This window comes from Nilaparvata lugens, chromosome 3 (genome assembly GCF_014356525.2).
Source record: "Nilaparvata lugens isolate BPH chromosome 3, ASM1435652v1, whole genome shotgun sequence".
Classification (NCBI taxonomy): Eukaryota; Metazoa; Arthropoda; class Insecta; order Hemiptera; family Delphacidae; genus Nilaparvata; species Nilaparvata lugens.
In genome coordinates this window covers 81,198,194-81,259,141 of record NC_052506.1, presented here as the reverse complement: position 1 = coordinate 81,259,141, position 60,948 = coordinate 81,198,194, and the positions used below count along the sequence as shown (strand labels likewise).

Sequence of the window (60,948 nt, the reverse complement as noted above, 5' to 3'; positions counted from 1 at the left end):
TTGATTTGTTGATGCACTTCATAGATTCAATTTATGATTTTTGAAGTGACATTGGAATTTTTTTCATTGATTTTTATTGTTAGCTTCATTAGTAATTTTGGAAGCTATTCTTCCAATAAGCTAGATTTCTTGTTTCAGGATTTGTTTCAATGTATAATTCATAGCTTTTCAAGTTTGATTAATTAACTGTTTCCATCTATTTCAATTAAACTAATCTTTCTCGAAGAAAAAGATCATCACACTAAATGACACATTATTTTAATGTAGTCTTTGGAAGAAACAACAGCTGAAATACTTTTTTGATACGTATCATCGTTTTTCAATAAAGCATTCAAAGTTGCAGTTTTCAAAAAAAGTTGTTCACAATAAGAAGGTTAGAACCAAAGAAGAGGTAGAGTTTGTAATCTAATAATATTGTATGTGCTAGAACCCACTACAATATGCATTTTCCACAATTGTTTCACATGTATTTTCATGTGGTTTTCTAGAAAGTGAATATAAGAAACTGTAGCTATTCTCTATCTATAAAAATTGTTTATATTGAATATAACAGGAATTATTATAAAATAAATGAAATGATAAACAGGAATAAATGGTAGAAATGAAAAAAATACTGAAATTCAAAAACCATTTTTAATTTCAAATTATTATGGGGGTTATTCATTCACTCATCCATGTGTTATAAGTTAATTTATTATAAGTGATAAATTTAATTAATGCAGGAAGTATTTGTTCAATTCTCTCATTACTCACAAAGATGTAGGAAACTAGAATACAAACAAAAAAAAAAATGAAATCCACTTTCAAAAATGAGCAAGCCTTTTTTTGTTCACATGCTTGAAAGAATAAGAATAAGAATCTATATTATCATAGACATTGTTAACAATGCATTGATAAATGTCAAAAATAGGTACTAGATATTACATAATACAATATCACTATATACAAATAATATTAGCCTACAGATATTTGGTCCAGTCAATTACATGAAATTCTTGGATGTTATATAAACTTTCAGCTTTCAGTACAGTTTTTAATTTCCTTTTGAAGAATGCAAGAGGCAGTGCCTTAATCTCTAGTTGTAATGAATTGTACAGTTTAACAGATGTGTACAGAAGATTTTTTTGTGAAGTTGTGAACCTGAACTGTTGAACTCTGATATTACTCCTATTCCTGGAACGGACATAATATTATTATTGGAAACGCAAATAAAAACATATAATAGAAACGTAAGGCTTGGAACTAGGCTGTCTGGTTCAATCTAAGGCTGTGCAAAGGCTAAAAATAAACTTTCTACTCGTGATATTTTTCAATGTTTTTCGATTTGTATATCATCAAGCTATCATAATGAAAATGTTTTTCTAGGAAAACATTTTTTTCCGATCATTACTTTTTGAAATATGAACGCCTGAAGTTTGAATTTTTGGGACAGAACATTTCAAATTCGGTAGAAAATAAATCCATGAGATTCAGAGGATGGATTTTCCATGGTATTGTTGATCCAATGAAACAAAATAATTCCAAAAATATAAATTTTTGAAAAAGTTATTCAATTTACCAAAAATAATCCAACTGAAAGTTATTTTTAGTAAATTGAATAACTATCTTAAAAATTAATATTTTCAGGAAATTTCTGTTCTACTAGATGAACAATAACATGGAAAATCCATTCTCTGAATCTCATGGATTTATATCTTACCGAATTTGAAATGTTCTGTCCCAAAAATTTGAACTTCAGGCGCTCATATCTCAAAAAGTAATGATCGAAAAAAAATGTTTTTTAAGAAAACCTTTTCATTTTGATAGCTTGATGATATACAAATCGGAAAACTTTGAGAAATATCGCGAGTAGAAAGTTTATTTTAAGCATTTGCACAGCCTCAAGATTGGTCTACAATAATTAGAGAGGTATAAAATGGATGATCAATAGGTAATGAGTATGACTAGAAACACATGATACGTTTTTCTAGACTATGCTTGCTTTGTCTAGCCTAATAGAAAATAAATAATAGTCAATTATCGTTTCATCAAGTAACGTTTATTGTGTCGTTTTCTTAACTTCATGGAATTACTTCAACTTTGAAGATGATAAACTTTCTGATTTTCAATTTCATGACAGCGCCTTCAGGACATTGGAAGATGAGTAGGAGAGGTTCAAAATCTGCAAAAACAAGAGAAAAATATTATCTGAAATACTTCATTTTATTCAAAATAAATCCGATGTTCATGTGAATGATTATTTATGACGTGATACTATGACACTTGAGAACACTATGATGAATTTACACAGAAATCGGAAAGGATAAAAAAAAATTCAACTCATAACAATGAACTGTGTGAATAACTATTGCCATGTGTTTCAACACTTCGCACATATCATATCATATCATATCATATCATATCATAATTTCTTTATTCATAAATTTGTACAGTGTATACAATGAATAGTGTCATAAATATATATCTTTGATTAGATACAATTGAAAATAAAATACATAACAAATAAAACATCCACAGAATACAACAATACAAACATACAATACAATTCAACTCATAGGAGCTGATCTCATTCATTCAAATATTCTTCGATATTATAAAGAGCTCTTCCAGTTAAATATCTCTAATTCCAATTTGAATTTATTGGGATTCAGCTCTTGTTGGATTCGCGTCGGTAGTTTGTTATAGAACTTGGCTCCTATGTATGTGGGCTTCTTCTTGTAGAACTCAAGTCTACGGCTTTGCAAATATAAGAGTTTATCTCTGTTTTCAGTGCTGTACCTATGATTATGTCCTAACGTCAAAATATTTCCAAGATTTTCTTTCACACTCATTATTGTCTCAAAGATGTAAAGACTGTAAACTGTCATTATATTCAAGTGAGCGAAATGTTCTTTGACTGATGCTATGGGGTCTAGGTGTAAAATTATTCTTATAGCTTGTTTTTGTGATTTGAGAATCGAATCCATGTTCTGATTTGAAGTAGATCCATAAAGACTTATAGGTACCAAAGGATATTATAGAGTGTATGTAGGCAAAATAAATCATTTTCCGTGTTTCCATTTTACAAGAGGGAGACATTTTTCTAAGAGCATATAATCCACTCGATACCCATGACAAAACCCTTGTGACATGTTCTGTCCAATTCAAGTTTTGATCTACTGTTAATCACAAGAACTTGGTAGAGGTGAACTGAGAAATGACCTTGCTGTCCAAATTTATTGAAGGAGAAAATGTTTTTACCTGCTGTGTAGTAAATGTCAATAGGTTCGTTTTACTCATATTAATTATCAATTTATTGTTCATCAGATGTTTTGCCAAAGTGGAGAGGTTTGATTTTGCTATTATCTCAATTTCATTCTGGGATTTGGCTGATATTTTTAGGTTTGCGTCATCAGCATACAAAACTAGCTCACTATTGCCTTCGAGATATGGTATACCTTTCAGATAACAGATAAAGAGAATTGGTCCCAGAATTGAGCCTTGGGGTACACCACACCTACTTGCTCTCATTTTTGAATTGAAGGTATTCCTTAATCCCTTGTGATTCATATGACTTATTTGAACAAACATTTTCCTGTTCATGATGTATGATTCAAACCACTTGTAAGATACACCTGTCACCCCTAAAGTTTTAAGACGACCAAGCAAAATCCTGTGCGAAATGCTATCAAAAGCTTGTGTGAGATCTAAAAATATCCCGACTGCTCTTTCCGAGTTATCTATCGAGTCAATGACAGATTCGATAAATTTTGTTGCTGCTGTCTTGACTGATTTTCCTTTACAGAACCCGTGCTGGAAGGAGTCGAGAAGTTCATTTTTCTCCAAATATTCAAGAAGCTGGTCAGAAACTACACGTTCGTAAATCTTGGAAATTGCTGGTAATAGAGAAATCGGACGGTAATTGTTGATATCATTTTCATCATTCTTTTTATGTACTGGAATAATTTTTGAAATCTTCAACTGCTCAGGAAATATTCCAGTAATAAGAGAAGAGTTTATCAGATGTAGCAGTTGCTTCAACAAAAATTTTTGGCCTTTTCAATGATGATGATTGGTACGTCATCATATCCTGCACTGTACTTACATTTCAAACTAGAGATAATTTTATCAAGTTTCATGTAATCAATAGTTTTGAATCTAAATACTTGATCAATGACATTTGCAAAACCATCACTTTGTGTTGAGTTTTGAGAGTCTCCTATATCTATTTCCTCTTTCGAAAAGTAATTCAAGAAAAGTTCACATATTTTCTTTGGATTAGAACAAATCTGCTCTCCACTTTTTAAAGTTAGGTTTTAAATAGTTTATTTTTATTTCCAGCCTCCGTGTTTATTATTCTCCAAGTCTCTTTTATAACATTTTTGGAATTTTTTATTTTGTTATCATAATAGTTTTTTTTGCTTTGGATTAGTTTTGCCCTTAATATCCTAGATCTTTCCCTAAGATTAATATTTCTAGTTCTATCCCTGGATAATCTTGCACTATTAGTTTGATGGATGAGTTCTTCCTTATCTACTTTCAACTCTGGAAATATGTATTAAAGTAATGGGAGAAGGCTTTATTGAAAGTATCATATTTACATTTGACGTCGGAGTTAAATATATCAAGCCAAGTTTCCTGACTTAAAGCTGAAATGAACATGGAGATGTTGTCATCAGAGAAGCTTCTACAATATTTAAATATAAATGTATCTTTTTTACTGTTTTTTGCCTCATCTATTTTTATCTCAACAAGCTGTGCATCATGATCAGATAGTTGTGTATTCATTCCAGAAACACTGATTGTCGAGCTGTCAATATTTGTAAAAACATTGTCAATGACTGACTCCGTAGTTTCGGTGATCCGAGTAGGAAAATCAAACATGTACCAGAAATTATAAGGTAAGGAGACTAATCACCTCTCTACTAGAGCGAGTACTTTTTGTCATGTCTATGTTAAAACCACCAATCAATATTACATCATTATACTTATGATTTGCAATATCTAACAACGTGTTTAGTTTCTGGATAAAAATACTTTCGTTTGTAGGTATGGGGGATCTATACAAACCCAAAATCAGCATCTTTCTTCCACCATGTGTGCATTCCAACATACATATTTCTAATATTTTATCTTCCATAAGATCTGAGATATTTTTAATTTTAACCGGTTTAACATTTTGTAATTTTTTGTGAGTGAGTATCATTACACCTCCCCCCTGGTAGTTTTCCCTGGTGTAAGAAGTATTTAAAACATAATTTAAAAAATTTATGTGAGGTATTTGATGAGAATAAACTTTGTGCTCAGTGAGAACAACTATGTCAGGTTTTATGTCATCTAAAGTGATTTCTAGAGATTCAATAGCTGAAGAAAGATGTCTGATATTTTGATGTAATATTTTGACTTTTTTGTTTAAATTACCTATTATTGATTTGTTTGATGAGTTTCTTCTACTATAACAAATATTATTTCTATTATTATTATCAGAGTTCATGACTTCTATACCTTTTTCAGTCTTAGTTACACAGTCTTGTTCAAGATTTTGTCTGATATGGAAATTTCTAAAAAATCAGTTTCTTCAAGGCACTCACATAATAACATTAATATCAGGGGACCGAGCTTTCACATTATTATCACTTCAATAGGAACTAGAATTATTATCATCAATATATCGAATTTGATGGATGCTATTCCTCTCCCAAATTCAGATACGGTTACACATAGTCCGAAATAGTTCAAGTCTTGTAGTTGTTCACTTGACAAAATTTTCAGTTCTTGATTAATTGCACAAAGCAGATTTTTTAATTAAGATGCTTCAATACCAAACACAGAAGAAAAATTTCACATTATTATCACTTGAATAGGAATTAAATATATCGGATTTGATGGATTTATTTATTTATTTATTTATTTTCATCCACTGACCACCTGATAAAGGGGTATAAGGATATGTCAATTTTTCATTAGTCAAACATAAAATGTTATCATCTACCTACGTGAACATTTTGAGGTTTATAAAAATTTCTATACTCCTCCACTGAGTAAGGGCAAATGGACAGCAACTCTTTTTTTAATAAAAATCTGAAAACCTTTCCAGAAGTATCTTTTATGTGAGAGGGCAATATGTTGTACATCCGGATACCTGAACTTCTTACACCTCTCTCATACATAGCACTTTGATGAGCATCTTCTCTAAAATTATTTCTGAATCTGGTTGGATATTGATGAAATGTTTCGCCTGTATTTAATTCGTTTATGTGTTTCTTTATAAAGCAGACTGTTTCTAGGATATATTGACTTGGTAGTGGTAGAATACCAAGTGCTTTAAAGTAGGGCCGACAACTTGTTCTAATTGATTCTCCCATCATCACCCTCAATGCCCACTTCTGCAATCTGAACACTTCCACTACACTACTAGAATTTCCCCAAAAAATTATTCCATAGTTTAAATGGGAGTGGAACAAAGCGAAATATACACTCTTCAGAGCCATTGAATCAAGAGAAGTTTTCAGGTTTCTCAGAACAAAAATTGCTGAGATTAGTTTTGTTTTCAGGCTATCCAGATGGGGTCTCCAAGAAAGATCAGAGTCAATCACCACCCCAAGTACTCTTATACTATTTACAGATTCTATTTTATGACCATCAATTTTCAAGCTGCCTTCTTTAGTAGTTCGGAAAGGTATTTCTTTAGTTTTATCCTTATTCAAAATCAACATATTGACTGATAGCCATTTTTGTAATTTAATAAGGGCTGTTTTGCTCTCTAGTTCAGCATTTGGCTGGCTATTGCTTTTCAGTAAGATGCTTACATCGTCCGCATACAAAACACTCCTAGCTGGATCAAGGTAGGAAGGCAAGTCATTTATATAGAGAACAAAAAGCAGGGGGCCTAGTACTGATCCCTGGGGGACCCCACTTCTTGTTCTCATCCAATCAGAATGATACTCATACAAGTGGGAGTCAATAACAACCTGCTGATACCTTTTATCAAAATATGAAAAGAACCATCTAAGGACAGCGCCATCAAATCCATACAGTTGCAGCTTGTTCATCATGATCTCAACATTTACCAGGTCGAAAGCTTCTGAGAGATCTGCTATCAACCCATACACTTTCATTTTTTTATCCACAGATGACAATATTTCATCTACAACCGAGAAAAGTGCATCGTTTATTGAGAAACCTGGCCGGAAACCAAATTGATTAGATGACAACAAACCTATTTGACTCAGATACTCTCTCATTCTTTCAAGCACTACATATTCAAAGATTTTTAGGAAAACAGGAGTGTTAGCGATAGGCCTATGGTTTTCTGGAAGCTCCTTTCTGCCTTCTTTATAAGTAGGAATTATTTTTGAAAATTTCAATTTTGATGGTACATGACCCTGAGTCATAGAGCTATTAAAAATTAATGTTAGCGGCTTTAATATATTTTCTGCTGATTTTTTTACCAGGTAGTTTGATATATTGAAACAATCGCAGGATTTTTTATTTTTTAAGGATTTAATTATTTTTTTTAATTCTTCACAACCTAAAGGCTTAAAGATTGAGAACCTCTGTTTACTTTTAAGATTCATATTGAATACTGAACGATAGTCCCATATATCCTTTTTTTCTAGGAGTGAATTTTGTATTTTTAATGGTGCATTAATAAAATAATTGTTCAATATATCAGCAGCCTCTTTTCCTCTTTTGATATTCCCTATTTCATTAGCAATACACATATCTGAGGTTAATTCCTGGTTTTTCGCTGATTCAAGCCTAACCAACTTCCAGATAGCTCTAACTTGATTAGAAGAATTTTTTATATAAGCAGTGGCGGCCTTTTTTTTAGCAACTTTCAAAACTTTCTTATAGATACTTTTGTAAATTTTATAATATATTTCAAAGCTAAGGTATCTAAATCCTGTATTTGTTTTGATATGAATGAGAGAGTCATTAAAATATTGAGTTTTAACAAGACAATTCAGAGTTTTCATCCTATCACTGGATATTCTAATGCCAGGAGTAATCCAGGGAATCTGATCTCTCTTTCTTTCCCTGCTAACTGATTTCTCTGGAACTGAGCTGTTGCAATGGTTAATGTAGGAGCTCATGAAATTGTCAAACATATTTTCAACATTATTTGAATCATATACTGCTTGCCAAGTCTCTTTTGATAGCCCGTCATTTAGAGCATTTATATTAGGTGTATCAATCACACGAAAACATTTCCTTTTCCCACATTTTGGTTTAACATATTTTTTATAATTTGATTTTGGTTTCTCTAATCCAAACTTAACACTACTTCCCTCATGATCCGTGAATGAGCAGGGAATTATTTCGCTGGAACACAGAGTTTGAGGATAATTGGATATAATATAATCAATTTCTGATGCTGTTTTTCTTGTGATACGTGTCTGGCCATCTGTCAACTTGTTCAATTTAAATGTAGATAATAGATTCTCAAATAACTTTTTATTTCTATCTTCTTTAAGAAAATCTATATTGAAATCGCCGCAAAGGCAAACCAATTTCATCCTCTCTCTTATGACTCTAGAAAGGACTGACCTGAGAAGCTCGATGAACACTTCAAAATTTGAATTTGGGGCCCTATATATGTTCAAGAATACCATTTTGTGAGACATATCATTCAATTTGAGCTCATTGGGAGAATTACATTGGGGAATTACATTGAGAAAAATGTACTCACATTAGTAAACATGGCATGATTGAGCACATAAATTCCATAAGGCTTAAGATGGACTTCAGCGTTGGATCTGGTGATCATGAGAATCAGAGCACGTTGGAACCATTTGGGACGGTTGATCCATGATACTTCAGCCAGTCTTATTCTAACGTCCTCATTCTGAAATGGAAAAGTTACCATTAATCATGAGGTGTGTACAGATATACGCGTCTCCAACACGCTCCCCGCACGCTCTGCACTCGCTCCGATCATGAACATTACGCGAGATGTTACACAAGGGTTCGATTGAGGTTCGAAATATGTTCCGATCTTTTCTTATTGTTGACTTTGCTACAACCTAACCTCACAAATGGGAAACGTTCAATCCAGATGATCAGGAAATACTAAATAAAATATTCTGACCAGAGGATTGCTGGGTAGCATAATAATAGATTATGTTAATGACATAATAGATTATAAAATGTATTCTTATGTAGTACATTACACCACAAAAATTTGCTGTTTTATGAGGATAGAACTAATAACTCATAAGTTGTAGCTGATTGCAAATAAAATATTCGGTTTTTTATGAAAAGTTTTTTTTTATATTAAAGTAGCATATCTAAATGACATTGAACTTATACCAAAAGACTAGTAGATTATGCCATTAAGCCTGGGAGGAAGCTCAAACAGAAGTAGATGATCTCCTATGATTCCTGCCCAAATGTTTACTGAAAACTGATGTTGTGGAAGATTAGGATTGATGGCATGAGGATTCTCAGCTGCCCAAATATGTTGGTTGTGGACGTTAACGATAGCTGTTCTTTAAAGTGTGCCTCGTCGGTAAATAAAACGGTTGTTAAAAAGTTTGGGTAAACAAGTTTTACTAAAAATCATCGGCAAATACCAGCACGGGGGATTCAGTCTCGTGGCAATAGAGTATGAACTTTCTGGAGGTGGTATAGATGTTATTTTTGCTCTTTTAGTATCTTCCAAATAATAGATTGAAATTAAACTGCACTGACAATTCTCTTGTGTTCTTCTTGGGATGTTCATAAATTTCATCAAGAACTTGTTCTTCTAACTCAACAGTCTTAGTAGATCAGGGTCTGCCTGCATAAATGTGATCTTTGGATATCAAAGAATCTGTCTCAGACAGACGTTGATGAATAGTGGCAAAAAACCTTGAACTTGGACATACTCGGTTAGGAAAGTTCTCTTGATACAAACGTCTTGCTTCAGTACTATTACAGTAGTGTTCCATTCCATACATTAAATGCATGTCAGCTAATTCGGAGTATGAATAATGTCTAAAATTACCTGGAATTTTTTAAAAAGTTAACACTTAACACAAAAGCAAAGTGAAATGGTTACAAATAACTGGTTAATAGGTTAAACAAAAAACACAGCGCAGCTACAGTAGGCCTAACTTACAGTTTGTTTTTTTGTTCAACAGTGAGCTAAAATATTTCTGAAAATAATTTTCAGCTGATAATTTCTTTCAAATATTTTTTATTCAAAACAAAATAAATCAGCTGTTTTGGAACAGCTGTTCTTAAAATCAATGTTCTATTTGCAATCAGCTACAACCTATGAGTTATTAGTTCTCTCCTCATAAAACAGCAAATTTTTGTGGTGTAATGTACTACATAAGAATACATTTTATCCAACTTTTATTCAAATTTAGTTTACACAGCTTACATCATTCTTTTTAGAATTAAATTCTCTACAATTTTTATTGCGAAAAATTATTTGTTTACTGGTCATTAAAGAAAGTTATTGGGCATCAAACGTAGAAGTCTGTGTTTTTCTACTTAATTTTTTTGGCATATTTCAACTTTTTTCTCAAAAACTACTCACACTACAGATTCCAGACTAGTTTTATTCGATTTCTCAGATATTTTTCCATATGAATCCAGCATAAGGTTTCCAAAAACTAGTCCCCAAACAATTCAGCATCGGTGTATTTCACCAGAGGAACTGAATTCCGGGCGAAATCTTTCACCCTGTATAGCTCGCTAATGAAGCGTTTATGGATATATGTTAATAGGAACTTCTCTTCTTATTTTTACCTCTTCTATCACGTATTAAATTATTTTACCATAATTATGGATCACCTTGTATAATAAATATTATTATTATTCCATTTATTTTAATGTTTTAATATAGAAGGTAATGTTTGTCATTGTTTCAAAAGGTGAAAACCTTGATTGGGAGTTCGATTTCTTTCTTCAAGATTCAAGATTCGTTTATTGTCAGAACTTTGAAAACAATAATGCAAGACATCGTCAAAAAAAAATACTAATGTTAAAAAAAATTCTAAATGCTAATATTCCGGTACATATTATTATAAATGCTTTTATAACTTTATATTATTTTATTTAATAATTAATTATCAATTTTGATAATTATTGAAGAGCTCGTTCCAAAACCTGCTACATCAATTTTTTCTGATTTTTATTTTTCAGGTTATATCTCATCAAAACATATGACTTTATCATTTGCTAGTATGTTTCTTTCCAAAACCTGCTTCTTAAAGCTGTAATCACCATTGAAACATTAATTTTTCTTCCAAAACCTGTCAAGTCAACTAGTCGTTTTTTCCAATCCATGCCATGTTTCTGCGCATGCGCAGTTTTATTTTTACAAAAATGGTTAGATAAATTGAATAACAACTTTAAAAATAATACATATTAGTCTTCTAATGATGAATTAACTCCCAGCGAGAATTCATTGGCACAGAGCAAACAGTGATTCAGCAACAGGTTTTCCCAATTTGCCAACAAATTATGTTTTTGACTTGGCAGGTTTTGGAATGAAGCTCTTCAATTTTATTTGCTAACACAGAGATCGTAACTATTAACAAACATTACAAACAAACACGTTGAACACGAATGCGCAACTATTGGTTAGTTTGACCAAGGAGCTTGCCAAGCTCGACCTCTGTTACACGCTCTTCTCGCGTTCTCCGGTCGAACCACTCTTGCTCCCCGGTCGATCATCAATCGCTCTGCTCGAGTGACGTTTGATTGCGGAGCAGAGCGAAAGTCTGTACGCACCTATAGACTATTGATCACTGACGGATGTTTACATTAGTCAAGTTTTCTTGACGCTTGTGTAAAACGAATTAAGTGAGTGAATTCAAACTAGTAGTTCTGTGAACAGTAGACCTGACGCAGTATTCTCATCCACAAGTACCAGATGTCAACTGTTTTAAATTATAACAAACTCGGTTCACGTTTGAATTTGTATTTCATATGATATAATTCATCCAGTTCCGTGATGATCTTCCTATCTGATGAAAATTAATTTTTCAGAATCAAAAATATTATAATTTCTCCAGCATTATTTAGTTCATTTGTTTATTTTTATTTACCTATTGAATTAGTTTTTTCGAATGTGAGAATATTGATACTGATGGGCACGCATAATAATACCATGACTGCAAAACAAAATGTTGAAACCAAAGACCTTAAAACTGCGATTAGACCAAATTAATTAAAAAAATGATAATAACTCAATCCTTTTAGATTATATTAGATTTAACATATCTTATCATACACATGATGAACATATGTGTTTGTCAACTTCCGTTCAATCTAATAGAATCTATAAGGATTGAGTTATAACCATTTTGTTGATAACTTTGGTGTAAACCCAGCTTAAAGATGCATACCTCTTTATTGTCTTTGATTGAAATTATAGACCTTATACAAATACAGTAATAGACTGACTTCTGTGTAATCACTTGTCAGATGATTTATGATGAATAATTCTTTAGTCTGATTTTTTCTCTAATATTGGCGTATGAAGGAGGCTCCTTTTCCCTTTTATATTATCCTTGAAATGCAAAATTTCCAAAATATACGTCGACACGCAATTTAAAAAGGAACATACCTGTCAAATTTCATGAAAATCTATTACCGCGTTTCGCCGTAAATGCTCAATATGTAAATATAAAAACATAATAAACATTTAAACATCAAGAGAAATGCCAAACCGTCGACTTGAATCTTAGACCTCACTTCGCTCGGTCAGTTGTTGTATGAATCAATAAAGAATAAAAAGAAGCATCAACCATGTCACAAAGTGAATTTTTGTGACGGATGGAGAGCCGTCGTCCAGCGAAAAATTAGCGAAATTATTCTATTTTAGAAGAGGAATAGGATCGTCTGCCGGATATATTTTGTTAGATTTGTAGTTGTGTATATACATTATCACCATCGCCGTCAACCCCTTTAAATTAGCAGCATTCGTATCACCAAAACGATAAGCGGCTACCGAGTCAGGTCAGTATCGCTCTTCATGAAATTTCTGGAATAGAAATATTGTTTACCGGCCTGAATTAGTGTAGCAATTAGTATCAGTGTCATCATTAGCTGCACCCTTATCATCAGCACTAGTGGATTCAAACCCTGTCACATGACTAGTGGCGTGATCGTCTTTTCAGACTCCCATTGGTCAGCAAGCCCTTTTCCCCCGGCCTCCTAACTTTCAGCGACCCGGTGTTGCTTCAAGAAGACCTGGGAGAGAGAGAAGCAGTTGTTCGGTGGTTGAGCGTGAGATCGGGTCGCGAATCTCCTCTCCTTACGACGTTACCGATACTAATTATTATTCTATCTTGTGTTAACATAGAATATTGTAGGTCGAGTTCCGAACAACTCGGAGTTAGAACTCCCTTGTGGGTTTGTCTTTCTTGTCAGCTATTTTTCCTAAATTCGTATCACTGGGAGTGAACGTGTTATCCTTGGTTTGAAGCCTGTAAGGGATCTCAAGTTTGTGCTACAAATAGTTGAGTGGGAAATTTAGCTAGGCTCTTAAGCAGATTATTTTTGAGGGCTTAATTCTTAAGTCTCAACTCTGTCGCTTCACGACGTTTAAGTTTAGTGCGGGAATTTGTTCGCTATTCTCCGTATTTAGTCCTGCAGTGATTCAGGTAACTGTATGTCAGGACTGGTCACTTGTGTGCATTTCCTCTTCTGTAATAAGGTAATCTCAGTTTTTAGGGATGTATTTTCCTTATTAATTTTCATACTATGGAGTGGCCCTGTATTTTAAATTCGCTTAGCAGTTTCTGACTTGCTGTAATTCCAAGTAGGAAAAGCCCAATCCTTTTCCTAGAGAACTCAGGTGCAGCTTGAGCTCGTCCTCGTCAAAGTTTCCAGACTGCGACATCCTTCCTCTTTCTCTCTCTTAACTTTCCCTATTCTATAATCCTTCTAGCTCTCAGTTACAGCTTGAGGACTTCCTCGCCGAAGTTTCTAGACTGCGGCATCCTTTCTCTTTCTCTCTCTTAACTTCCCCTATTCTATAATCCTTCCAGCTCTCAGGTACAGCTTGAGGACTTCCTCGTCGAAGTTTCTAGACTGCGACATCCTTTCTCTTTCTCTCTCTTAACTTTCCCTATTCTATAATCCTTCTAGCTCTCAGGTACAGCTTGAGAACGTCCTCGCCGAAGTCCCCAGACTGCGGTATCCTTTCTCTTACTTTCTCTTCACTTTCCTTATTCTAAAATCCTTCCTGCTCTCAGGTGCAGCTTGAGAACGTCCTTGTCGAAGTCACAGACTGCGACGCTTCCTGCTCTCAGGTACAGCTTGAGAACGTCCTCGTCGAAGTCACAGACTGCGACACTTCCTGCTCTCAGGTACAGCTTGAGAACGTCCTCGCCGAAGTCCCCAGACTGCAGCATCCTCTCTCTTACTTCTCTTCACTTTCCCTATTCTATAATCCTTCTAGCTCTCAGGTACAGCTTGAGAACGTCCTTGTTGAAGTCGCAGACTGCAACGCTTCCTGCTCTCAGGTGCAGCTTGAGAACGTCCTTGTCGAAGTCACAGACTGCGACGCTCCTGCTCTCAGGTACAGCTTGAGAACGTCCTTGTCGAAGTCACAGACTGCGACACTTTCTGCTCTCAGGTGCAGCTTGAGAACGTCCTTGTCGAAGTCACAGACTGCGACGCTTCCCACTCTCAGGTGCAGCTTGAGAACGTCCTTGTCGAAGTCACAGACTGCGACGCTTCCCACTCTAAGGTGCAGCTTGAGAACGTCCTTGTCGAAGTCACAGACTGCGACGCTTCGTGCTCTCTGGTACAGCTTGAGAACGTCCTTGTTGAAGTCACAGACTGCAACGCTTCCTGCTCTCAGGTGCAGCTTGAGAACGTCCTTGTCGAAGTCACAGACTGCGACGCTTCCTGCTCTCAGGTACAGCTTGAGAACGTCCTCGTCGAAGTCACAGACTGCGACACTTCCTGCTCTCAGGTACAGCTTGAGAACGTCCTCGCCGAAGTCCCCAGACTGCAGCATCCTCTCTCTTACTTTCTCTTCACTTTCCCTATTCTATAATCCTTCTAGCTCTCAGGTACAGCTTGAGAACGTCCTTGTTGAAGTCGCAGACTGCAACGCTTCCTGCTCTCAGGTGCAGCTTGAGAACGTCCTTGTCGAAGTCACAGACTGCGACGCTTCCTGCTCTCAGGTACAGCTTGAGAACGTCCTTGTCGAAGTCACAGACTGCGACACTTTCTGCTCTCAGGTGCAGCTTGAGAACGTCCTTGTCGAAGTCACAGACTGCGACGCTTCCCACTCTCAGGTGCAGCTTGAGAACGTTCTTGTCGAAGTCACAGACTGCGACGCTTCCTGCTCTCAGGTACAGCTTGAGAACGTCCTTGTTGAAGTCACAGACTGCAACGCTTCCTGCTCTCAGGTACAGCTTGAGAACGTCCTCGCTGAAGTCCCCAGACTGCGGCATCCTCTCTCTTTCTTCCTCTTAATTTTTCCTGCCCTGTATAGCGCGAGATCTCAGTTCCAGACTAGAGATCGTTCCCGTCGCGGTCCTCAGACCAGCGAGAGGTGTAGGAAACCTTATGTAGAGCAGGATCTCAGTCACAGATTAGAGATCGACCCAGTCGCGGTTCTCAGTCCAGTGAGAAGATTAGGGGAATCCTTGTAAACCCTTCCCCATCCTCTCATAATAGTCGACATACCGACTATTAATTTAAAAGCGTTTCGGACGATTGAGAGTGACTCCCATACCCTTAAGGGCAGTTACAGATTGGCCCTTAATAACCGGCGCGCTGTCATCAGATTAGCGCGGAAATCCTGTTTAGCAGTTTCAGAATTGCTGAAAATCCTTTCGCAGCTGCAGGCTCGCGATTCAGAAATCCGACACTCGAAACCTCATCCTTTGAGCTTTAGTTATCATAAAATTGTAATTGATATACTCTATTTAGCTAGCAGGTTCAGCTTGCTGACAACTATATCGCGATTCACAGATTGCGAGTTATTGAACCAAACCCCATTAGTTACAGGAAGGAACAATCCTATTAACGAATCTCCATTCCCCAGGCCCGATAAAATATTCCCCATACCTCAAACTCGGTATACCATATCCTGTACCTTATACCACTTACGCCTCTCCAATCATATTGATCTAATACCGGGTGCGCAGGTTCAGTCTGCACACCGACAGCCCGCAGTCTCAGATTGCGAAAACCGTAACAAAAATTCTATATCATTCCTTGTTAAATCCCATCCCGAGTTCCTCCACCTACAACCTTTTTTCCGGGCTTGCAGGTACAGCTTTGCTCGCCGTCAACTCGCAGTTGGTTCAGATTGCGTACTACCTTTACAAATATAATTATTTGTGGGGATCTGATATCCGGATCCGTATCCTTGGTTAAGGTTACCTCAATTCTCCCTAACACCCAACCTGAATTCCAAGAGCTGAGGGCCGAATCGGCCAACAACAGCACGGGCACACACTCTTCCCTTCAAATTAAATACCTCCCGCCAAAGACAGAGGGTCAAGAATCAGGACAAGGGGAGAAGTGTAGGTCCAGTACCTCCACCAGTCAATATGGTCACCGACCCCAACCCATACCCGACTGTAGCTAGTCCGCGTCGTAGCAATACTTCGCAATTATTAGAAAACCTAGAGGGTGGAATAGGACATTCTAATAAAACTGACGTCTCCGAACGTGGGGCTAAGACGTCTGGCGCCCAAGTAGATCGTGAGCAAAGGTTAAGTAAACCCCAGTGCACAATGTCGGAACGGGGAGAGGAGTCTACACTCCAAGAGTATGAGGAGGACCAGGGAGATCACGAGACAGACACCACAGAGCGAGAAACCGACCCTCGAGTGTCGTGGGTGTACCGGCTGAGTAAGGAGGAAGCGGTCAGCTACCTGGAGAGTTTTGGCCTGTCGGCAGCGGGGACTCTGATGGAGCTGAGGAGGAGGATGGTTGAACACCATCGGTCCCGGACCGCTGCGACCTCTCAGACTCGCTGGGACGATGCTATCCCAGGCACAAGCTGCGTCTACTCCGAGCCGTCCCTCCACAACAGAGTGAATCGACCAACAGGTATAGAGCCGGCACCACACCGCTCTTCAGGCACGTATAGTCAGGGCGCTGTATGTGATAAGGTGAGAAGTTGGAATTTACGTTTTGATGGTGTATCAGATGCTCCCAGTTTTATTGAGAGGCTCACTGAACTTCAGAGCGCATATGGGATATCCGGGGAACAATCTCTTATAGCCCTACCAGAGCTGATGGAGAGAGGGGCCCTACTCTGGATGCGGAATCGTCGCTCCCAGTGGAGGACGTGGGCTGACTTTGTAGAGGCGTTTAAACTCCGATACTATCCCCATACTTATAGTGACGGTCTTGAAAGTCAAATCATTGCAAGGAAGCAGAGGGAGGGCGAACCGGCTGATGAGTATGTTGAAGCCCTACTCACTTTAATGAGGAGATTAGGAAGTTATGACGGGGATAGGATATATCAGAGGGTGTATCAGAATTTATTACCCAGATATAAGTTACATGTCCGAAGTGTAGGAGCCCAAAACATAGACCAACTGTTAGATATAACTAGGGAATATGAGGCAATCCGTGCTGAAGAAAAGCACTCTAGGTTGTCCTCACGGAATACCAAAATCGAGGACAATAAACGGGGAGAAAATTCAGCTAAGGCAACTACTAAGCCACGGGAGACTAAAGCGATAGAAGAGAGTAGTACTAGTCAGGGTCCTGTGTGCTGGAATTGTAAAAAGACAGGACATTGGAGGTCAACTTGCCCCGAGCTTTCTAAGTGTAAGGAATGTGGGAAAAATCATGATCAGTGTAACTGTAAGTCCCAGAGTAAAAGATCGTCGGGAAATTCAGTAATTCATTCAACAAAGATTTTAAGCCCCAGAACCGTGTCAGGAGATACACGGACTTTCATTGATGTGAGTTTGGCGAACCATAAATTTGTCGCTTTGATTGATACAGGATCGGAAAAATCCTACATCAGTACACAAGTTCTGAGAGCATTAGAACGTGAGGGGTCGGTAAAGAAAGAAAACTGCACACATAAAGCGATACTCGCTGATGGGAAGTCTGCTCTCCTCTCGATAAAAGTTTTTACCCAATGGAAAATAGAAAATATTTCTGTTTCTTTCCAGGCTGTAGTGATGGAAGGCCTTAAGCCTGACGTGTTGCTAGGAGTGTCATTTATGATTCAGCATAATTTAACTATCAATATGAGGCATAATAGAGTAGAATGGGAACCAGAGATAGTGGGAGCTATATGTGGTAGTAAGAGTTCAGCGAATACTTCTAAGGTGTCGACTGTAGCTGCCGTTAGACCAAGTAGGAAGGTCGGAGATAACGGGGTGTACATGTACGTAGGAGTAGAGGGGGTGGACCTGAATGCCGCTATAGATACCTCATCTCAAAAGTCATACGTTTCTAGTGAGATCGCGAAACGTCTTAAGATAGAAGGAGAGAGCACTTTACCGGTCACTGTATGTGGCAAGGAGTATAAGTGGCAAGTGTCAGTTGTCCCAGATATTGAACCTCGTATGATTTTAGGAGTGGAAAATCTGCGTAAGATGGGAGCTGTATTAGAAATGCAACCCCAGGGAGTCCGATTACGGAGTAGGGAAGGGGAAGGTAGGTTATCAGTTGTCTCTGAGCAGGAGAAATTCGATAATTTTCTGGAAGAAGAAATCCGGAAATTCTCTTCACTCCCAGGACGGACCCATATCTTGACACACAAAATAAAACTCCAGGAAGGAGTTGAACCCTTCAGACTTCGTCCCTATCCCAGGAACCCTATCATGCAAAAAGTGATTGATGAGGAAGTCGATACAATGCTTGAACAGGGAGTCATAGAACCCAGCTGTAGCTCGTGGAGTTCTCCTATCTTATTAGTAAAAAAATCGAATGGGAAAATTAGGTTTTGTATTGATTTTCGTAAACTTAATTCTGTGACTCATAGAGATGCTTACCCCCTCCCAAATATGACTGGTATTTTAGACAGGCTTCGCGATGCTAAGTATATATCTACTATTGATTTGAAGAGTGGTTATTGGCAAGTTCCGTTAGATGAGGAGAGTAAAGAATTGACTGCTTTCATAGTGCCGGGCAGAGGTCTATTTCAATTTAAAGTGATGCCTTTCGGCTTACACTCAGCTGGAGCTACCTTTCAACGTTTGCTAGATCAGGTGATAGGGCCTAAACTCGAACCGTATGCGTTTGCGTACTTAGACGATGTGGTAGTATTAGAGGAGACTCTTGAATCCTATAGAGAACATCTCGCAGAGGTTTTCCAGAGGTTGAGAGACGCAGGTCTAATTATAAATAAAGATAAGTGCAATTTTCTGAAATCTGAGCTGAAATACTTAGGTCATATTGTGACAGAGCAAGGCCTCCGTACCGACCCGGAAACGATTAGGGCTGTTAGAGATTTCCCTACCCCGCAGCGTGTTAAGTCTCTCAGGAGCTTCCTAGGGTTAGCCTCCTGGTACTGTAGGTTCGTCCCTAATTTTTCAGAGATAGCAAATCCGTTACATCGTTTGTTAAAGTTGAAGGTGAATTGGCAGTGGGGAGAAGAGGAGGAAACGGCATTTCAGAAAATCAAAGATGCTTTAACCTGTGCCCCAGTATTAACCTACCCTCATTTTGAGTTGCCCTTTGTGATTCAGACCGATGCCTCCGACGAAGGGTTGGGAGCTGTCTTGACTCAGGAGATTAATGGTGAGGAGAAAGTTATTGCTTATGCGAGTAGGGGTTTAAGAGGTCCCGAAGTCCGATATACCACAACCGAGAAAGAGTGTCTAGCTGTGATATATGCCCTGAGAAAATTCAAGTCATATGTGGAAGGTTACGAAATTACTGTGATTACCGAACATCAGTCCTTGAAGTGGTTGCATGCCATTCCCCATCCCACTGGTCGTTTAGCACGATGGGTAATGGAAATGCAACAATATAATTTGAAAATAAAATATAGGAAAGGGAAGTTCAACATAGTTCCAGATGTACTCTCATGCACCCCCTGTAAGGAGGAGCTCACTTCGGGAGAAACGAACTCTGAGGGCGGGGTGGCCCCTATCGCTATTGGTCGAGAGAACGACGATAGCTGGGTAAAGAAAATTAAATCATTACTGATTGCAGACCCCGAGAAATTCCCCGACTATACAGTTAGAGATGGGTTGTTGTATAGACATATTTGGCCTAGGAGGCGGCTCCAGGAAGAGCAGAGTGCTGAGGGGTGGAAGCTTTGTGTCCCAGTGAGCTGTCGCTCTGAAGTTTTACAACAAAATCATAATGCTCCAACCGCGGGTCACTTTGGCATATATCGTACATATGACAAGATAGCGCGCCTATATTACTGGCCTGGATTGTTTAATGATGTTGCCAACTATGTTCGGAGGTGTGATGACTGCATAAAGATTAAGGTAGAACAGAGGACCCCATATGGTCGCAAGAAAAATCCCCGTAAATTGTTTCACCCTTGGGAGACTGTCAGTACTGACTTAGTCGGCCCATTACCCCGTTCCAAGTTAGGACACCGTTACATAGTCGTGTTTCAAGATCAGTTCACTAAGTGGACGGAAGTGGCCGCCTTATCTAAAGCAGATAGCGCAGGAGTCACGAAAGCTTTCCGTGAATTGATTGTCACACGGTATGGAGCACCTAGGATGCTCATTTGTGACAATGGAACCCAATACACTAGCAAGTATTTTCGCTCGTATTGTGAGGATAATGGCGTAAATGTGTTTCTCACCCCCCCCCATATTCTCCTAGTTGTAATCCTACTGAAAGAGTAAACCGTGTACTCAAAACTATGATACAAATCTTTGTAGGAGAGAACCACTCGGATTGGGACCGATATTTAAGAGAATTTTGTTTTGCGATGAATACAACTATTCATCAAGGCACCCAATATACTCCAGCTTATCTCAACTTTGGTAGGGAATTGAGGGCTCCAGGTGAGTCCACATTCGAGTCTCAAGACGATCCACGTACGCAGGGTTTTGAAAGTAGTCAGGCCACGCTACAGAAAAAAATTAAGGTATTAATTCAAACCAGGAAAATTGTAGTGGATAATTTGGATAAAGCATATAGGGATGCTAGCCGTTATTATAATCTTCGGAGGCGAGATGTTAAGTTATCCCCAGGTCAGTTGATATATAAGAGAGAACATTATTTATCTTCGGGAGTTGACCAGTTTGCCGCGAAACTCGCTCCAAAGTTCTCAGGCCCCTGGGAGGTGGTTGAGATATTGAGTCCTACAGTAGTGAAGGTTAAAGTAGCAGAGAATAAATCTGTGACTGTTCATGTAAAAGACAATAAGTTGTTACCCCCATGTGTAGAGGAGGAGGAGGAGGAGTCTCGCTCAGAAGAACAGGCGAACGCAAATTGCGTTGGTGGAGTGAAGTGCGGGTTGCCTATATTAGCCTTAGACGGTGCAAGGTGCGGGGGAAGCACTTTATTCAACTAGTTATTACGTTTCCCGTTAGATGCCGTGACAGGGTTGATTCACTGGTTTCTTGCTCCTTCTCTCGTTGACGCATCGCATAAGACGTTCGAACCTTTTCTTTCAGGATATTTTTGTTATCTGTTTATTGTAGGGTTGCTTTTATTGCGTTCCCGATAATGATAATCTTGTCTTTCTACACTGTCGTTACCTGAATATTTTTGTATAAGCCCATCTAGTCGTCTTTCTATTGCTTCAGTAGTGCTTCGACTCTCTTAGCAGTATGGCGCCTCATCTTGGTCCACTTGATCGCTTTTTATCCATCGCTGAAATGCGTTCCCGTAATGTGAAAAGTAGGGAGGATGCGGTGTGGTTGTAGCCGGTATTCCTGACGTCGCCTTGTACGTTCAATGCAATTCCCCCCCCCCCACCTCCTTAGTAGGAGTGGGGTGTCACAAAGTGAATTTTTGTGACGGATGGAGAGCCGTCGTCCAGCGAAAAATTAGCGAAATTATTCTATTTTAGAAGAGGAATAGGATCGTCCGCCGGATATATTTTGTTAGATTTGTAGTTGTGTATATACATTTTCACCATCGCCGTCAACCCCTTTAAATTAGCAGCATTCGTATCATCAAAACGATAAGCGGCTACCGAGTCGGGTCAGTATCGCTCTTCATGAAATTTCTGGAATAGAAATATTGTTTACCAGCCTGAATTAGTGTAGCAATTAGTATCAGTGTCATCATTAGCTGTACCCTTATCATCAGCACTAGTGGATTCAAACCCTGTCACATGACTAGTGGCGTGATCGTCTTTTCAGACTCCCATTGGTCAGCAAGCCCTTTTCCCCCGGCCTCCTAACTTTCAGTGACCCGGTGTTGCTTCAAGAAGACCTGGGAGAGAGAGAAGCAGTTGTTCGGTGGTTGAGCGTGAGATCGGGTCGCGAATCTCCTCTCCTTACGACATTACCGATACTAATTATTATTCTATCTTGTGTTAACATAGAATATTGTAGGTCGAGTTCCGAACAACTCGGAGTAAGAACTCCCTTGTGGGTTTGTCTTTCTTGTCAGCTATTTTTCCTAAATTCGTATCACTGGGAGTGAACGTGTTATCCTTGGTTTGAAGCCTGTAAGGGATCTCAAGTTTGTGCTACGAATAGTTGAGTGGGAAATTTAGCTAGGCTCTTAAGCAGATTATTTTTGAGGGCTTAATTCTTAAGTCTCAACTCTGTCGCTTCACGACGCTTAAGTTTAGTGCGGGAATTTGTTCGCTATTCTCCGTATTTAGTCCTGCAGTGATTCAGGTAACTGTATGTCAGGACTGGTCACTTGTGTGCATTTCCTCTTCTGTAATAAGGTAATCTCAGTTTTTAGGGATGTATTTTCCTTATTAATTACATACTATAGAGTGGCCCTGTATTTTAAATTCGCTTAGCAGTTTCTGACTTGCTGTAATTCCAAGTAGGAAAAGCCCAATCCTTTTCCTAGAGAACTCAGGTGCAGCTTGAGCTTGTCCTCGTCGAAGTTTCCAGACTGCGACATCCTTTCTATTTCTCTCTCTAAACTTTCCCTATTCTATAATCCTTCTAGCTCTCAGGTACAGCTTGAGGACTTCCTCGCCGAAGTTTCTAGACTGCGACATCCTTTCTCTTTCTCTCTCTTAACTTTCCCTATTCTATAATCCTTCCAGCTCTCAGGTACAGCTTGAGGACTTCCTCGTCGAAGTTTCTAGACTGCGACATCCTTTCTCTTTCTCTCTCTTAACTTTCCCTATTCTATAATCCTTCTAGCTCTCAAGTACAGCTAGAGAACGTCCTCGCCGAAGTCCCCAGACTGCGGTATCCTTTCTCTTACTTTCTCTTCACTTTCCTTATTCTAAAATCCTTCCTGCTCTCAGGTGCAGCTTGAGAACGTCCTTGTCGAAGTCACAGACTGCGACGCTTCCCACTCTCAGGTGCAGCTTGAAAACGTCTTTGTTGAAGTCACAGACTGCGACGCTTCCTGCTCTCAGGTGCAGCTTGAGAACGACCTTGTTGAAGTCACAGACTGCAACGCTTCCTGCTCTCAGGTACAACTTGAGAACGTCCTTGTCGAAGTCACAGACTGCGACGCTTCCTGCTCTCAGGTGCAGCTTGAGAACGTCCTTGTCGAAGTCACAGACTGCGACGCTTCCCACTATCAGGTGCAGCTTGAGAACGTCCTTGTCGAAGTCACAGACTGCGACGCTTCCTGCTCCCAGGTGCAGCTTGAGAACGACCTTGTCGAAGTCACAGACTGCGACGCTTCCCTCTCTCAGGTGCAGCTTGAGAACGTCCTTGTCGAAGTCACAGACTGCGACGCTTCCCACTCTCAGGTGCAGCTTGAGAACGTCCTTGTCGAAGTCACAGAATGCGACGCTTCGTGCTCTCAGGTACAGCTTGAGAACGTCCTCGTCGAAGTCACAGACTGCGACACTTCCTGCTCTCAGGTACAGCTTGAGAACGTCCTCGCCGAAGTCCCCAGACTGCGGCATCCTTTCTCTTACTTTCTCTTCACTTTCCCTATTCTATAATCCTTCTAGCTCTCAGGTACAGCTTGAGAACGTCCTTGTTGAAGTCACAGACTGCAACGCTTCCTGCTCTCAGGTGTAGCTTGAGAACGTCCTTGTCGAAGTCACAGACTGCGACGCTTCCCACTCTCAGGTGCAGCTTGAAAACGTCTTTGTTGAAGTCACAGACTGCGACGCTTCCTGCTCTCAGGTGCAGCTTGAGAACGACCTTGTTGAAGTCACAGACTGCAACGCTTCCTGCTCTCAGGTACAACTTGAGAACGTCCTGTCGAAGTCACAGACTGCGACGCTTCTGCTCTCAGGTGCAGCTTGAGAACGTCCTTGTCGAAGTCACAGACTGCGACGCTTCCCACTCTCAGGTGCAGCTTGAGAACGTCCTTGTCGAAGTCACAGACTGCGACGCTTCCTGCTCCAGGTGCAGCTTGAGAACGACCTTGTCGAAGTCACAGACTGCGACGCTTCCCTCTCTCAGGTGCAGCTTGAGAACGTCCTTGTCGAAGTCACAGACTGCGACGCTTCCCACTCTCAGGTGCAGCTTGAGAACGTCCTTGTCGAAGTCACAGAATGCGACGCTTCGTGCTCTCAGGTACAGCTTGAGAACGTCCTCGTCGAAGTCACAGACTGCGACACTTCCTGCTCTCAGGTACAGCTTGAGAACGTCCTCGCCGAAGTCCCCAGACTGCGGCATCCTTTCTCTTACTTTCTCTTCACTTTCCCTATTCTATAATCCTTCTAGCTCTCAGGTACAGCTTGAGAACGTCCTTGTTGAAGTCACAGACTGCAACGCTTCCTGCTCTCAGGTGCAGCTTGAGAACGTCCTTGTCGAAGTCACAGACTGCGACGCTTCCTGCTCTCAGGTACAGCTTGAGAACGTCCTTGTTGAAGTCACAGACTGCGACGCTTCCTGCTCTCAGGTGCAGCTTGAGAACGTCCTTGTCGAAGTCACAGACTGCAACGCTTCCTGCTCTCAGGTGCAGCTTGAGAACGTCCTTGTCGAAGTCACAGACTGCGACGCTTCCTGCTCTCAGGTGCAGCTTGAGAACGTCCTTGTTGAAGTCACAGACTGCAACGCTTCCTGCTCTCAGGTGCAGCTTGAGAACGTCCTTGTCGAAGTCACAGACTGCAACGCTTCCTGCTCTCAGGTGCAGCTTGAGAACGTCCTTGTCGAAGTCACAGACTGCAACGCTTCCTGCTCTCAGGTGCAGCTTGAGAACGTCCTTGTCGAAGTCACAGACTGCAACGCTTCCTGCTCTCAGGTGCAGCTTGAGAACGTCCTTGTCGAAGTCACAGACTGCGACGCTTCCTGCTCTCAGGTGCAGCTTGAGAACGTCCTTGTTGAAGTCACAGACTGCGACGCTTCCTGCTCTCAGGTACAGCTTGAGAACGTCCTTGTCGAAGTCACAGACTGCGACGCTTCCTGCTCTCAGGTACAGCTTGAGAACGTCCTCGCCGAAGTCCCCAGACTGCGGCATCCTTTCTCTTACTTTCTCTTCACTTTCCCTATTCTATAATCCTTCTAGCTCTCAGGTACAGCTTGAGAACGTCCTTGTTGAAGTCACAGACTGCAACGCTTCCTGCTCTCAGGTGCAGCTTGAGAACGTCCTTGTCGAAGTCACAGACTGCGACGCTTCCTGCTCTCAGGTGCAGCTTGAGAACGTCTTCGTCGAAGTCACAGACTGCAACGCTTCCTGCTCTCAGGTGCAGCTTGAGAACGTCCTCGCCGAAGTCCCCAGACTGCGGCATCCTTTCTCTTACTTTCTCTTCACTTTCCCTATTCTATAATCCTTCTAGCTCTCAGGTACAGCTTGAGAACGTCCTTGTCGAAGTCACAGACTGCGACGCTTCCCACTCTCAGGTGCAGCTTGAGAACGTCCTTGTCGAAGTCACAGACTGCGACGCTTCCTGCTCTCAGGTACAGCTTGAGAACGTCCTTGTCGAAGTCACAGACTGCGACGCTTCCCACTCTCAGGTGCAGCTTGAGAACGTCCTTGTCGAAGTCACAGACTGCGACGCTTCCTGCTCTCAGGTACAGCTTGAGAACGTCCTCGTCGAAGTCACAGACTGCGACACTTCCTGCTCTCAGGTACAGCTTGAGAACGTCCTCGCCGAAGTCCCCAGACTGCGGCATCCTTTCTCTTACTTTCTCTTCACTTTCCCTATTCTATAATCCTTCTAGCTCTCAGGTACAGCTTGAGAACGTCCTTGTTGAAGTCACAGACTGCAACGCTTCCTGCTCTCAGGTGCAGCTTGAGAACGTCCTTGTCGAAGTCACAGACTGCGACGCTTCCTGCTCTCAGGTACAGCTTGAGAACGTCTTCGTCGAAGTCACAGACTGCGACACTTCCTGCTCTCAGGTACAGCTTGAGAACGTCCTCGCCGAAGTCCCCAGACTGCGGCATCCTTTCTCTTACTTTCTCTTCACTTTCCCTATTCTATAATCCTTCTAGCTCTCAGGTACAGCTTGAGAACGTCCTTGTGAAGTCACAGACTGCAACGCTTCCTGCTCTCAGGTGCAGCTTGAGAACGTCCTTGTCGAAGTCACAGACTGCGACGCTTCCTGCTCTCAGGTACAGCTTGAGAACGTCCTTGTCGAAGTCACAGACTGCGACACTTCCGGCTCTCAGGTGCAGCTTGAGAACGTCCTTGTCGAAGTCACAGACTGCGACGCTTCCCACTCTCAGGTGCAGCTTGAGAACGTCCTTGTCGAAGTCACAGACTGCAACGCTTCCTGCTCTCAGGTACAGCTTGAGAACGTCCTTGTCGAAGTCACAGACTGCGACACTTCCGGCTCTCAGGTGCAGCTTGAGAACGTCCTCGCTGAAGTCCCCAGACTGCGGCATCCTCTCTCTTTCTTCCTCTTAATTTTTCCTGCCCTGTATAGCGCGAGATCTCAGTTCCAGACTAGAGATCGTTCCCGTCGCGGTCCTCAGACCAGCGAGAGGTGTAGGAAACCTTATGTAGAGCAGGATCTCAGTCACAGATTAGAGATCGACCCAGTCGCGGTTCTCAGACCAGCAAGAAGATTAGGAGAATCCTTGTAAACCCTTCCCTATCCTCTCATAATAGTCGACATACTGACTATCAATTTAAAAGCGTTTCGGACTATTGAGAGTGATTCCCATACCCTTAAGGGCAGTTACAGATTGGCCCTTAATAACCGGCGCCCTGTCATCAGATTAGCGCGGAAATCCTGTTTAGCAGTTTCAGAATTGCTGAAAATCCTTTCGCAGCTGCAGGCTCGCGATTCAGGAATCCGACACCCGAAACCTCATCCTTTGAGCTTTAGTTATCATAAAATTGTAATTGATATACTTTATTTAGCTAGCAGGTTCAGCTTGCTGAGAACTATATCGCGATTCACAGATCGCGAGTTATTGAACCAAACCCCATTAGTTACAGGAAGGAACAATCCTATTAACGAATCTCCATTCCCCAGGCCCGATAAAATATTCCCTATACCTCAAACTCGATATACCATATCCTGTACCTTATACCACTTACGCCTCTCCAATCATATTGATCTAATACCGGGTGCGCAGGTTCAGTCTGCACACCGACAGCCCGCAGTCTCAGATTGCGAAAACCGTAACAAAAATTCTATATCATTCCTTGTTAAATCCCATCCCGAGTTCCTCCACCTACAACCTTTATTCCGGGCTTGCAGGTACAGCTTTGCTCGCCGTCAACTCGCAGTTGGTTCAGATTGCGTACTACCTTTACAAATATAATTATTTGTGGGGATCTGATATCCGGATCCGTATCCTTGGTTAAGGTTACCTCAATTCTCCCTAACACCCAACCTGAATTCCAAGAGCCGAGGGCCGAATCGGCCAACAACGGCACGGGCACACACTCTTCCCTTCAAATTAAATACCTCCCGCCAAAGACAGACAAGGGGAGAAGTGTAGGTCCAGTACCTCCACCATACGGTCACCGACCCCGACCCATACCCGACTGTAGCTAGTCCGCGTCGTAGCAATACTTCGCAATTATTAGAAAACCTAGAGGGTGGAATAGGACATTCTAATAACCAAAACACCAACAATTAAGAGAAAGTAATCAGAAAGTTTTCGTAATCTCCAAATTACTTGAGTAATGAATGCATGAGCTAACTTAATATATTTTTTCATATTTATATATTTTTAGTGAAATTGAATTTGATAATATTAGTTTCTGAGACTATAGTGAGGTGCACGTTATAATGGCAGTGGAGAAAGATGGCAGAACAAAATTGCCAAACCTCTGTCTGGTCAATGCCTTCTATAGAAGGCTTCTACAGAAGCTGATACAGGTTTATTGATGTAATATTGAATGCTCATTATCGTTTAAATGATCAATTATATTTCATTAAGCAAGAAATTACATTTTTCAATAATTAAATAATTAAAATGGAATATTTTGTTAATTAATTATTAATTCTACATTTCTACAACACCATCTGGCAACAGAGCGAAGCAAAAAAGAGAATGCTTTGTTGAATGATAGACAAGGATGGCAAGAGCATTGCTAATCAAATCCTGTTATTATCACGTGGACCTCCCTAAAGTTTTTCATATTTTTCAAAATTTTGAGTGATATTTGACCGAGTGAAGTGAGGTCTAAGATTCAAGTCGACGGTTTGGCATTTCTCTTAATGTTTGAATGTTTAAATGTTTATATGTTGCGCATTTACGGCGAAACGCGGTGATAGATTTTCATGAAATTCAACAGGTATGTTACTTTTCCAATTGCGCGTCGACGTATAGTATACAAGGTTTTTGGAAATTTTGCATTTCAAGGATAATATAAGAGGAAAAAGGAGCCTCCTTCATACGCCAATATTAGAGTAAAATCGGACTATAGAATTATAAATCAGCTGACAAGTGATTACACAGATGTGTGGAGCAGCCAGTCTATAGTTTCATTGCTGTATTTCCATAAGGTCTATAGTTTCAATCAGGTACTTGTGGATGAGAATACTGCGCGAGGTCTACTGTTCACAGAACTACTAGTTAGTTTGTGAAACGAGATTGATAATATTTAACATGAGAAAAAATTGTATGTTATCATTCGTGAGAGTTGAAAATTTGTAATTCGATTATGGGTATCTTACCTTGTTGATAATGTTCTGTCCACAATGGCAGTAAAAGAAGACTAGAAAGGAAGAAAATGTCACGAAGCAGAATGCGAAGATTCGTATCACAACCACATTTGTCTGAAAATAAAAGACATGAGTTTAGAATTATAATAATGAATTTTATTTCTCAGGAAGCACAATGCAACTTTACTGGGATGCTTAGGATCCACTGATGCCTTTAGCTGCATTCACACCGGAGTTAATAACTCAAAAGTTATTAACTTGACTGAATCGTCAAAAATTTCTCTTGACAAAAGTTAATAACTCATTTCCCCAACAGAAAATTCCTTGTTATTAACAAGATCTTGTTATCAATATAATTGACTCCCATATGATTTATTTTAACGAAAGTATTCATATGATATAACAGCCGGAATAAAACGCAAAAAATTGTCTTCAAAATACTTTAAATTGAAACATGTGTGAGATCATTAACATAATGATCTTCATCTGATCTAATGTAAATAAATTATACTCGTAATGCGTTCACACCAGAGTTTAAAACAAAAGTTGATAACATTTTCTTTTCGCTGCTAGTTTTGTTATCAACAAAAGTTAATATAAGGGAACAGCTGTATAGTTGTAGGGTAGGGATGCTGGGCGAGGGGGTTGCGGGGAAGATAGTAACCTGTTATTAACAAAAAATACCGACTCTCGATGGATAACATAAATCTTGTTAATAAAAAGGAATTTTCTGTTGAAAACACGAGTTAACAACTTTTTTCAAAAGAGTTTTTTTCGATTCAGTCAAGTTGACAACTTTTTATCAATAACTCATGTTATCAACTCCGGTGTAAACGCAACTCAACATGATGTTTTTAACTTTTGTAATTAACATCAGTTCATAACAAAAATGTTAAAAACTTGTGTTATTAACTCCGGTGTAAACGCAGCTTTGAGCTGCGGTTTAAACGCAGCTTTGAGCTGCGGTTACACCTGAATTATTAACAACATTTTGATAACTTAATTTTTATAGATTCTATTAGATTGAACATACTGTAAATTATCATACACATGATGAACATATGTGTTTGTCAAGTTCCGTTCAATCTTATAGAATCTATAAAAATTAAGTTATCGAAATTTTTTGATAACTTTGGTGTAAACGAAACTTTATTAAGTTCATGAACCAAATAAATGGTCTTGAGAGTCGTCAAACAACAAGAAAATAAAGGGAAGCTTACAGCTTAGCAACCAACAAAACCAGATGATTTGGAGAATATACAATTCCGTTATTTAGTTTCTATAGTTTGTGTGAAATAAGTTGAGCCTTGGCCCTCCATTCGAAGAAAGTACATGGTTGCCAAATCGTGTAAAATTGCAACTTTCTCAAATTTCCAATTCAACATCAGAATTGGATGTAGAATATCATCTCCGATATCCTAGTAGTGCTAGAAAATTTTCAGGGTTGAAGGATCAAAAGGGAATTCAACTTTTATGATAAAATTGGAAACATCGCGAAAATTTGTTTTTCTTTTGAATATCATTTCTCTCAGAATCATGGGGCGTCGTGATGCGTGATAATTCTATATCAAATTAACGGGAAAAATGTCTCCTCTCTATTGGCGTCTGGACAATTTTTTCCGACCTCTAGTTATTTTTCAATTGATGTTTATGTTCGTCAATGTCGAGACATTTCCAGCAAAAAACATGAAATTTTCGACATGCTAGAAACGTTTTTGATTCAAAAGATAAGTAGGTGGTGAAAGCGAGAAAGTTTCTCAGAAATAATTGAAATTATTTTCCCAATTGTCAAACGTACTCGGAAGAACGTATTTTGGCCTCTCAGGAGTTTCAAAGTCGAAGATAGCGGCTGAATGATGTGCCGCCATAGGCTTTTAAAAGCTGGGATCAACAAAACAAAATACAGAACGATTGAAAAATTCAGCAACACTGCAAGCCACATGATTACAAAATAGTGAAAATGACAACCTCGCCTCGAGTAATATAAGTAGTGTTTCATTACAGCCTTTCTAGAGGCAATCAGCTGCTTACGTTTGAAATAATTCAGTCAAATATCTCGTAAATTTCCAGCTTTTAGCATACAATTTGGTACTCAATGCATACCATGCAGCAGCTCTCCGAACTTTAAAATTCCTTGGAGACCAAAATACGTTGTTCCGACTACTTTTGACAATTGAAAAAATAATTTAGCTTTCACCACCCACTTATCTTTTGAAACAAAAAAGTTTCCAGAATGTCGAAAATTTCATGTTTTCTGCTTGAAATGTCTCGACATTGGCGAACATAATCATTAATTAAGAAATAACTATAGGTCGGATAAAAATGATCCAGACACCATAGAAAGGAGACATTCTCCACGTTAATCTGATATAAAATTATCACGCATTACGACGCCCCATGATTCTGAGAGAAGTGATATTCAAAAGAAAAACAAATTTTCGAGATGTTTCCAATTTTATCATAAAAGTTAAATTTCCTTTCTATCCTTCAAACCTGGATATTTTCTAGCACTACTAGGATATCGGGGATGATATTCTACATCCAATCCTGACGTTGAATTGGAAATTTGAGAAAGTCTCAATTCTACACGAGTTGGCAACCATGTAATTTCTCCGGATGGAGGGCCAAGTCTCAACTTAACTTATATTACACAAACTATAACCAGTTTTCACTTCCCTTGCCCTATTACCATAGGTAAGGAAAGTATTGCTTCCAAAAAAAATTAAGGTACTCTAATTTCAAGTTTTCTATTTGTTTCAAGGTCCCCTGAGTCCAAAAACATGATTTTTTGATGTTGGTCTGTGTGTGTATGTATGTGTGTGTATATGTGTGTGTGTGTGTGTGTGTGTGTGTGTGTGTGTGTGTGTGTGTGTGTGTGTGTGTGTGTGTGTGTGTGTGTGTGTGTGTATGTGTGTATGTGTGTATGTCTGTGAACACGATAACTCCATTCCTAATCAACCGATAGACTTGAAATTTCGATCTTAAGGTCCTTATACCATGAGGATCCGACAATAGGAAATTCAATAAAATTCTATTCAAAATGGCGAATAATTACTAAAAAAACATGTTTTTCACGGTTTTCTCGAAAACGGCTCTAACGATTTTCTTCAAATTTATACCATGGATAGCTATTTATAAGCCCTATCAACTGACATGAGTCTCATTTCTGGGTAAATTTCAGGAGCTCCGTAAAATTCCTGAGAAAAATGGCGGATAGTTACTAAAAAACCATGTTTTTCACGATTCTCTCAAAAATGACTTGACCGATATTTTTCAAATTCATACCCTGTATATTTATTAATCAGCTCTATCAACTGGCATGAGTCTCCTTTCTGGAAAACTAATGGGGGGTCCACCCGATCCTTGAGAAATGGACTTTGTATCCTCCTTCTCGTGCATGAGGTAGGTAGGTAGAGCAGTTCATAAAAAGAACACATAGTCGAGATAGGAGGACAACATTGCCGATCCTCTGTCTTGTCAATGCCTTCTATGGAGGGTAACTGATACCGCTTTATTGATGTAATCTTAACTGTTCATTCTCGTTTAAAATAATCAATTATATTTTATTATCAAGCGAGAAATTATATTTTTCAATGATTTCATAATGAATTTCCATGATCAAGATTAAATATTTTGTTAATTGATTACCAGTAGTTCTGTGAACCGTAGACCTCACGATTCTCATCCACAAGTACCTGATTGAAACTATAGACCTTACGGAAATACAGCAATAGACTGGCTTCTCCACACATCTGTGTAATCAATCACTTGTCAGCTGATTTATGATGAATGATTCTATAGTCTGATTTTTACTCTAATATTGGCGTATGAAGGGAGCTCCTTTTTCCTTTTATATTATCCTTGGGATGCAAAATTTCCAAAAACCTTTTATATACGTCGACGCGCAATTAAAAAAGGAACATTCCTGTCAAATGTCATAAAAATCCAATACCGCGTTTCGCCGTAAATGCGCAACATATAAACATTAAAAGAAATGCCAAACCGTCGACTTGAATCTTAGACCTCACTTCGTTCTGTCAATTGATTTTTCATTGTTGAAAGACGATCTGGCAACAGAGCAAAGCGAGAAAGAGATAGCGCTATCGGCTTTGTTGAATGATAAACAAGGATGGCAATACCATTGCTAATCAAACACTGCCATTATAACGTCACCTCACAATAGAACTATGAAGAATCGAATGTAAGAATTATAATTTTTTCTAAAAAGACTGATGTTTCTGAAAGGAGTAAGATTATTAGGCCCGGTTGCACAAAAGCGGGTTAAATTTCAACCGTGATTAATTCCACGAGGACCACGAGAAGGCTTTTTTGAAAAGACGGCTTCTCTGATTGGTTCTCATGGAATCAATCAACCACGATTAAAATTCAACCGGCTTTTGTGCAACCGGCACTCAGCATACAAATTGTGATGTAAAAGAGAGAACTGTATAGATTTTTTGGAAAATGAATATTGTGATATTCTCACCTTGACAAATAAGTACAGGTATACGCAATTCATCAAACATATGACAATGTTTGATAATGACGTTCCAAAGCCTGCATTTTCACTAAGTATTTTCATTGTACTGAAAATAAATGAAAAAAATTGTTAATTCACTTATTACCAGACATGAACTCTCACAAGCTTCACTCGGTCGAGATCAATTTCAATATCAGATCAACGCAATGCTGAGTTCAAATAATCAGACAGTGAAGCTATTATTATCAACTAAGCCTGGGTTTGCAGAGGATAGTCCCAGTTGCACGAAAGTATGTTGAATTTCAATCATGAACTACATTAGGATCAAATAAGATTAGAATAAATATATAAAGATTGTTGGAGATTGCGAGATGCAATTAATCCTCATCATCAATCATTGATGTTTGAATCATTGATCATTTCATTCTATTTCTTAAACTAAGGAATCCATTTCTACTTCCAAAAACATAATTCAAAAGCAGAAAATACTTGAGGAGACTTTAACAGTGAATGTTTTATTTACAATAAAGGGTATAGACAAACAATAACCAGTTACAACTACGGATTCAATATTGTTCTCTCAAAAATGATTCCCTTTTCTTTTCTATAAGTAAAGTTCTAAAATACATGCCAATTATACTATAGAGAGAAGATAGAATAAGAAGATATCCCATGCTATAGGGCAAGAAGTAGAAGTTCGTAGAGGGGTAAGACAGGGCTGTGTGTTGTCACCAACATTATTCAATTTATATTCAGAAGCTATCCTCTCTGAGGCTCTTGATGGATGCACATGTGGACTGGTTGTCAACGGTGAAGTTGTGAATAATCTCAGGTATGCGGATGACACAGTGTTGCTGGCTGGAAGTGCAGATGATCTCCAACTGCTGTTGAACCATGCAATAAGTATGCCATGAATGTACGCAAAACAAAGTTCATGGTTGTTAGCAGAGAACGTGTCGAGGCAACAGTGAGAATTGCTGGTAAGTTGGTGGAACGTGTACAAAGCTTCAAATATCTTGGATGTTGTGTCAATGAGAAATGGAGTTTCGACCAGTAAGTAAGGAGTAGGATGGAGCAGGCAAGGGCAGCATTTTTCAGAATGAGAGGGGTATTATGCAATCGGAACCTTGCTCTCAAGACTAGAATTCGTTTGTTGAAGTGCTACATTATTCCAGTGTTGTTGTATGGGCATGAGGGATGGACATTAACGAAGGTATTGGAGGCAAAGCTGCAGGCGTTTGAACTGTGGTTGTATCGGCGCATTCTTCGTATTTCATGGACAGAAAGGGTGAGGAATTCTGAGGTATTGGAACGAATTGGGACTACAGTGGAGGTTCTTTACTGTATTAAGAGTCAGAAGCTCCAGTATTTTGGACATGTGATGCGCAATGAGAAGTACAGATTCCTGCAGTTGATAATGGAGGGCAAGATTGAAGGAAGACGCCGGCCTGGTAGAAGGAAAACATCCTGGTTAAAGAACCTGAGAGAGTGGTTCAACATTGACTCAACATCTCTGTTCCGAGCTGCAGTCAATAGAATCCAAATTGCATTGATGATCGCCAATCTCCGTCGCGGAGCCGGCATATAGAAGAAGAAGAATAATAGGGCATATGTCTTCCAAATTTCATTGTCAACTCAAGCCGATAGTCCTTACAGTTATTTTTAGTGAAGCTATGTAACGTTGGTAGTCTCTCATACTGTGCCTTTCTCCACTCCCATCCCAACAAAACAATAATTATTATAGACGGTAGTCGACAGAAATCGGCTTCAGTTGACAAAAAATCGGATTCGAATTTGTAGCATGAACGACTCATACCATGCGATATCTTATAAACTCTTTTTCCCACTCTTTTCTTCCCTCAGGGATTATTCCTTCTTCTTCCCTCTAAGTAGAATCCTACAAAACATCGGCTTGAAATTTGGAACATGGACGACCCATACCATGGAATATCTTCTTATGCTATCTTCACTCTATGTTATTTTTCTCTCAGTGCCGGTTATTTCTCTATGTTATTTTTCTCGGTTGCACAAAAGCCGGTTGAATTTCAACCGTGATTAATTCCACAAGAACCAATCAGAGGAGCCGTCTTTTTCCAAAAACCCTTCTCTGATTGGTTCTCATTAAATCAATTACGGTTAGAATTTAACCGGCTTTTGTGCAACCGGGCCTCAAAAATGATTCATCCTTCTATCAAGTAAGAAGAATTCTGAAATCCTAGGTTTCAATACTATAAAGTCCTCAAGAAAACGAAAATACTCACTTATAAAGTTTCTGGTGATATGCAACCAGCATTCTAGTCTGCTCTCTCAATTGTCTCTCACTCTCCACACCATACATCCTGCAATCTCCATCCTTCTCTTCCTTTTGGTTCTCTGCTCTTCTCATCTCTTTCTCTCCCCTATTCTCTTTGGAACATTTTCGTCCAGTCTGCACCCTATATACTCTCTCACTCTCCACATCATGCTTCCTCCTATTTCCTCCTTTCTCTCTCCACTGGTTCTCAGGTGTTTTTATCTCTCTCTCTTCTTCCTCAACCTCTTTGGAACATTTTTCTTCATGTCCAAAGGCAGATTTGTCAAACCTATCCACAAGTTCAAAAAACAGCTCAAAATCGAACGCTGATTTCTGTATAGCTACAATTATTGATGAAAGAATAACCTGACTTATAGCCGCGAATATCCACAGACAACAAGATTGCAGAACGAACATTGTCACATATGACGTCACAGGGTGTGACGTCACGCTTTGTGGGAGGTAGTAGGCGCAGGGGAGGGGCGGATGGGGAGTTTTGACTCCGCTTACTCTGAACAGTGCGACAGCCAATAGCGGCCAAATGTTCATGTTGAAGATGGAGATTGTGATCACCTTACAGACGCGTTTGTCAAGGTCGATCAGCTGTTGCCTGTAGAGGGCGCAGGTCGAGGTGACGTTCCAATTGCTGTTTTCGCCGACAAATTTTTCTTCGATAACTGACAGGAGAGCGATGCTGCGTTCATATCTGGAATGGAAAACAAAATGGGATTAATTCTCTCGAAGGCAATGGATGAATACAATGGAAGGGAATAAATTCAATGATGAGGCTTTATGGAGTTGTCTGTGAGCCTTTATATGTATTTAAAGTCGAATAATAAATTGGTGGTACCCCTGCCCTTGCTGGAAAACTGGCTCAGAATGCTGGTGATATATATTTGTTATTGAGTATATTTTACCATAAACAGGCGAACAGAGCCTAATCCTTGAATGACGATGATGATGATGATGATGAGTTTAAACTGTGCAAAGGGCCCTTGGACTGTGCCGTTCTTAGACTCTCACCCCAACAGAACAGACGATAGACAGTAGTCAACAGTAATCGGCTTGGTTTAAAATAAAAATTGCTTAAAATTTGGAACATGAATTACCCATACAATGGATATCTTCTCATGCTATATTTCCTCTATGCTAATATCCACAGCACAGGAAGAGAGACAGATAATGTTAAAATAGTTTTCTTATTATGTTCCTTGCCCTATCAAGGGTACCTTGAATTTTTTTGGAAAGCAATACTTTCCTTACCTATGGTAATAGGGCAAGGAAAGTAATGAAACGTATAGAAAAGATGAAATTAGGGTACCTTGAATTTTTTTGCCCTATAGGTAAGGAGAGTATTGCTTTTCAAAAAAATTCAAGGTACCCTAATTTCATCTTTTCTATACGTTTCATTACTTTCCTTGCCCTATTACCATAGGTAAGGAAAGTATTGCTTTCCAAAAAAATTCAAGGTACCCTGATTTCATGTTTTCTATACGTTACAAGGTGTGTGTGTGTGTGGTGTGGTGTGTGTGGTGTGTGTGTGTGTGTGTGTGTGTGGTGTGTGTGTGTGTGTGTGTGTGTGTGTGTGTGTGTGTGGTTGTGTGTGTGTGTGTTGTGGTGTGTGTGTGTGTGTGTGTGTGGTGTGTGTGTGTTGTGTGTGTGGTGTGTGTGTGTGTGTTGTGTGTGTGTGTGTGTTGTGTGTGTGTGTGTGTGGTGTGTGTGTGGTGTGTGTGTGTGTGTGTGTGTGTGGTGTGTGTGTGTGTGTTGTGTGTGTGTGTGTGTGTGTGTGGTGTGTGTGTGTGTGTGTGGTGTTGTGTGTGTGTGTGTGTGTGTGTGTGTGTGGTGTGTGTGTGGTGTGTGTGTGGTGTTGTGTGTGTGTGTGTGTGTGTGTGTGTGTGTGTGTGTGTGTGTGGTGTGTGTGTGTGTGGTGTGTGTGTGTGTGTGTGTGTGGTGTGTGTGTGTGTGTGTGGTGTGTGTGTGTGTGTTGTGTGTGTGTGGTGTGTGTGTGTGTGTGTGGTGTGTGTGTGTGTGTGTGTGTGTGTGTGTGTGTGTGGTGTGTGTGTGAACACGATAACTCCATTCCTGATTAACCGATTGACTTGAAATTCTAAACTCAAGGTTCTTATACCATGAGGATCCGACAATAAGAAACTCAATAAAATTCAATTCACAATGGCGGAAAAAATGGTGGATTATGACTAAAAACCCATGTTTTTCACGGTTTTCTCGAAAATAGCTCTAACGATTTCCTTCAAATTTATATCATGGATAGCTATTTATAAGCCCTATCAACTGACATGAGTATCATTTCTGAGAAAATTGCAGGAGCTCCGTAATATTCTTGAGAAAAAAGGCGGTTAATCACTGAAAAACCTTGTTTTTCACGGTTTTCTCGAAAATGACTGGACTGATTTTCTTCAAATTCATACCCTGTATAGTTATATATCTGCTCTATTAACTAGCATGAGTGTCCTTCCTGAGAAATCAACAGGGGGTCCACTCCATCCTTGGGAAATTTACTTCGTAGCCTCCTTCTTGTGCATGAAGTAGGTAGGTAGAGCAGTTTATTCAAAAGAACACACGTCGATATTTTATTTGTAGAACAGCTTTTTTGACAACTTTTGAAAATCCTCAAATTTGATAATTCAAACAAAGAAAAATGTACTCTGAAAACAATAACAATAGTATAATCGTAGTTTTAATAAAATTATTTAGCCGCCAATCGGCATAATGTTATTCCCCTAGATTATCCTGACATAAGTCTTTCATTCTAAGTTTGGAAAATTCTTTATAACTTGGTATTTAATTTCATTGCTATAGTGTATCTACCTTTTAGTATTAGTTACTAACTTTCAGTCATTAATAATTATAACTGGCTGTTTCTGCAGCCAATTATTTGTTTTCTTCCTATAATATCAACATTTACTCATATCATTTTTCTTAATCTGTATTTTTCTCAATTTAGTTTAATATAATATCAATTTTCATAATTTAGTTTATCGATTTTAAATTCAGCGAATTACGCCAGGCCCTCACAAACACAGGCTTAAGCCTACATGTGAGTCTCTCAGAACGTAAGGGTATATATGAATGTACTGTAACTGTACTGTATTATTTGTAAATTGTGAAAAAATATGATTTGATTTGATTTGATCCTCGTTTAAGAATGAGGCTTATAGATCAATGAGCAAGGAAAGTTGTGTGAGTGTACCACACCAGATTTTCTTTGATGGCAAAGAATAGTTATTTGTATATCTAGAGTGAAAAGTACGACTTTTTCTCCCTGTGGGAAAAAGTTTGAAGCCCGAGGCGAAGCCGAGGGCAGCAATTTTCCTGAGGGAGAAAAAGTATTTTTCGCTCGTGATGTACACAACATTTTACCTCCATCTACATTTTTCTATAGAAACTGCAAATAAAATCATTCTAATAACTTACGTATTGGTGACAATGATTCCTAACAACATAACGTAAATCTAAAACCGATCTGACTCCAGATCACGCGGTTCAGATTTGAATTGCAGATCAAAAATATTTGTTTGCTGGTATTTTGAATAGAACAAGATATTTTAAAAATTGTATAAATTTTTATCGTCTACTGATATTGAGAATATAATAATTATCATACAAACATATATTTCATGAGTTAATCAAATTTCTGGTAGTGGTATTGAATTCAGTTGACTCAATGACAGACACCTCTATTATGCTTTCTCATCTGAGCTTAGACCTTCTAACCTATTACAATGTGAGTTTCAAAATAGAGATGCTCCCCATGTTATTTAAATGGTGTCACTTTTACTCCCTAGGGAGTTTTTCTGTTTTTTACTACCGAGAGCGAAAAAGTAACACTTTAGTATTAGGTTTCAGGGAGTAAAGTAAGTACTTTAGACAGTAGGTGGAGGAAAATTGAATTTGATTTGCTCACCGGAAGCTGATATCTACAGCACATGAAGATAGGCAGACGAAGAGGACAATATCCTTGAGGCCCATGAACCGTTCAATGAATACATTCCAGTAGTTGATCACAGCAAGCACAATATTCAGTGTTTCATTCAACAGTAGGACAAACATTATTGTTCTCAGAAAAATATTTGAACTGAGCCTATGGTAAGCTTCAAACACTTTTTTTACAATCATGGTTATCAATATTATTGTTGTAGAAAATTCTGAAACACAAGAGAGAGTAGGTTTTTTTTCATTCAACCAATCAGTCATATGGAATTATTATTAAACGGAAATCCAAATTAAATGCGGTGAATTACCTTGAAGCTGCGTTCACACCGGAGTTAATAACACAAGTTTTCAACCCTAAAGAGACACACTGGGGTGTTTCGCACACCAGGGATTTTTTTTCTGTTCTGCAGTTGACAATATCAAACAGATGGGAATTTATGCCGAGTCTAAATTAAGTTTGTAGTATTGTCAACTACTCTCCACCACTTTCAGTCAGTAATAGCATTCTACAAGGTCATCTTGTTCTTCGTTTGGGGTGTCTAACACCCCAGAGTGTCTTTTACGTAGGACTTTTATCAAACACTTTTATTACAAAGATTTACTTGTATTGTCACTAAGAATGTGGTATGGGATGATGGATCAGATTGGAATAAATGCTATGATTCTCTACAACTAGAGATTCAAAAAAATAAAATGAAGAGACGTGAGTTTTTGATGAAGTTGTCATTGGCAATGATCTAGCCATCCGTTCAAACCGGATTAGGAGCTTCAACACTTAGGCGGAACATACGTACTTCTAAAATTAGTATAAATATTGATAAGCAGTGCTTTACTTTTGATTTCTGTATATGCACTTGGAACAAAAATGAGATTAAGAAATGATGAAGTATGGTCAAAGTACTTGTTTTTTTCATATTTTTCGAAGAAAAATGCAAACACACATGTTTCAATTCAAATTTGAAAACAATTTTTGCTTCTTATTCCGGCTGTTATATCATATGAATAGTCTCGTTAAATGAAATCATATGGGATTCAATTATATTGATAACAAGATCTTGTCAATAACAAGGAATTTTCTGTTAGGAAAATGAGTTATTAACTTTCGTCAAGAGAAATTTTTGACGATTCAGTCAAGTTAATAACTCGTGTAATTAACTCTGGTGTAAAAGCAGCTTTATCAATAATTATTATTGTTAATTCATTAGCATTTGAATAAATGTAATATCTCAGTAATTGTCAGTTATTTATCAATAGAATGATCACGATGATCTATGAATAATAATTATGTAGATATTATAATCTGGAAGAGGGAAACTGAGCTTGTCTTGTACTGATTCCTCTCTCAAATTTTGATGGTTATGAAGTCTAAAGCTGTGTTTACACCGGAGTTAATAACACGAGTTATTAACAAAAAGTTATTAACTTGACTGAATCGTCAAAAATTTCACTTTACAAATGTTAATAACTCATGTTTCTAACAGAAAATGCCTTGTTATTAACAAGATCTTGTTATCAATATAATTGACTCCCATATGATTTAATTTAACGAGAGTATTCATATGATATAACAGCCGGAATAAAAAGCAAAAAATTGTCTTCAAAATACTTCAAATTGAAACATGTGTGTGATCATTAACATAATGATCTTCATCTGATCTAATGTAAATAAATTATAATGCGTTCACACCAGAGATTAAAACAAAAGTTGATAACATTTAGTTTTGTTATCAACAAAATATGATAACTTTGTCACGTGTTTTGTCTGCAGCTGTAGTTATCAGGGAACAGCTGTAGATGTAGGGTAGGGATTCTTGGCGAGGGGGTTTCGAGGAAGGTAACCTGTTATCAACAAAAGTTAATGCGATAAAAGAGGCTTTTGTCATTAACATAACACATTTCCTTTGATCTTTACCGACTCTCGATGGATAACATGAGTCTTGTTAATAACAAGGAATTTTATGTTAAAAGCACGAGTTATGAAATCTTGTGAAGATAAATTTTTGTTGATTCAGTCAAGTTGACGACTTTTTATTAATAACTCATGTTATCAACTCCGGTGTCAACGCACTTAACATGATGTTATTGACTTTTGTAATCAACATTAGTTGATAACAAAAATGTTAAAAACATGTGCTATTAACTCCGGTGTAAACGCAGCTTTAAAGGTTATGTGTGGGTCACGCATTTTTACTTTCCTTGCCCTATTACCATAGGTAAGGAAAGTATTGCTTTCCGAAAAAAATCAAGGTACCCCAATTTCTAAATTTCTATACGTTTCAAGGTCCCCTGAGTCCAAAAAACTGGTTTTTGGGTATTGGTCTGTATGTGTGTGTGTGTGTGGTGTGTGTGTGTGTGTGTGTGTGTGTGTGTGTGTGTACACGCAGATATCTCATCTCTCAATCAACGGAATGACTTGAAATTCGGAACTCAAGGTCCTCACAATATAAGGATCCGAATCGAACAATCACGTTCAAATGCAATTCAAGATGGCGGCTAAAATGGAGAAAATGTTGTCAAAAACAGGGTTTCTCGAGGTTTTATCGAAAACGGCTCCAACGATTTTGATTAAATTCATACCTAGAATAGTCATTGAAAAGCTCTATCAACTGCCACAAGTCCCATATCTGTAAAAATTCCAGGAGCTCCGCCCCATCTATGCAAAGTTTGATTTTAGATTCTCAATTATCAGGCTTCAGATACATTTTAAAAACTTCCAAGTGGGAAAGATTGTGCATAAAAATCTCTACAATTAATGTTAAGTAACATTTTCACCTAAAATTGAAAATAAGATCGATGTTCGAGAAAATTAGATTACTAAATTGAAAACTGTTGGCAACTGTTGATTCTATTAAATCATTCACTATGAAGAGATAGCAGACTTCGTGTGTCTGCAGCGTTATTGTCCTGTCACCAGTTGGCTTAGATCTTTGAATAGTATACTTGAGTTGCGCGGGAACACTAGCGTCAGTTGATCAATTTTCATAACGGCAAGGAAAGTTGTGTGAGTGCGCCACACCAGATTTTTCATTATTTGTTCAAGAATACAACTTCTAAATAAATCAATGACAACTAATAACGAATTTGAATCCAGTAATGTAGTGAGCTTGATCTTTTCAAAAATATTGAATTAGAAAGGAAATGTTGAGCCGGAAATTCACATATAACTGTATAATGCTGCTTAAAGTATTTTGTACAACTATAATTGAAAGTTATTGCTGTAAATACAGTGAATATTCATTCATATTCCATTTTAAAATTAGTTATTCTTCCAATTCATTGGAATTGTAAATATTCTTAAAATTCTCCAAAATTGCAAAAACGAACATGATAGTTCACATAGCAATGATCTCCAATAGAAACTAGTGATGCAGAAATCTCCGAAATAAATTTTACCAGCAAAATTACATTACGGTAGAGTCAGTGCTTCTGTATTAAAGTGAGGTTCACGTTATAATGGCAGTATTTGAGTAACATTGGTGCTGCCATCCTTGTCTATCATTCGAAAAAGGAGATAGCGCTATCCTCTTCTACCTCCGAGAAGTTGCCAGATCCTTCTTAGCTATGAAGAAATATAACAATTAATTAACAAAATATTTTTGATCTACATTATCAGAAAATCCTTGTTCAATAATTGAAAAATGTATACCCTTGACGAATGAAATACAATATTTAGGGCCGGTTTCCAAGCTTGGGATCTAGCTCAGTTCTTGACTTTAAGCAGCTGGAGTCAGAAAATTGGCTTTCCAAAACGGGGTGTAGTCGCAGTTTTTATGATAATATTCATTTTCTCTTTTCTATAATTGGAAACGTTCTTCCTTGACAAAATGAAACATACCTAACTAAATAAATGACCGAGCGAAGTGAGGCATTTCGACGGTTTGGCATTTCTCTTAATGTTTAAATGTTCATATGTTGCGCATTTACGACGAAACGCGCTAATAGATTTTCATGAAAATTGAGAGGTATTTTCCTTTTTTAATTACGCGTCGACGTATATACAAGGTTTTTGGAAATTTTGCATTTCAAGGATAATAAAAAAGGAAAAAGGAGCCTCCTTCATACGCCAATATTAGAGTAAAAATCCGACTATAGAATTATTCATCATAAATCAGCTGACAAGTGATTACACAGATGTGTGGAGAAGCCAGTCTATTGCTGTATTTCCATAAGGTCTATAGTTTCAATCAGGTACTTGTGGATGAGAATACTGCGTGAGGTCTATTGTTCACAGAACTACCAGTTCAAAATGGCTGAAACTCTACATATAACACTATTTTCTCTCAATTCTATTTTGTGTTCAACTTTATAGTTTTTCAAAATTCATTTTGAACGTGGACTACGCAAGGTTTCGGGAACCCAATTCTCTGACTGCAGCTCTTTAAAGTCTAGAACTTAGCTGAAATCCCGAGCTCGGAAACTGGCCTTAGAAGGCAACACAAGGCAGAGAATCGGCAACGTTGTCCTACTATCTCCCTCCACTGCCTCCATAATTTAAACCTCACTATAGTATTCCTTGATTAGTTTAAACACGAATGAACAGTTAATATTACATCAGATTTAGGCTACCGGTATCAGCTATCCACTATAGAAGGCAGTGACAAAACAGAGAACTGTCAACGCTGTTCTCCCATCTTTCTCCACTGCCATCATAATGTGGACCTCACTATAGTATTCAAGATACTCACTTTATATTCTGGAATAGTATGAAATCACATATGACATTAACTAAACTATGAAATTTCCTGTTAACTATGGGATGATAGGGAATTGTTTTACTGTTGAACTATGGACCAACCTTCACAAAGAGTGGTTCAAGTGAAATGTCCCCAATGATGTCGTGAATAATACTAGACCAAACACAGAACAGACAAAAGATTTTGTTGGAAACTTTCAACCCCAAAATAATCCCCCTCAATCACGAATTAGCAAAACAAGATAACCCTCTGAAATTAATAATATTCCGGAAAGATTTCCTGACGTTGATTATAGACTTTCGACGATAGATTCAAAATAAAACAATCCTGAAAAGATGTGAATCCCAGAGGTTGATTATAGATAGCCCTATTTTTGACGGTGGAGTGAGAGAAATAGAGTATGAATAATTAGAGAAAGTGTGTGAGAGAGAGAGGAAAATAATTCCACTATGATTTCCTAGTTTTGATCAGCCTTGCAAGGTTGATTATAGATATGACGATAGAGTGAGAGAAAGGAAGTATGAATAATATTGGAGTGTGAGAGGGAAAGAAAGAGAGAGAGGAAAATAATTCCACCAAGATTTCCCAGCTTTGATTATAGCATAGAGAAAAAATGACAGAGCAAAAGATTGTGCCATCTTTTCTCTATAATTATAGACATTTAATGATAGATTGAAAGAGAGAGAGAGTATTAAATAAAGAGAGAGGAATTCAAATACTCCGCTAGGATTCCCCAGCTTTGATTATATCTTGGGAAGAAAAAACAAAAGAAAAGACTGTGCTATCTTTTCTCTATGATTATAGACATTTGGCAAAAGATTATTCTTCTGAAATTACGAATAATTGTTGCGAAATCGGTCTGAATCCTGCAATCACAACCCTTCTAAGCGATTAGTGCTTGATAATTTGCAAGAGTTTTGGTCTAAATTCGCTCTAACATATTATTAAGAGCATGGATTATTCACAATAATTGTCAGAGAAAGACTATCAGAAATTATATTTCATATTTTTGGTCCCAGTTGTAGACTGTTGCCGAAGAGTGAGGTACGATGGTAGCGTCTTCAAAATAGGTCTAAAAATTGTTTTGTGGGATATGAATATTATTGTCTTCTATAGTAGGCAGTCTATTTGAGAGAGGGACGATTGTATTTCATGTCAGGCAGTTGACTGACATAACTCTTACTTATCGTATATCGTGAGATCCACTTTGAAAAATAGGAGACAGCGTTGTCCATTCTCTGCCTCGCCACTGTCTTCTATAGAGGATAATTGATACTGGTATATCCGATGTGGTATCACTTTCCATTCTTGTTCGGAATAATCAATAGTTTATTTTTTCGCAATGAAAATGGGCCATATGAATAGAACCAGAGCATTTATGCTCATGAGCATGTAGCATAAGGTTTTGCTCATGAGCATTAGGTAGAAGCATAAGCATTTGCTCATTCTTATATGAATAAGCTTCACCTTATACTCTTACCTTATGCTCCTGAACTTTGGAGCAAATGCTCACGTATTTGAAAGATTTTCCATCAGCTGATTCGCCTTTGTGGCCTTACTTTGTTTCTATAGCTCACGTTAGCGCTAAATATGCAAGAAAGACACCACCTGTGTTTGGTCATCTGCTCTGATCTCTATCCATGGATTGAGTTTTAGGTTAGTTGAGTTCTGAATTTTGAAATAATAGCGTGAAAAAATACCATCTCTATAAAAATCTTCAGCATAATCTTATAATCTCAATAGCCTTCTTCTAATCGTCTACACTCTCATCTTCTTAAATGACTTTTCCCTATTCCGTGATGGCTATCTTTATATCGGATAGATATCTTTTGTATTTATTCTGTTGTAGGAATAACGGAATATTTATATTATGATTGAGTCTAAAAAGAGTTCTAAAAGAGTTGAGTCATTTTACAAGCAAAATGTGAAAAGCTGCTCCAGACTAGAATCAACTTTTTTGAAGCATTTGCTTCAAAAGTTGAGCAAACGCTCTAGTTTATTCATACAATTTTGTGCATAAGCTTCTACTTTTAAGCTCAAACTTCTTTTGATGAGCATGAGCAGAAGGTTTTGCTCACGTTTATTGACCGACTGAAGTGAGGTCTAAGATTCAAGTCGACGGTTTGGCATTTCTCTTAATGTTTAAATGTTTGAATGTTTGAATGTTTAAATGTTTATATGTTCATATGTTTAAATGTTTATATGTTGCTCATTTACGGCGAAACGCGGTAATAGATTTTCATAAAATTTGACAGGTATGTTCCTTTTTAAATTTCGCGTCGACGTATATACAAGGTTTTTTGAAATTTTGCATTTCTAGCATAATATAGAAGGAAAAAGGAGCCTCCTTCATACGCCAATATCTGAGTAAAGATCAGACTATAGAATTATTCATCATAAATCAGCTGACAAGTGATTACACAGATGTGTGGAGAAGCCAGTCTATTGCTGTATTTCCATAAGGTCTATAGTTTCAATCAGGTACTTATGGATGAGAATACTGCGTGAGGTCTACTGTTCACAGAGTTTACTAGTTTATAGAAATTGAAGTATATGCTCCATTTTTTGGAAGTATAAGCAAATGCTCAACTCTATTCATATGGCTCATTATGTAATTTATTGATTAGATAGTGATTTTTGATAACTGACATAAAATATTTTATAATTAATTAAATTACACCCCTGAAACTCAATACATCATGTAAATTAATACTCAATAAGTAGGAAATGATTGGAATCACTCCCCCATCTTGCTAACTCAGCTCCTTACAAGACCAAAGCGAGTTAGGTAGAAATGTAACAAGCGAGTTGGGTATATTGTAACGGAGGGTTACACGTTATTATGTTTACCTTTTTCATGTCTGCCATCTACAGACTGCGCCCATATAAACATAGTCTGCGCCTCTGTATATATAAATATGTATATATAATGTATATATATAGTCTGCGCCCCTGTTTACCTTCATGAAACTAATATCGAGACTCTATACATCCGTAGCCTCCAGCTATACTTTGCTTTCCCTCCCAAGATTCACTGAAATCTGTCAGCTTCAATGGAATTGGAAGCTTAGGTGTTATCAAATAAGAAATGGTGACTGGCCGTACTTTCCTGTTACCAAGTCTCACTTTGAACTGTCAAAATCGGTAGAATGAGGAATGTAGGTGTTATATAATAAAGAATGCTGCCTGTGCTTGACTGGCTGTATTTTGCGTGCTTTTTGTAGTCTGATTCATATTATTGAACGAACGCTAGGGAGTTCTCAATCTTGGTTCAAGGCCAAAGTTGTTGTCCGTCTATGTGTATGTTCGACAATAACTTTTCAGACTTGATCAAACAGCTTCAAATTGTGAACATGTACGCTTCAAACCTTTTTACAGGTCAAGCTTGTTGGACAACAAAATTGACTCACTCCTTTGTCCTTTTAAGGATATGACAAATAACATTGAAATTACATAAGAGCAAAATAATTGACCGAGTGAAGAGAGGTCCAAGATTCAAGTAGACGGTTTGGTATTTCTCTTGATTTTTAAATGTTTAAATGTTGCTCATTTACGGCGAAACGCGGTAATAGATTTTCATGAAATTTGACAGGTATGTTCCTTCTTAAATTGCGCGTCGACGTATATGCACGGTTTTTAAAAATTTTGCATTCCAAGGATAATATAAAAGGAAAGAGGAGCCTCCTTCATACGCCAATATTACCGTAAAAATCAGACCATAGAATTATTCATCATAAATCAGCTGTCTAGTGGACTATAATACTACCCGTTCAAAAACATCGAACAACTGGAAATTTGAAGACTATCTTTCCATCAATGTTGTAGACAGTTGCAGCCAGACCTGATAACAGCGCTCACACTCACATTCCGGGACGACACGTCACGGTGCGATAGAACAGAAAGCTCTATGTTTATTTAGGATTTTTTCTAAACATGTTGAATTGATAAATTATTCATTATTTTTTGAGAAAACATAACAACTGGTCAATGTAGCTTACTGAGCGCGAGATCAACTGTTCAAAGAACTACTAGTAAAATTGTTGTGACTTATCATTTAGTCAACTGGGGTATTCATTGCATGCAATTACTGTTTTTTGACCGAGCGAAGTGAGGTCTAAGATTCAAGTCGACGGTTTGGCATTTCTCTTAAATGTTTGAATGTTTAAATGTTCGAATGTTTAAATGTTTATATGTTTTTATGTTGCGCATTTACGGCGAAACGCGGTAATAGATTTCATGAAATCTGACAGGTATGTTCCTTTTTTAATTTCGCGTCGACGTATATAAAAGGTTTTTGGAAATTTTGCATTTCAAGGATAATATAAAAGGAAAAAGGAGCCTCCTTCATACGCCAATATTGGAGTAAAAATCAGACTATAGAATTATTCATCATAAATCAGCTGTCCAGTGGACTATTATACTACCCGTTCAAGAACATCTTGAAAATAATGTATCTTCCCATCAACGTTAGTAGACAGTTGACTATAAGAGCTTGTTCACATAACAGCGACTTACGCTCGGTTGGAAAATCGCTCGATTTGCCAGTCTGGTACACATAACAGCGATTCATGAGTGATTTGCCCTCGGTTAAGTCTGAGATTACAACCGCCGCGATTCGCCGGCGACTACTAAAACCGAGCGATGCATGTGTACTGCACCATGTGTTTCCCTATACCTGGCAATCGCTCGGTTTGTCAACCGCGCGACAACCGAGCGTAAGTCGCTGTCATGTGAACAGGCTCCAATACTACCCGTTCAAGAACATCGATCATCTGGAAAATATTGTATCTTCCCATCAATGTTGTAGACAGTTGCAGCCAGACCTGATAACAGCGCTCACACTCACACTCCGGGACGACACGTCACGGTACGATAGGACAGAAAGCTCTATATTTATTTGGGATTTTTCCTAGACATTCTAAATTGATAAATTATTTATTAATTTTTGAGAAAACATAACAACAGGTCAATGTAACTTACTGAGCGCGAGGTCTACTGTTCACAGAACCACTAGTAAAATTGTTGTGACTTATCATATAGCCAGCTGGAGTATTCATTGCATGCAGTTACTACAGATATTCCATTCATTCATAACATCAGCTGAGGCTATTTGGGAGCTATCACACAGACAGTCCTTCATGTGCTGACACATGATTTCAGCTGGTTAATATACAACATAATTATAAGAATAAGAATAAGAATGTTTATTTCGCCAAATTTTTACATAATAGTTACAAAACATGAATGATTTGGCACAGCCAGCAAAGTTAAACTTGTGCGCTAGCTGTGAGTTCATAAAGCAAACAGTACGAAGTAGCCTACAGCAATACTGAAAAAGGAAAAAAATATATACCTATGTAATAAATATTATAGTAATACTTCTTGTAAATAATACATGTCTTCTTATAAATAATACAATGATAAGAATTGAATAATTTCGTGTTAAAACCAATTATACAGATGATAACCAAAAACAAGTCATACAGCCTACATTTAAATCTTCTAAATGCAAACTAATGAAGAAGAATACAATAAAAAATGAAATTTTCAGTTGTGAGCACATCCCAGTGCTTAATCAATTTTCATAAATAATACAAAAGATAGAAAGACATTCAAAACTCAAAAGAATCATGAATAGATTTCTTAACATTTAGGCATTGTAAAATATATATTCTGCTTAACCCATACATTTATTTCCTTGATAAGTGCTTTAGTAATTTTTGAATTAATTAGTTTTATCGGAATTTTGTTTGAAAATATATTGCAAAGATAGGTGAATTGATGTCGACAAACTACTAGTTTTATTAAGTTGATATTGAAATTATTTAATGCTAATGAACGAGTTTGGTACGGTATATTTCTAATTTCTAGATTACTTCTATTCTTATTTAAGTGCAAAACAATCCTAGTTACATACATCTGTCTTAGTGTGGGAACACTTAATTCTTCAAAAAGTTTCTTGCTTGGGTATCGTCTTGGTTTACCCAGTGCTGCCCTTATAAGATGCTTTTGTAGTGTGAAGACTTTATTAAAGTGACAATCATATGCACCACCCCAAGCTTCAATCGCATATTGAAACAGCGAGTGGGCATACGCAAAATAAATTGATCTTTTTACATCCAGGTCTTTCAATTGATTTACTTTGTAGAAACTATAAATAAGAAATTTAAGTTTAGAAGATAGGTAATTCATATGAGTATCCCATTTCAAATATCTATCCACCATCACTCCCAAATATTTTATAGAATTAACTTTTTCAATTTGTTGGCACAAACAGTTCAACCCATCATTCAAGCAGTGAGGATTAGAGTGCATTTTCAAATGCAATGAGTCCTCAGGTTGACCTGCTAGTGTCGGAGAAAAGGTGATATACTTTGTTTTTTTCAAGTTAACAGTTAGAATATGATTATCCATCCAATTCTTCATAATTTTTAAACCCTCATTAGCAGATTGGTATACTTGGTGCCAGGATTCACCCGAAAAAACTAAGGCTGTATCATCAGCAAATGAAATTTGGGTACAATGTGGTATTTTTAATTTTAGAGCATCGTTCAAGTAGATCAAAAATAATACCGGGGACAGAACTGTACCCTGCGGGAGACCAAAACTAGATGATTGATCTGTAACTGATGTACCATTCAAGTTTAATGTTTGTTTTCTGTCCTGAAGGTAGCTTTTCAGAAGTTCATTACATAAGCCTCTTATCCCACAATTATTTAATTTCTTCAATAAAATGCTATGAGGGACGGTATCAAACGCTTTTGCTAGATCTAAGAATACAGCCAATGTTTTTTGTTTAGAGTTGAAGTTTTCATCTATCAATTTAGTTAGGATAACTGCATCAGTTGTAGACTTTCCATGCTGAAAACCAAATTGATTTTTCTCTAGGAAATTATTGATGTCTAGGTAATTTAACATTCTTTTTTTAATAATCTTTTCCATAATTTTAGAGAAGCTATTCAAAATACTAATGGGTCGATAATTTTCTGGATTTGCCTTATCACCACTCTTGTACAATGCAATAATTTTTGCAGATTTAAACGCCCTCGGAAAATAACCCACTGAAAAACATCTATTTATAATATGTTCTAATGGGAGAACAATATGTTCACTTATTAATTTGACACAATGAGTACTGATACCATCTACCCCTGGAGAAGCACCATTTTTCAGTTCTCCGATTACTTCTAAAATTTCGTTTACACAAGTTGGGCTCAGGAACATGCTATCTACTGGAGGTGCATTTAATGATTGTGGTATTTCAATATTGTTTACAGAGTCCAATAATTTTTTGCATGTTCAACTCCTACATTCACAAAATAATTATTTAAAATTTTTGGATCAATTTTAGGCTCTTGATATACTCTCTCTTTTCCCATCAATTCAGAAATACACTCCCATCTTTTCTTGGAATTGTTTTTATACTCTGCAAATTTGTTGTTGTAATAATCATTCTTTGCTTTCCTTATTAATGAGTTCAAAATATTCCTGTAATTTATGTAGTCTTGTTTAAGTTTAATATTGAACGGTTGTTTATTCAGTTTGATATGCATTTTATCCCTTTTACGAATGGCTGAAATCAAACTAGGAGTAATCCATTTTTTCAAGGGTCTGTTTTTGTGTGAATAATTAACAGTTTCTGTGCATTTATTAATAATTTCATTTATCTTGATGGTAAATTTATCAACTAAGGTGTCAATATCATCGGTAAAATTGTCATAAATCTCATCCCAACCCTGAGTTTCAAGATCTAATTTTAGTTGATCAAAATTAATTCTAGTTACTGTCTTACTGGGGATAGTTTTAGAATTGGAAACATGGTCTTTTTGTCTGATATGGAAAACAATACTATAATGATCCGTGATATTTGATTGTAAAATCGCACCTAGCACATCCACAGACTTTTTTGATCCACTTTTAAAAAAGATGTGATCTATACAGCTGTTAACTTGCCCATTGACATTATTGAAAGATCTCGTATATTTATTTACGTATGATTTGAATCCATTTAATTGCAATACACTTAGGTACTCATTAGTCAGATAATTTAGATTGTTTTCATCCATTATATTAATATTTATATCTCCCATTACAATGACCGATAAATCCTTACTAATATTCTGCAGATACAAATCTAAACTTAGCAAAAAGGCATTTATTTCTAAAGAAGGAGATCTATAAAGTGCAATCAACTGATAATATGAATTATTGAAACAAAATTTGATTATAATTGAGTTTACGTTGTCTAGTTCTACATCAATATCCTGAAAATCAATATCTTTGCTCACAAATACACATAAACCATCACTTCTTGTGAATCTATTATTTCTATTTACAACAGAATAACCCTCTATATTGAAAACAAATTCAGAGTCTTCACTAATCCATGTTTCGGATAATATTATAATTTCAAATTTAGTTTCACAATTGTTTAAGTAATAGATGAATTCATCAAAATTCTTTTTGATAGACCTAATATTCATATGAATTATATTCACGTGATAAGAGTTGGCAGTTCTATAGCTTAAAAAATCCTCTATTAGCACTGTATCATAACTATCACAAATAAATTGATTTTCATTAAGGTCCTCAAACGGCATAGGGAATCAAATAAGGTACAAAAATAGGAGTCCTCAATAGGAGTCGTTGACACTGGATTTATAGAGAGTTCAAATCCTCCTTACAACTTATTATAATTGCCGGCTGGTTGGAGTCTTTGCGGACAAAGACCTTGCCTTTTTTCGACCACACGTATTTGTAGCCCTTTTGTAAGGCGACACCTCGTACCTGATGGAGTAGTTGAAGAAGGGGCGCTGGCAGCGGTGGCAAGTGTTGATAAGCAAATACTTTGCCATCAGGAAGCGATTTATTTATAGATCTTGTCGGAAGACCACAATTTGATTTGTCCTTGTATGTCATTTTTTTGAAATCTGCTAGCCAAGACTCTTTGTCCTGTCTACGGACGAATTTCACTACTATTGGTTTAATATTGTTTTTAGCTTTATTGTTGTTGGGGAGCCTGTGTGCGATGCTCAAGTCCTTTGAAGTTAGCTGGCTACTAATCGCAGCTGATATACAATTGAAAATCTCGTAGATTGACTCATTCTTTGTTTCAGGAATTCCGGATATAATCAAATTGTCTCTACGCGTATATTCATGGATAGAAGCCAACTCCGATTTCAATTCAACATTTTCACCCTTCAATAAATTATTTTCATTTTTGAGTTCCTCTACCTTATTCCCAAAAGCAGACAGTTTATTTTTGAAATCATCAAATTCGTTAGAAATGAACTCAATCGAATTCTTAATCTCACTGAATTCTTGTTTGATTGGAGATAGCTCCGCCTGAATCATTTCTCTAACAATTTTACCGATAGCTTCAAGGTCAGCTTGGGTTAGCGATAGCGAAAGTGAAGCACTGCTACTCTTACCGTCCGAAGCTTGTTGAGATATCTTATCGGTGGTTGATAAGACCGTTGACGTTGTCGAACTTGTACCGGTATTAACTGACTTGCAATTTTTACAATTCCACTTCGATTTTGTTTCAGCCGACATTTTTCGGAAAGTAGATTCTTTTAAATTTTGACACTCGAAGTGATAATCAATTTTACAACGACAGCACAATAGCACATCACGATCAGACACTTCGCAATTGCATTCACTGCACAACATTTTGAACAATAGTATCGCTTTGTATGCAATAAATAGAGCTTAGATAAGAGAGCCACAACAATACAACCTTCCACTTCGACTGCTGCCACTGAACTGAATTCATAACGTTTACATCAAAAAACTGATATGGGTTGAGATATCAATGTGAGGTTTTCGCCGTTCATTTTCTCTTGGAATTCTGTATCGAAATCATTCATCACATGACCACCTTCTCAAATATACCTATCCCTATGAGGCAGTGGTAGGATTGATTGAGTACTTTATTTATGTAGATTACAATATATACTGGCTTATACACTTATATGCAATAGCTTACAATACAGCCAAATTATAGATGAATTCACATAATATAGACTAAGAAAATAATTATTGAACTGTATATGATATGAAAAAGCAATTTGTAATATAATAACTGTAGATAATTATATTGTTATGCATCTACATGAATTGGCAGAGATTTGGACACATCAATGTCCATTCTTCGGAAAGAATATTGAAAATATCCTCCCCACTAACTCTCTACCAAAAGAGGTGAGAGAGAGAATCGACAACGCTGTTCCCCTATCTTTCTGTCATTATAACGTGGACCTCAGTATAGAAGTAAAGATGTTGCGACAGAAGAAGATGAAAATAGATAGATTAGCAAGCGTTGTCTAGAAGCATGATGTTTTCTCATAATTTCACAAAAACTGTAATTGAATTTGTTTGAGACAACTTTTGAAGCTCATGAAAGGACTACTTTCGAATGTGCTGGTTGTCAGTTCTACAATATCATAGAGAAAAGAAAGCATAGTAAGATAATCTATGGTATAGATAGTTTATGGTCCACATTTCAAGTTGATTTTTTATTAACTCAAGCCGATTACTGTCGACTACCGTCTTTCATTACAACTGTTTTGGTCGGGTGAGAGTGAGAGAACGGCACAGTATGAAAGACTACCAGCATCACGACATAGCTTCACCTAAAGCAACTACTAGGACTATCAGCTTGAATTAACATTGAAATTTGTAACATACCGCTTCATACCTTTGGATATCGATTGTCACTCGAGCAGATCGATTGATGATCGACCGTGGAGCAAGAGTGGGACGCGAGAAGAGCTAACATCTCCCGTAACGTTCATGATCGGAGCGATTGCGGTGCGAGTGCGGAGCGTACGAGGAGCGTGTTGGAGGCGCGTATATTTGTACGCACCTTTATGTTTTTCCATCACAATACATAAATTATTCATTAATTCTAAGTCTCTTCATCTTTGTGAATATTTCTCAATACTGCACCACCAGTGTGATTCAATTTTTTTACTTTCCTTGCCCTATTACCATAGGTAAGGAAAGTATTGCTTTCCGAAAAAATTAAGGTACCTCAATTTCTAAATTTCTATACGTTTCAAGGTCCCCTGAGTCCAAAAAAGTGGTTTTTGGGTATTGGTCTGTATGTGTGTGTGTGTGTGTGTGTGTGTGTGTGTGTGTGTGTGTGTGTTGTGTGTGTGTGTGTGTATGTGCGTCTGTGTACACGATATCTCATCTCCCAATTAACGGAATGACTTAAAATTTGGAACTTAAGGTCCTTACGATATAAGTATCCGACACGAACAATTTCGATCTGATGCAATTCAAAATGGTGGCTAAAATGGCAAAAATGTTGTCAAAAACAGGGTTTTTTGCAATTTTCTCGAAAACGGCTCCAACGATTTTGATCAAATTCATACCTAAAATAATAGTCATCGATAAGCTCTATCAACTGCCACAAGTCCTATATCTGTAAAAATTTCAGGAGCTTCGCCCCATCAATGCAGATAGATTCCCAATTATCATGCTTCAGATACAATTGAAACGGAAAAAATCAAGTGGAGTAGATTGAGCATGAAAATCTCTACAATTAATGTTCAGTAACATTTTCACCTAAAATTGAAAATAAGCTTTAAATTCGAGAAAATGTGATTATTCAATTGCAAATTATTGTTGATTCTCTTAAATCGTTCACTATGAAGAGATAGCAGACCTCATGTGTGTCTCCAGCGTTATTGCCCTGTCACCAGCTGGCTCAAATCTTTGAATAGTAGACTTGAGATGCGCGGGAACACTAGCGTCAGGTGATCAATTTTCATAACGGCAAGGAAAGTTGTGTGAGTGCGCCACACCTGATTTTTTATAGTGATTACTATCAGGTAGCCCATGCTCCACAAGGGTATGATTAAAAGCTTGATGAACTGACAACTTGTCGAATTGATAATAGACCTATAACCATCCTCGGTAAATTAAGAATCTATATGCGAAATTTTAAGTTAATCAGTTGTGTAGTTGAGACGTGATGATGCGTCAAACCTAATTTTCCTATCCCGTACGTACTTTCTTTCACTATAGTTCTTTCCTTCACTATAGTATAGATGAGATCTTCAGTTTGGTGCTAACCTAAAACTGACAGAACTCAAATCTTGTTCAGAAACCTTCCTCAACTTGATGCCAACCTGACAAAATTGGACTGGTTATTAATTCAGTTGCCAATTTCAACCATCTGTTCCGAAGAGGTAGTCTCTTTAGATTATTGTTTTTATTATGGTATGTATTTATGTCCCATGAATGAAATCAGAACATTAAATCTGAAAAATCTAGAAGGAAAATTGAAAATTGGGCTTCGAGGTGCATGATATTTTCAGAATCTATGAGCGAAGTTTGGAGATCTAAATCATTTTTGTTTTTCCGGTATGCAATCAACAAGTTGACATGTTTTGATGCGAACAAACACAACCCTACTCTTTTCTATTATATAGAAGAAGAGAAGATTTCAAATCAAAATAGGCTAATGTAATATAATAATACAGTCAGCTAATCACCACCCCACTTACATAACAAATTGAAATTCATAAATTCTTTGTCTCGTTGATTAAGTCCGAAATAGATAGGATCATTAAACAATTTTATCGTTTAGAAAAATGTAGTTTTGTTTGAAGAAAATCTACACCAACAGAAGATCAAATCCTATTTATGGCCAAATTCATATAAATAATTCACAAAACATGGAAAACAAAATTCAGTTTCATACATTGGAAATTTACTAGCAAAAATACAAAAGCTTCTATTGAAACTAGAGAATAATAAAATAGATCATATTTGGCGTTGCAAGCAAAACAAAGATGAATTCTCTCAAAACAGGGGAGAAATGAATTTCAGGAAAATAAGAGACGCTTCACAACAATGGTAGTATGATATCGAGACTGTCACAGTTGCATAAAATATGGCAGAATAATATATTCATGTGGCATGGGGCAAAGGCGCCCCCTTCATATCATTTACTGGACAGTTTTCTAGAAAACAGGCCTCTTCGAGAATAATTCAAACTTGATATAAAACGATGCAACCGGACAAAATAGAGGGGAGTTTGTACTTCTTGGATTGACTCTTATCTCTTCCTGTGTTTCATTCTCTCTCTTTTTTTTGTCTCTCTTACTCTCTCTCTCTCTCTCTCTCTCTCTCTCTCTCTCACTCTCTCAATAATTGTAACTATTAATACTAATGCGGAACTGAAAATAATTATTTATTTCTTAAGTTTAATTTAATTTTATTATGTCAATTTTTGTAAATGTTACCATAGGCAAGAGCCTAGTAACAATTGTCAATAAATATGTTATCTCATCTCTATCTTATCTTATCTCACTCTCTCTCTCTCTCTCTGTAGTATTAGAGCCGAGTATTAGAGCCATTAGTATTAGAGCCGAACGAGCTTCATCCTGACTTCAAAAAAAACATCTTTTGGAACAAATGACTGAAACTGTCCGGCCCTAGAACGATCACATGACAACCATCCCCCACCCATTCCACAAATACAAACCTTTAACCTGTTATAGAATGAATTGTATATTATATTTATATATATGTAAGTTATATAAAGTTATGAGTTATATAAACTCATGTTATTTTAATTATCCACTGCATACTGCTGTATATTACTGAAAGTTGATTACCCTGATCTACTTTCAGCCTACTTCATTTTATTAATCAATAATTTGATCTTATCAACCTATATAATTTTACTCTATAAATTATATGTTTTTTTCCTCTTAAATATTTATATTAATTAAAACTTTTACAATATTCCCATTGATAAATAAATCCTTTGTTTAATGAATTAAATTAACGTTTTGGTAGAGGGTTAGTGGGGAGGATATTTTCAATATTCTTTCCGAAGAATGGACTGATATGTTCAGAGCTCCGCCAATTTATGTAGATGCATAACAATATTATTTATAGTTATCACAAATTGATTTCTTCATATCATATACAGTTCAATAATTATTTTCTTAGTCCATATTATGTAAATTCATCTATAATTTTGCTGTATTGTAAGCTATTGTATATGAGTGTATAAGCCAGTATATATTGTTGTAATGTACATGAATAAAGTACTCAATCAATAAATCAATCTCTCTCTTGGATTGAGGGAGCAAAACAAGAAAAAGTTCGTGAAGGTAGAAGATGAAGCCAAAAGATGGAATGTAGATAGAGATCGAGGAAAATGGAAGGATTCTGTAGAAATATAAATATGAAAGTGAAAATAGAGGAAACAACATTGGTTGACCAAACAAGACGAGCAGGATGGTTTTCCCAGCAGAGTGAGAAAGAGAAGGGGGCTCGTTATCTTGGTCTGATCATCCATCGACAATTTGTCCTATTAGAAAAAGGGGAGAACTGAAGAAGATGGAGGTTGAGGAGGAGGGGAAGAAGAATAAGAAGAGAAATGAGCAGAAGACCAGGATGAAAAAAGAAGAAGAAACAGAAGGATGAGAAGACGAAGAAGAAGAAGAAAAAATGAACAAGAACGTAGATGGAGAAGCAAAAGGTGAAGAAATGCAAAACAAGTGTAACCAACCCCATTTGAGTAATCTCAAATAAGACTGCCTAACAAGTAGGAAGCAATGCTGGTCATGAGGGCCAGTGAATATTTTGGCAATCCTGGTTGAAATAAAATTTAAGCCAAGTCCGATTGAATCTTATATTTTCAACATTAAAAATCAATTTAATTTCTGAAGTTACAAAATATTCAGTTTACAAGTTTTGATTATTAAATCTATGTTAGTAACCCGGTAGGCCTACAACTGAAGCTTCAGTGTGATGTGGAATCGTAGATAAGCGACGATTAACGAAGTTTGAAACTCATAAAATTCGATGGACTTGGTTGAATTAGAAGCCGAATTGTAAAACAAGTGTTCTGCTTACCCCACTTCGAATTGTAAATTTAACTTTCATACTGTACTTGAATTCCAAAATTTGGTTGCTTGAGTTTATGGAAAATGTTTAGTCTCCTTCATCCTGTATTTATCCTGGTATTATATTTGTCCGGTCATTCAAAATTAATGGTAAAATAAAAAAAACCTGTTTGGAACAAAAGAAATAGAATAAAATCTAATAGATACAAGCATCATGTTGATGTTAACCAGAGTGGTTAACATGCAATGTTGGACAGGTTAATTACAGGATACATTCTGTAGAAACATGGTACCGTAAGAACAGCGGTAATAAAATATTATTATGACAAATCTCAAATAATTTAATAATAATAAATCTCAGAGGAATACGGTAAAATTAGTAAGCAAAATAGTTCAGATGAATAAAATAACAAAAGGAAATTATAAAATATCAGAAGGCTTAAATCAGTTACACATGGAGGGATAAAGTTGATTCAAATTCTAACAGCTTCTTTACGTAATTTGATAAATTTCAAAATAGGATGTAATCAAATTTATATTGAATTTATAGATGATAAAGAATTAATTAATGAAAAAGAAGAAGAAGAAGAAGAAGAAGAAGAAGAAGAAGAAGAAGAAGAAGAAGAAGAAGAAGAAGAAGGAGACTTCAACAACAAGGTCAAGAAAAATATGATGAAAAAGAACAACCACAAAAACAACAAGAACAAGAGGAAGAAGGAGAAGAAAAAGAAGAAGAAGAAGAAGAAGAAGGAGAAGAAAAAGAAGAAGAAGAAGAAGAAGAGAAGAAGAAGAAGAGAAGAAGAAGAAGAAGAAGAAGAAGAAGAAGAAGAAGAAGAAGAAGAAGAAGAAGAAGAGAAGAAGAAGAAGAAGAAGAAGAAGAAGAAGAAGAAGAAGAAGAAGAAGAAGAAGAAGGAGACTTCAACAACAAGGTCAAGAAAAATATGATGAAAAAGAACAACCACAAAAACAACAAGAACAAGAGGAAGAAGGAGAAGAAGAAGATGAAGAAGAAAAACTAAAAGATAAGTTTTGAAGTGGACCAAAAAAAAAGGACAGTCGTAAGATTTTCCGGACAGTTGGTGATCAAAGTGTATGTCCTCTGGATTCCCCTTTTTGGTAGAGTTGTTACTGATAAGTTGAGGGTGGAGGTGGAGGGTGATTGGCTATTTCTTTTCATGGCCGATTGCGTTTTTAGGCAAACAACTTGACCAGTGAGGGTCCAGCAAGCAAGCTATAAGTAATTGCTTAGCAACTGCTGCATGCGATATTGCCGTTCGCTTTTCGACGACTCTTTTGTTCTGACATCTTTTGGTTTTGTACTCTCCATATTGGGGTCCACCTTATAATGGCAGTGTTTGATCAATATTTATGTATTCAATTTAAGATAAAATTGACACTGATGTAATAACATTGGTACCTAGATCAACTACTAAGGTAATAGCTGTGCTATATTTTTCTCCCAAATTCAATTGGTAACACAGTCAAAGATGAGGTTAGTCTTTTACATGTACAATTTCTATACAATTTTAGTCTAAAATAAACAATATCGGGGCACCGATCTTCGCTCGTTATCTATTTATTGATAAACAGAGCACAATTCTCTAAAATGATTGGGGAAGGACAAACAGGCACAGCCCAA

General features: G+C 37.5%; 1 protein-coding gene across 1 annotated transcript; it reads right to left on the bottom strand.

Annotated features, from left to right (window-relative positions):
* Positions 1–1,931: 1,931 nt before the first annotated feature.
* LOC111054017 lies at positions 1,932–39,960 on the bottom strand. The gene is made up of 6 exons (XM_039424766.1): positions 39,711–39,960; positions 35,754–36,491; positions 33,499–33,598; positions 29,025–29,126; positions 8,672–8,827; positions 1,932–2,161 (listed from the first exon to the last, which is right to left on the bottom strand). Exons 1-6 carry the CDS (start codon positions 39,920–39,922, stop codon positions 2,111–2,113), a joined length of 1,359 nt encoding a protein of 452 aa, XP_039280700.1. The 5' UTR covers positions 39,923–39,960; the 3' UTR covers positions 1,932–2,110.
* Positions 39,961–60,948: the final 20,988 nt, after the last annotated feature.

Coding starts and splice junctions, on each gene's coding strand:
- LOC111054017 (XM_039424766.1), bottom strand. CDS start 39,922: ATGATTGTAAAAAAAGTGTTTGAAGCTTACCATAGGCTCAGTTCAAAT. Junction 36,492..39,710: donor GCTGTAGATATCAGCTTCCG/GTGAGCAAATCA, acceptor TTTCCATTCCAG/ATATGAACGCAGCATCGCTC. Junction 29,127..33,498: donor ACCTGTACTTATTTGTCAAG/GTGAGAATATCA, acceptor TTTTATTTTCAG/ACAAATGTGGTTGTGATACG.